At 33.1% G+C, this 72,089-nt stretch overlaps 5 protein-coding genes across 8 annotated transcripts; 4 read left to right on the forward strand and 1 right to left on the reverse strand.

The window, feature by feature from the left end:
- The first annotated feature begins 6,312 nt into the window (after positions 1 to 6,312).
- LOC130827234 (kinesin-like protein KIN-7O) lies at positions 6,313 to 20,539 on the forward strand. 4 transcript variants are annotated; one of them, XM_057692900.1, is made up of 33 exons: positions 6,313 to 6,891; positions 6,980 to 7,069; positions 9,066 to 9,184; positions 9,407 to 9,520; positions 9,628 to 9,709; positions 9,799 to 9,866; positions 9,940 to 10,014; positions 10,140 to 10,285; positions 10,382 to 10,484; positions 10,558 to 10,638; positions 10,777 to 10,845; positions 10,942 to 11,001; positions 11,091 to 11,252; positions 12,109 to 12,219; positions 13,217 to 13,456; positions 13,550 to 13,615; positions 13,700 to 13,870; positions 14,095 to 14,199; positions 14,868 to 14,951; positions 15,116 to 15,265; positions 15,420 to 15,533; positions 15,632 to 15,718; positions 15,805 to 16,008; positions 16,093 to 16,278; positions 16,748 to 16,954; positions 17,076 to 17,165; positions 17,254 to 17,394; positions 17,577 to 17,674; positions 18,099 to 18,177; positions 18,284 to 18,448; positions 18,544 to 18,663; positions 18,851 to 18,922; positions 20,029 to 20,539. In XM_057692900.1, exons 1-33 carry the CDS (start codon positions 6,768 to 6,770, stop codon positions 20,248 to 20,250), a joined length of 4,005 nt encoding a protein of 1,334 aa, XP_057548883.1. In that variant the 5' UTR covers positions 6,313 to 6,767; the 3' UTR covers positions 20,251 to 20,539. The 4 variants fall into 4 exon arrangements, with proteins under 4 accessions (XP_057548883.1, XP_057548891.1, XP_057548898.1 ...); XM_057692908.1 differs by having other exon boundaries at positions 12,109 to 12,165; XM_057692915.1 differs by lacking the exon at positions 18,544 to 18,663.
- A 906-nt stretch (positions 20,540 to 21,445) lies between these two features.
- LOC130811051 (acetylajmalan esterase-like) lies at positions 21,446 to 24,017 on the forward strand. Its single transcript, XM_057677211.1, has 4 exons — positions 21,446 to 21,683; positions 21,953 to 22,311; positions 23,008 to 23,281; positions 23,803 to 24,017. The coding sequence occupies exons 1-4, from the start codon at positions 21,446 to 21,448 to the stop codon at positions 24,015 to 24,017; spliced, it is 1,086 nt and encodes a 361-aa protein (XP_057533194.1).
- Positions 24,018 to 24,681: 664 nt separating this feature from the next.
- LOC130827261 (uncharacterized) lies at positions 24,682 to 29,074 on the reverse strand. Its single transcript, XM_057692932.1, has 8 exons — positions 28,872 to 29,074; positions 27,366 to 27,626; positions 26,832 to 26,924; positions 26,560 to 26,704; positions 26,180 to 26,290; positions 25,988 to 26,070; positions 25,846 to 25,903; positions 24,682 to 25,121 (listed from the first exon to the last, which is right to left on the reverse strand). Exons 2-8 carry the CDS (start codon positions 27,621 to 27,623, stop codon positions 25,042 to 25,044), a joined length of 828 nt encoding a protein of 275 aa, XP_057548915.1. The 5' UTR covers positions 27,624 to 27,626; positions 28,872 to 29,074; the 3' UTR covers positions 24,682 to 25,041.
- Positions 29,075 to 30,090: 1,016 nt separating this feature from the next.
- Positions 30,091 to 38,360, forward strand: LOC130827271 (uncharacterized). The gene is made up of 16 exons (XM_057692942.1): positions 30,091 to 30,414; positions 31,376 to 31,474; positions 31,575 to 31,666; positions 31,868 to 31,968; positions 32,377 to 32,467; positions 32,846 to 32,904; positions 33,264 to 33,378; positions 33,784 to 33,849; positions 34,892 to 34,944; positions 35,042 to 35,150; positions 35,318 to 35,488; positions 35,645 to 35,803; positions 36,458 to 36,550; positions 36,668 to 36,838; positions 37,026 to 37,204; positions 37,727 to 38,360. Exons 1-16 carry the CDS (start codon positions 30,282 to 30,284, stop codon positions 38,067 to 38,069), a joined length of 2,034 nt encoding a protein of 677 aa, XP_057548925.1. The 5' UTR covers positions 30,091 to 30,281; the 3' UTR covers positions 38,070 to 38,360.
- An 11,737-nt stretch (positions 38,361 to 50,097) lies between these two features.
- On the forward strand, positions 50,098 to 51,299 carry LOC130811060 (transcription factor ORG2-like). Its single transcript, XM_057677218.1, has 2 exons — positions 50,098 to 50,427; positions 51,012 to 51,299. Exons 1-2 carry the CDS (start codon positions 50,098 to 50,100, stop codon positions 51,297 to 51,299), a joined length of 618 nt encoding a protein of 205 aa, XP_057533201.1.
- Positions 51,300 to 72,089: the final 20,790 nt, after the last annotated feature.

The raw sequence follows: 72,089 nt of genomic DNA on the forward strand, positions 1-72,089 counted from the left end.
TAATAATCTCATCATTTCTTACCTGCTTAATTCACTAGATGCATCGATCTCAAGGAGTGTGTTATACTTCTCTACTGCAAGAGAGATCTGGAAAGACCTAGAAGAAAGATATGATCAAAGTTCAGGACCACAGCTTTTTCACACTTCAACAGAATTTAGCTGAACTATATCAGACTTCTTCAATGTCTGTTGCAGAATTTTTCACAAAAATGAAGGCTCTGTGGGATCAAATCAATGGAATTAATCCTATTCCAGTATGCAGCTGCAACAAATGTTCTTGCAATTTAACTCAGAAATTTTTAAAAGCTCAAGAAGGTGAAAGGATTGTGTATTTCTTAATGAGACTTAATCCAAAATTTGCCAATATTAGGACCAATATTCTAATGATGCAACCCTTACCTAACATTGCTCTAGCCTACAGATTGATCATTCAAGAAGAAAAGCAATAGAGTATAACAAAAATTTCTTCACAAAATGATCAACCAATGGCATTTGCTGGAAATTTCAATAGAAGACCAGAATTCAAGAAACCACATTTTCAACAGAATACTTCTCAATCTCATATCAATCTTGGAAGTTTTCCAAGGCCTTATCAAGGAGGTGTCACTCAAAGGAAGCTTAATGGATTCATGAATGGTGCTATGCAATGCACTTACTGCCATAAAAAAGGTCATAATAAAGAAAACTGCTGGGAGTTGAAAGGATTTCCACCCGGACATCCAAAGTTCAAAGGCAAGAGAGCAGCACACGTGGCACTCATTGATGATACAACTGATGATGAAGTCACTATCTCAAATAATCAGTACCAGCAGTACATACAATGGCTAAATGAACAGCAAAAGGATAGCAAGACATAGTCATCATCATCTGGGGTTCACTCAAATAATCACGCACATATGCCTGTTCATGCTAATACAGCAACAATTGCACTTACTGACAAACATACAGGTACTTGCTTACTCTCATCTTCTAACACGAAGTGGATTGTGGATTCTGGAGCAACAGATTATGTGTGTGCTAATCTGGATCAGTTTACATGTTTTTGCGAAAACAGAAGTATACCTAATACTATTTATATTGCAAATGGTAAGAAAGTAAAAATTGAGCATATAGGAGAAGTTAAATTGGATAATGGAATTCTGCTCAAAGATGTTAAGCATGTACCTGATTTTAAATACAACTTAATATCCACACACAAGTTATGCAAAGACATGAAATGCAAAGTAGTATTCACTCATGATAAGTGTTTACTACAGGATCATTCTCAGAAGATTTCCTAGTTCTTGGTGAAATACACAATGGTTTATATGCTGTCAATTCAAATGAAACAAAGGAAACAGGAGTGGTTACTTGCACAGCAGACTCAATTGAAGACTTCAAGCTTTGGCATTTAAGATTGGGTCACATACCTTTCTCAAAAATGCAGTCTATAAATAGTAGTTTTAATAATGTTCCTATGAAAGAAGAAATCATATGTCATATATGCCCTAAGGCAAGACAAAGTAGAAAACATTTCCCTATCAGTACCATAAGATCCACTAGATGTTTTGAGTTACACTAGTGGAAAAAACCTCGTTTGCTGCGGTTTTTTTGCCATTATTTGCTACGGTTTTGGCCCCCAGCAATAGTGATAGCAGCAAAATGTCCTACTTTAAATGCTGCGGTTCAAAACCGCAGCAAATAAGAGCATTATTTGCTGCGGTCATGGGCTAAAACCGCAGCAAATAATGGGTGTTATTTGCTGCGGTCATGGGCTAAAACCGCAGCAATAAGTGTCTTTTTTTTTTCTTTTTCCGTTTAATCCTTATAATAATGCAATAATATTACAATGTAATAACAGTGATTAATCCAATGATAATCACAGATAATCAACATTAATCTCTTTGTAATAATAAACTCTCGCTCGTATATATATATAATATAATATGTACGTACATATATATATATATATACATTAAATAAACTATAAAAAATAATCAATAGTAATTACAATTTATCAAGGACAAATATTAGCAAGATACACGGCAATCTTGTCTTTTAATTCGCGCATCTCTTCACTTCTCAAAGCGCGTGTTTCCCTCGGAATGTCGTTTAAAACCTATATTATAATATTAAAAAATAAAAGCTATTAATATAGAAACATTAGATTTTACCAATAATATATTTAATTAAATTCCGACGATTCAATGCTTCCATACATCCAAGAACGATCGTTTGTCATCCTAATTAGTGTGATTAATTGATTCAAAACAAAACTAATACACAACTTTTAAACATATATACTTAACGAACTCTAAATAACCACAAAATTAAGTAATAATCATTCATTTAACACTAATTAATCCAAATAATAACACAATGTTCATTTAACACTATCCAAATGATGTTTATTATAGTAACTATAATTAATAATATTCATATAAAAAAAATAAAAATAAAATCACATTCATAAACTTGGACAACTAATTAACATTCATATCAACAACTCATTCATTCATTTAACCATAAACAACGCTAATTAAACCTAATTTACAAACTAGAAATAAATTATGATAAATTTAAAACATAAAAAACACACACATTGATAAATAAAATGAAGAAACTACTTAAAAATATAACAAACCATGATATATATGATAAATTTAAAACTTAAAAACAACAACAACATATACATTCATAAAGTATGACAAATTTAAACCTAACTTACAAAATCAAAATGAAAATGATACCTTGAATTTCGTGGGTTTTGGTGGGTTAGTATAACCTATACAATAAAAAAAAATTAGTATAAAAAAACTAAATCCCTAAAACATAATGAAGTTGAAGAATTTAAATTAAGCTTGAAAAAATAATACCTTGAAGAACAATATAAGAATGTTCGATAATGAAGTTTGAAGTTTGAAGAATGTTTTGAAGAATGTTCGATGTTTGAAGTTTGATAATGAACAAGAGAAGTTTGAGAGAATTCTGGAATGGAACGGCTGTTTGAAGAAGATGATGATGTTCGATGTTTGAAGAAGATTAAGGGTTTGAAGAATTCTGGAAAGTTTGATAATGTTCGATGATGTTTGAAGAAGATGAAGTTTGAAGAATTATAGTTTATGAATGAAACAGAAGAACTGTTGTGCGTATGTTTGAAGAACTGCTGTGCGTGCGTTTGTTTTGAGTGTTTGTTTTGAAGAATGAAACAGAAGCTTAAGGGTTATATTATGAAAATATAAACGTTAGAGCAAATGCAAGGCGCCATTTTGAAACCCTATTTGCTGCAGTCAATAAGATAAACCGCAACAATTAATGCTGATGAATTTTAAAGGTTATTGAATAAGGGTTATTTGCTGCGGGTAATGAAGAACCGGAGCAATTAAATGTGATTTTTTGCTGCGGGCATATACCTAACCGCAGCAATTGAAGCTGCTCATACGTATTTGCTGCGGTTAAGTCCCAAAACCGCAGCAATTAATGTTTTCTTTATTTTTTCTAATTCTTTTTCCTACTTATTGCTGCGTATGTACATAAACCGCGGCAAATGATTAGCAGCAAATACGTTTTTTTCCACTAGTGTTACTTCATATTGATGTATGGGGACCATTTAAGGTTTTGACTCATGACAAATGTTGTATGTTCCTAACTATTGTGGATGATTACTCAAGGCACACTTGGATATTTTTACTAAAACACAAAAATGATGTGGTTGTTGTTGTTAATAACTTTGCTGCTTTTGTACAGAATCAGTTTAATGTGCATATTGGCACCGTTAGATCAGATAATGCTAAGGAACTATGTGAAGGTGATATGTTAAAATTCTACTTAAAAAATGGTGTTTTGCACCAAAGAACTTGTGCTGAAACTCCCCAACAAAATGGAGTTGCTGAGAGAAAGCATAGCCACTTGTTGGAAACAGCCAGGAGTTTGTATTTTCAATCCAATCTTCCAGAAAAGTTTTGGGGGGGAATGTTTGTTGTGTGCATGTCATCTGATCAATAGGATAGGGCTCAGCAGCATTGCTTTCATATCACCCTATGAGAAACTGTTTGGAAAGAAACCTTCATTAAAACACTTAAGAGTGTTTAGTTGTCTTTGTTTTGTCTCTACCCTAAAATCTCATAGAAACAAATTTGATCAAAGAGCTACAAGCTGTGTGTTCTTAGGGTATCCATCTAACCAAAAGGCTTACAAACTTCTGAACTTGCAGACTCATAAAATCATAATATCTAGAGATGTCACTTTTCATGAGAATCATTTACCCTTTCATTATTCTTCCACACCACATAAACCACTACCTATTTTCCTTCCTGCTCACACTGAAATTCAACCTACATTATTTTCCTCTGCTCTTGATCCTTTCACTCTCTCTTATGAAAACTCAGAACTTGACACCTCTTCAAAAAATGTCAGTCAAACAGAAACCACATATTCAAACATCAATCTTGACATTACACAAAATTCTGACCCACCTATTTCTCACCCCCAACCAACAACCATAACCTCTAATCTCAGACAATCTACAAGACAACATAAGCCACCTTCTTACCTAAATTTTTATGTTTGCTCTCTTTCTTCTTAGATGTCTCATTGGTGTAATTTAGTGGAATTTTCATTTCTACCATCAAAAGCTCAGGAACATATTCAAGTGCTTGATAAGGTCACTGAACCAGTAAACTATGAAGAAGCAGCCAAGGACCCAGGATGGATAGCTGCAATGCACAAGGAAATTGAAGCATTAGAAGGTAATAAAACATGGAGTCTTGTTCCACTTCCCAAAGGTAAAAAACCTATAGGAAGTAAATGGATTTACAAAGTTAAATTGAAAGCTGATGGGAATGTTGAAAGACTAAAGGCCAAACTAGTGGCAAAAGGGTTCTCACAAAGGTATGGTGTAGACTACATCGAAACCTTCTCACCAGTTATAAAGATGACTACAGTAAGATGCCTCATAGCACTTGCAGCTAGCAAAAATTGGACACTACATCAGCTGGACATCAATAACGCCTTTCTTCATGGAGAATTGCATGAAGAGGTGTACATGAAGGCTCCAAAGGGAGTTTCTAATCCCAATAACTTAGTCTGCAAATTATATAAATCTTTATATGGTCTTAAACAAGCTTCTCGGCAGTGGTTTGCTAGACTCACCATGGAACTTCTACATAAAGGGTTTCATCAATCTATAAATGATTATTCTCTTTTCATCAAAGACTGTGCAAAGGACTTCATAGTTATAGTTGTGTATGTTGATGATATCATCATCACTGGCAACAATGAGCATGCTATAAAAGATCTCAAATTACATTTACATCACATATTCAGCATTAAAGACTTAGGACACCTCAATTATTTTCTTGGAATAGAAGTGTCCTATGTTACAGAGGGTATAGTTCTCACTCAGCAGAAATTCACCAAAGAAATACTTGCAGAATGTGGTTTTGACACTAGTAAGGCTACTAAAACTCCCTTACCAGCTAATGTCAAGCTGCTCAATGATGAAGGAGAGGTGTATTCAGACCCTAGTCACTACAAATGTCTTGTTGAAAAACTAAATTTTCTCACTCACACAAGACCAGATCTCTCATTCTCTGTACAAGCCCTCAGTCAGTTTCTTCAACAGCCCAGATTACCTCATGTTCATGCACTTATACATGTACTTAGGTATCTTAATCATACTTCAGGGCAAGGAATTCTACTGCAAGCAACACCTCAACTCACCCTTCATGCTTATTCAGACTCTGATTGGGCTTCCTGCCCTAATACCAGAAGATCTATTACTGGTTATATCATGCTCCTTGGTTAGTCACCTATTTCTTGGAAATCTAATAAGCAAAATACAGTGTCTAGATCTTGCTCAGAAGCAGAATACAGAGCTATGGCAGCTGCTTCTTCTGAAATAACTTGGTTAGTAAGGTTACTCCAAGAACTAGGCATCAAAGATTTGTTACCAATAGCACTCAAATGTGACAATCAGTCAGCCATACAACTTGGAAAGAATCCAATATTGCATGAAAGAACCAAACATGTAGAACTTGACTATCATTTCACTAGAGACAAGGTTATGAAAGGTCTCATCGAACTCATGTATACCCCTTCTCAAGAACAGTTAGCTGATCTCTTTACTAAAGCTCTTCCTTCTCCTCAACACAATCATCTATTGAGCAAGCTAGGGATTCATGATACTCATGCTCCCTAGGTTGAGGGGGGATTTTAGTATATAAGGGTATTTGGGTCTTTACCCAAATAACACCTCAACAAATTCTTTGATTATTTTGTTAGTATATAAGGATGTATGCTTCTCTTTGTTCTTCAAGCATATGCTTTGTATTTGATAGAATCAAGTTTTCTATCAAGAAATAATCTCTGTAAAATCCTTCTCCCTTGTTCAAAAACATCAATGTCTTTCTTGTGTATTTCTACAACACACATGCTAGGTCAATACATAAGTTGACGGTCAACTAACGGTTGACATTAAGTGGTAGTATTTTGAAAACAATTATATTATATAAGATAATTTTTTGGAAAAAAATTAAATTAGATATTTTTTTTGTAAAAGGATGTAGTTTTTTATAATTTAAAGTATAGTAGTTCTTTGTTATTTGAATATACGTTCGGTCAGATAAAAGGCGGGAAGATGCAATTGAGCCCAAAAATAATCTTCTTCAACCTTCAATCTTTCACTGAATTCGTGTAACTTCAATTTCACATAGAGGAGAGAAAAAATCGTCGACAAACCCTAATTTTGTTGGTAGAAGATAACAATTATTGGATCAAAATCAGCTGAAATGGAAAGAATTTATGTAACTGTTAGGGCGAGGCCCCTTTCTACCGAAGACGCTAAATCAAGTCCTTGGAAAATTTCCGGCAACTCCATTTCTTTTCTTAATTCCTCTTCTAAGTTCGACTTTGGTATTTTTCCTATCTTTAGTCGTAGTATTTTAAGTTTTAGCAAGTTTGAAATTCGGTTTTTGGGTTTATAGGGTTGATTTTATTGCAGACAAGGTTTTTGGAGAAGAGTGTAAGACTAAGGAGGTTTATGAAGCTCGTACTCAGGAAATTGTTTCTGCAGCTGTTTCCGGATTCAATGGTTTTATCTTCTATCTTCTTAGCTTTTTTTTTTTTTTTTTTTTTTTTTTTTTTTTTTTGTTTGAAATGTGAATTTTTGCTGGGTTTCAATTTGGCAGCTGAGAAATTAAGGGTTGACTTAGAAATGGTATGTTGTTGAATTTTAATTATGGAGCTCAAAAACATTTAAGGTTTGTATAAAAATGGTATGATTGTCGAAAGATGTCCTAAATGTAACTTTTGTTTGCTGGGTTTTGATTTGGGAGCTGAAAAATTTAAAGATTTAATTTTACATGGCATAATTGTTGAAAAAAATGCCTTCAAACAAAAGGTTATTTCAGTGGGGATTTTATACTGTAAATCTGTATGAATTTGTAATTTGGACATTGCTTTATAGTTTTGAAGTTGGAGAGACTGTATGAAAGGTAAGATTTTTAGTGAAATGATTGAGGATGGGCTTACATTTGAGTTAAAAATACATGTTTTTTTCATTTCAAGCTATTGAATACAGTTTCTTGTTGTCGAAAAAGTGACAACTTTGGTAACTATCTTGATTTATAGTTAATTGGGTTAAGGCGTAGTTAATTGCCCCAGCGGCATTAAGTGGCGTCATCCTAGGCAAATCTGGAGGTTCAAACAACTTTACATTAACGAGAAGTACACATGATTTAACGATTGATAATGGTATACTTGTTGATAAACTGCCCTCAAATAAAAGCTAAATGTAGAGGGATTGTAATGCAATGAAAACTTAGTTTTAAGAGGCGTGAGGCGCACCGAGGCGCAAAAGGTCCTTTTTCTGTGGCGCAAGGGGAAGGCACTAACTTTTTGTATGCGAACACACAATTTCTCTTAAAAGTTCCAAATTAATTTTAGAACATATTTAATACTTAAAAGTTAAAACAACCTGAAATTCATATTATAATAACATATAAGTCAGCTAAACACTACTTTAGCACATAAAGTCATACGATAATCAGATAAGTCGATAACATAGTCTTAAATTAACAAAAGAAATAAAAACTAACACAAAGACAAAGGCAGAGAAAGAAAACAATGGTTCTTGATGCTTGAAATGTTTTGTGACACACTTAAACAAACACTTATAATCTAAATCAGAATCACACGTCGGCTAGTGAAGATGATGACACTTCAAGGTTATTTTTGCTATTCTGTTTCTCAATCAATATTTTTGCTTTATGGCAAAGATAGGAGGTATATTTTTACTTTCCGTTCAATATTATCAATGCACATCTGGCATACGCGAGCGCACGAGGCGTGCGAGGTGCAAAAAGACACGTCTTTTAAGAGCCTCCTGTCGGTGTTACAACTTGACTAAAGGAGTCGTTTAAGTGGTCGCCTTTTAGCGCCTTACCCCTAGGCACGCCTTTGGTGCACTTTTTAAAACACATAACGAAAGGTGCTGTTTTTAGAGAAATGATTGAGAATGGAATTAAATTTGAACTAAAAATACATTTTTTTGTTGGCTTTAGCATATTGATTGCAATAATGTTTCTTGTTCAAGAAAAGGTGACTATTTTGGTAAAAGTATTGTTGTTTAGGAATCTTTGGTCTGGGTGTATTATAGAAATTATTATGATATTAATGACTATTGAGAGGTGGATAGCAGTGTGTTAACTAATTTGTTACCCTGTTGCGAATTGCAACATGAATCTTAAGCCATTTTAGGTGAATAATGAATTCTACAATGAAACATATAGTGAATAAAGAAACACTAGATTGTAATAATGACTCATCATTTTTTTAATATTTGTCTTTTAAGTTTATACATATTACATATTACTATTGGGGCACTATCAAAGACTTGGTAGTTACATTTCATTACTGTTTTAAAGTGACAATATTGCATATTCAGAAAGAATTTGAAATGGAAAAGTTAGTTAAAAGGGTAATATTGTGAAATGGTAGGAGTAATGTGACTCCTTTGCTTTAGTTTTTACTTTGATTTGAACCGTGATCTTTGAATTATGTGACTGATACCTTACTCTCATTTGTAGGCACTGTATTTGCATATGGGCAAACAAATAGTGGGAAAACGCATACGATGCGAGGATCTTCTAGTGAACCAGGAGTCATCCCTCTTGCTGTTAGGGAGTTGTTTGATATAATTCATGAGGTAGGCCCGTTAATTCTATATCCTCTGTGCTCGAGGCGTAGCGAGCCTCCAATCTTTGAGGTTGTATTCTTTTGAACATCTGTTGTTGGTATTGAAAGAAAATTGCTCTTATTTCTGGTTGTTGCCATTGCTATATTCTTATCTGTGTAAAAGTTAAGCTGATTTAATTGCTATACTTACCATATCAGAAGTCTACAATCTGATGTGTTTTCTTCTCTGAAGGTTCCTGACCGGGAGTTTCTTTTGCGGATGTCCTATTTGGAGATTTATAATGAAGAGATCAATGACCTGTTGGTTCCTGAACACAGAAGACTGCAGATTCATGAAAGCCTTGATGTAACTTCGATTTCTTTTTTACTGGTTTAATGTTTGCACGTTGCATTAAATTTTATGTTTGAGTATATTAGATGACTTGAAGCCTGAAGGTAAATATTATTTGGCAGCGGGGAATATATGTAGCTGGTTTGCGTGAAGAAATTGTTGCCTCACCCGATCAGGTCCTTGATCTTATGGAATTCGGAGAATGTATGGTCTTCTTTGTTCTTGTCTCTTTGGATCCCTGTATGATTGGGAAAAATTGATGTATGTCTTCTAACTGAGAATCCTTTTTGCAGCTCATCGGCACATTGGAGAAACTAATATGAACCTGTATAGTAGCAGATCTCATACAATATTTCGTATGGTATTGCTCTGACTCTTATAAATAGCTTTTCATATTTTTGTACATCTGTTGGTCTCACTATTTCTTGTTTTAGATAATTGAGAGTCGTGATAAATCAGGAGATGAAGAGTCTAGCGACTCTTGTGATGCTGTCCGTGTCTCTGTTTTGGTATGAGGAATTCTAATATCATAATTCAATCTGATTTCCGAAATTTTCGTGTTGAACTTTTTCTTTAACCGCCTCTTGTAGTGCTGTTTTGACTTTTCTTGTAATGAACATTATTAATGTCTCAGAATCTAGTTGATCTTGCTGGTTCAGAACGTGCTGCGAAAACAGGAGCAGAAGGTGTACGCTTGAAAGAAGGTTCTCATATTAATAAAAGCTTGATGACTCTCGGAACTGTCATAAAAAAGCTCAGTGAAGGTGCTGAGAGTCAAGGGTATGGTCCTCTTTATTGCTGAATTTAATTTTATGGTTGTATTGCTTTTATTTTGAAACTGAAGGTCCAATAATTGTCTTTCTGAATGTGAGACAGCGGTCATGTTCCTTACCGAGATAGCAAGCTTACGCGTATCCTGCAACCTTCCCTTGGAGGAAATGCTAATACAGCTATAATTTGCAATATCACTCTCGCACAGGTTAGAACTTTCTGTTTAATTATCCAGTTGCATTTTGGTTTCTTGTGTCTAAAATTGTTAGTTGCTGTTGCAGATTCACGCAGATGAGACCAAAAGTAGTCTTCAGTTTGCTAGCAGGGCATTACAAGTCACTAACTGTGCACATGTTAATGAGGTGTTTATTCGGTCTATTATACTTTCGCAAATTGCAGTATATTTTGTTAATGCATAAGCTGCTTACACATCAAGTTTCGTGTTCTTCAAGACATCATGGGTATTAATCTTTAACCTAATGGCTAATGTTATTTGCCAGATCTTAACAGATGCTGCCTTACTGAAGCGGCAGAAAAAAGAAATTGAGCAGCTTCGTGCTAAATTGCAGGTTATCATTTTGTGAATATTCGTTTCTTAAATTCAGTTATTTATTTATTATTTAAGAACACGGCTTTTTTAAAGATTCAATGGTCTGTTTATTTAGGCTTCTCCATCAGAACATCTTGAAGAAGAAATTCTTAACTTAAGGAACACATTATTACAGGTTTGATGTTATAGTTTCATGTTCAAGCACGGGTGACAAATACTATTGCTTTTATCTAAGGTAGGATATTGTAATGTTTGGCCATGCAGACTGAGTTAGAAAGAGAGCGAATAGCTCTGGAGCTGGAAGAGGAGAAAAGAGCACAAGTGGAGCGTGAGAAGATGCTTGAACAACAGGCAAAGAAAATCAAGAACTTGAGTTCTATGGTATTATACTCAAACAGGGATGAAATTCGTGATCACCCTAAAAAGGTATGCTTTTTCTAAATGACATGCTTTCTAATTGGTGAGGTTTTCTTTGAAGCAAGCATATTCTTATTGGCAGCAATATCATAACTTCTGGTTTCACCTTGCTCTCTAGCAAAAATTGCTGGTGTTGTATCATCTTATTTACTGAACTTTAGAATATATAACCACAGGCTGGAGAAATTTCTGGTTTTAAAAGTGAAAATCTAAAAATCTAGGCTTACTTTTGCTGGAGAATTTTCTGCTTTTAAAAGTGAATTTTCTGTGTTCCATTTCTCTAGTTTCAGATGCTAGTTTATGCAGATCAAATTCCTAATAACTTTCAAACAAGATATCATGCAATAATGTAAAATTATCATCATCATAATAATAAATTACAGTCAAAAACAAAAACTTGAAGTCTTTTGCCAATAATGCTGCTAAAAGATACTTTTCTTGTGATTTTTTACTCAGATCAAAAAGAGCGTCCTGTTCTCCAGCTGTTTTGTATCATTATGTTAGGTACTAACATTTCATATGTATAATGCTATTCTATCAGCATATGATGTGTTTCTATCAGATAGTCAACAGCTGTTGCTTGACATTAAATGTATTCTGTTGGGGGTCTGAATCTGCGAGACTGAGACATCAACATTTGCATTATATTCTTAATCTGTTGGAATCAAGGCTTCTGCATTTATGTACATTGTCGTATCCATGATCTGTTATGCATCTGCAGTTGCTATGGTGTACTCGATGTGTCTTGGTGTTTGTTACTATTCTCATTGGTGCTATTTCTGACAGAATTTTTTTGCCTACAATTTTTTTTAGCTTTTTCCTTGAGTTTTATTTACTTATATTATTGTGGTCTTTGATTTCCCAGGACAAGCGGCGGGATACATGGTGCCCTGGAAAAGTCACACGGGAGGCTGCTGGAGAAGTATGTAAATTACTGCAAAATTTGACTTGTACACAAGACAGAATTATATACCATGTATTGACGGTTATATTTCAGTTACAATTTAATTAGTCTGATTTGATGATACTTGAGATAATGTTGCTCATTTTTTGGAAATCTGCTTCATGGACAAATCTGTGACAATGTGTTTGAAATTGTGACCCTAATGTGGAAATTGCTTGATGTTTTGGACTCTGCTATTCATGGGGCATAGGCAATATGTTACATTTCATTTGGAAATGAATATGTTTATGTTACATTTCATTTGGAAATGAATATGTTTGAATTTTGGGCACGGAATGAAGGTATTAAGACTTTATATGTACTCTGTTCCAAAATTTTTGTGGCCTGCTTGTGCTTTTTTTGGTTGGATTGCATACATTTATAGTGGCTTTTAAATTACTTAAATAATCCAATGTCTCATTTCTTTATTCTAGACTACGGAAAACCGTGTGCTGTAAGAGAGGTGAGAAGAGGTGAAGACTGGTGAGCTCAAGACATTCACTTGTTGGGGCGATAGTTAATATTCATGTTTAACAACTTTCTGAGTTGTTACTTTTGCAACATTGGTGTTAAAAAGTAGTATGCAGGGGTTGTTTGTTTTTTCTGGTGGCTGTTTCCAAGTCCATATAGAAAAGTTTTTGAACAAATAGATGTGTAGGGTACAAGGATGTGACTTTTCATTCACTACTTGGGGGAAGATGAAAAGAGCACGAAAAAGAGAATAATATTTCATGCTTCTATTTTAATTTAAACACATTTTTGTGCTCTTCTTGACCTAGCTCAGAGTTGGGATCCTGTAGCTGCATGTGCATTTATGGTCAGTCTTGATGTCTCAGATCCCTTCACTTGTGGAAACCCTTTTGTTGTTGAAGGTCAATATGGGGACATGATCATTTTTTTAGAATTGTTTGTATGTTTGACTTGTTTTTGCTATGTTTCCCTTTTTGATGGTCATGCCACTGCTTTAATTACTTATTGAAAGATCTTGCTTTTAAATCTATTGAATGATTGAATGATTTTGTTACACTAGGCATCTCACATGTTGGATTCAAGGGCATCTAGTATAACGAGACAAGAGTGTGATCAAAGACCTCTTATTCCTTTTGAAGAACTTGTGACTGAAAGTGAAGCTGTAGGTGATGTCTCTAGCAAATCCAAAGAAAATAATGATAAAAACAATTCAGGTGATTGTGTGCTTCCCGACCCATGTACCCTGCTCAATGTCACTAGCAGGAGAAAAATGCCACAAAAGAAAACATCCTTGCCTATGGTTTGTATTATAGTGATAAAAATTTCTGTTTTGATAAAACATCCACCCTTTGGCTGAACCACTTATAATTGGCAACTTCAATATCTTTTCTAGGAGAACCATGAGTTACATGAATTGCAAGCAGCGTACGAGGATCTTTTCGTAAAATCTGAAATTCAGGTCTTAATTTTACCTTTGTCCATTTGTTACTAAACTGAAGAGAATTAACAATTAATGTGTGGTTCTTCCTGACTTTATATGCAGAGGATCATGTATGAAGTACAATTTGACTGTTTGAAAAGAACTCTGTCCGAAGCCTGTGCTGAGAACCTGGACCATTCCACTTGTCCAGATGACACTTCTCAATGTCGTGATAATAGTACCCAGTCATTAGATACAGATGCTACAAATTTGATTGAACAGCTAAGAGAACAGGTAATCTTTCTTGTAAGCTACTTCATTGAATATAGACCTGTGACTTGAGCTATTTTCTGATATAACTCCCCACGTTTGAACCTCTTCCTGTTATATGACCAACTTACAAGACCTCATTACGCTTCTGATATAACAGCTTTAAAAGTTTGTCGTGTTTCTTCTTTGCCACATATTTACAACTTGAATATTGTGTGTATTTTTACCTTTTTGATGCATTCATTCAGATTAAGGTGTTGGAAGTGGAAAAACTATCAAGTGAACAGAACTTAGAAAGCGTTGTCGATTTTGCAAAAAAACAGAATACTTTTGCTGCCAAAAAATGTGATGAGGTAACTATGTTTTAGTTTTCTTTGTCCTTAATTAAATATTTGATTAGTTTCTTAATTCTGAGATTTTATCTCTTCCTGTACATGAGAAAGGGAATCAAAAGCCTCCTAGTTTGGTTATGCTGTGCATACATATTTATTCCTGTCATTGGAAGGATTGTGTAGCATGGAGCTATGAAGTTCTGTTGTTTATGTAATTGTAGATTGCTGGTGAGAAACTAATAGTTTCACTGAATGAAAATTCTCATTTCAGCAATGCAGCTTAGATATTTTCAACTAATTCTGTAAACTGTTAATCTTTGGTCTGATCATAATGCGTCTCTCATCGTGGTGGTGATAGTGATATCATGAGTCAGAACTCGGAAGTTAAAAAGGTGTTCATGATTGATGAAAACTCGTGTTGTAATGATTGTTCAGTTGATTAGGTCTACATTATGTATTTGAAATTTAGTAGCACAGAACAACCAAAAGCGCCACTCTCAAAACTTGTATTGATCCTTTTCTGTTTGAACTTTGCATACTCTGCCCCTTTTTTACTCTGGGTTTCCTTTTCTTTTGGCTGCTTGCATTTTCCCTATTATATTCAGTTGGTTTTGTGCTTTACAATTAGATATTTCCAGTATTTTGATATACTTTTATGCATGAATATTGGTTTTCATTAAAATTCTTAGCTTTATGAAGAGCTCCAGACTGCAAAACAGGAGGCCTTGGAGGCACGCAGTGAATTGCGTCTAAGAAATGCTGAATCAATGGAGGTAGATATTTTTCACTTCTACATCTCTGTCATGATTTAACAATTTTTTTAATTCTTAGAAATATCTAAGTATTGTTGCTCACCTTTGAAAATTCAGATTGCTATATGGGTTTTGCTTTGTTATTTCTATTTAGTTGAGAATTTTGGGTATCATATATTAATCAGGAAAGCAATTTAAACTCAACATCAGAGCTTTTATTGGAGGTTCAACAAATATGTGAAGAAGTACAAAGCTTGAGTCCTTTTTCAGAATACATCTCATCAGTCACTGAAGAACTTTTACAGGGCCATTCTTATGCACTAAAAGAATTATCTGTATGTACTTCTTGATTTATTCTATTCAATTATACATGTTACAAAAGTATACCATTGGCAAAGCTTTTAAGAATCCTTCATTAGTTATTAGAGTTTCTCTTACATCTTATATTTCATTAGTTATTGGAAAGTTTGATTTGCTTTCTTTTTGCAGAATTTGAAATCTGATATATGTGAGAGCACCAGATTACAGAGATCAATTGTTAATGATCATGGAAAGCTAATCAGTAGTTTGAAAAATAAAATAGTTGAACTTGAGAATGAGAAGGTGAGTTAGCTCAAAGCAGCATTAAGATCTAAGTAATGAGTTATGACGGATTTCTGCTTCAGCAGATTCTAACAGAATTCTGTTTTGGTGAGATGCAGGTTATGTTAAAGAATCAATCTACCGATCTTCAGGAACAGCTGGATGGTGTGCGTATAAAGTCCCAGGACTCTGAAAAAGCACTTATGGTAGTAGCTTCTGTTTTTAACTTTTTATAGTCTCTGTTGTGGAAGTGTGTTTTGTTCCTCCATGAAATCGTTCTTTCTTGTGTCAGGATCTCTCGGAGCAGTATGATGCAGAAAAATCAGAACTGCTATTTAATATTGAATTTCTTGAAAAGGAAGTCTATTCCTTGTCATCTTCTTCCTTGTCTAGAGAAAAGGAATCATTGAGGAAAGATCTTGAGAAAACCAAGGCCAAGTTGAAAGAGACTGAGTCTAAGCTTAAAAATGTCATGCAAGAGAAAACTAGACTTGAGGTTATGAGCTATCCCCTTGAGTTGTATTTTGTATTAGCATCCAGCTTTTCTTCACACCTAGGTGATGTGCTTTTTCGTGAGCAGGGTGAGAGAGCTAATGCTGATAGAGAGATTAAAAAACTGCATAGTCAGAAGGCTTTTCTTGAGCGTGATTTAAGCAAACGAGATTCCCTTGCTGGTAGAAAGCGTGAGTCTTGTGTTGATCGCTCCAGAGCCATTGATTCCAAAAGGATAAAGGGTCAAGAAAATATCATGCAACAGACTCTGCAGGTAAAGAAACCTCCTACAGTATATGTAAATTAAACCATGTCAATGGTGTTGGGCTGTGTAAATTGCGTTGATCAACATTCAACATCTAAAAAATATTATTCAAAATTTTCCACTATGAATATTGGTAATGCAAATTTCTTTGAGACTAGATTGTTTTTTGTTTTAAGATTAACATATTTTTGGAGCAACTAAATTAATGTGTAATGTGCTCTGATCCATTTATGCTGTCCATGTCTTGAATTTTTTACTGTACTTGGTACTTAAATGGTTACAGAAGCTGGAAGTTCTTGCTTGTGTAACTTTTACCTGCAATATGCATAGAATGACTGAACTATGGTAATGCAATTTGCTTGGCTAACTAGGCTATTTATAAAAATTTGCAAGTTACTTGCTCTTTAAGCATAAAAATATGTGCTCTGATCTAATTATGCTGTTCATATTCTAAATGTCTGCTTCACGTGGTATTTAGGATGATTACAAAAAGCTGGAAGTTCTTGCTTTTGAAATGGAAACTACTATTGCTTCTCTCGAAGAGGAGCTTGCTGCTGCAAATCAAGAAAAGGAAAAACTACTTGCTACAAATGAAAGTTTGAGTTCTGAAATTGAGATGCTTTCTGAAAAATTTGATGCGTCAAGCTCTGATTTAAATGCATTGCAAGAAGAGCTCTTGGATCTCGTAAGCTTCTTGTGTCAAACCATTATATGTTTGCATGTTATGGTTTTGTTACTCACTACTTTTGCATGTTTATGAAAGCCTTTGATGATGTTCTGAAAGGCGTTTGTCTTCTTCTGATCAGAGATTGAAGCTCGAGAAATCTGAGAGCTCCAACCAGAATTTGGAAAGCCAGATTAATCTTTTGGTTGAGGAAAAGGAAGAGCTAGCAATGGTAGTTTGTTTCAAATTGCACCTTAAATAATCAGAACTTACTTTTCTCTTCTTTACACTTTCACCCAACAGCGTATCTTAATTTTCAGCAACTTACAAATAGCCTCTTAGAATTGGAGGAGGAAAGGGCAGTGTGGTCAGCAAAGGAAAAAGCTTCTGTTGAAGCTATCAAAGAAAAAGCAAATGTATATAATGACGAGATCACTTCATTATCTAATGAGCTAGAAAGGGTAAGTTTTGAATGTTGTCTAAATCTTGTCAAGGTTTTCAACTATGTTTTTCAAGTCAACTTGAAAAGCAAATGGCCTTGGTTCATTCATGTGTTTTTCAGTTTTGAATCTGACCTGATATTAAATTTATTTTGTTCGTAGACCATGTAAGCTCAATCTAATGATAAATTTATCTTCTTTAGGTGCAAAATGAAATGATATCGTTGAAGAAGGAATATGAGGCTCTACAACAGAGCCTGAAATATGCAGAGGAGCATGCAGAGTCAAAGATGAGATGCAGGTCTGAATCTTGTCCTGTGAATTCGCCATTGCAGTTTAAGTTTTCCAGTCATTACCTGTTCGCCACCATCATAGAACACCACGAAAAGGAGTTCACTTTCATCAATCACCTTGCAAATTCTATACAAACTTTAGTTTTCTTTTTTTAAAGAGTATCCGACTTCCTTTTTTTGCATAATTTACATATCATCCTCCACAAACTATGAAATAGACTAATATTCATCACTGAATAAAATACCACTTTGAGATCTCGTTAAAGAGAAAAAGCTAAATAATAAACAATATGTAAAACCTGTTATGTTTAATTCATATACACAAGAGGGGTGCAATGCTTGATGCAGATTCAGCTTATGCATGGCACTTTCAGCTGTCTTTTTAACATGTAAAGAAATTCACCCATGTGGTTTTATAAATATTTTTTGCAGCATGGAGAAGCTAACAGAGATCAATCAACTAAAACACGCTCTTGAAGTTGTAGTGTCTGAGAAGGGCGATCATGAAGAAGTTCGTTCCTTGTTTTATTCAAGTTTTACTTCTAAAGCTAAACGTTTTCAAATATTATGTGATATCACATTTCCTAATACCGGCAAAATATATCTCTCTTGCTCAGCTGTTCAAGTCAAAGCTTGATGCTTTATCTTCGCAGCATGGTCTCAAATGTGAAGAATTGAAAAGGACTGAGGCAGAGCTGGCTAATCTTAAAAAAGAACAAGGAGATCTATTATGTCGAATAAAAGAACAGGAGCAAGATGCAAATTTGTCTAATGACTTGCAGGTTAGTTGATGTTACCTGGTCTAAAAATGTATTAATTTTTCAAAGGGTAATACATTTTTACTTGGAAGTGTGAATTCTTTATCTGTTTAAAATAGAATTGCAAACGTGAGCTCCAATTTATGGTAGAAGAGAGGGACAAAATGAAAGCACAAATCGCTAAGATGCTGGAAAATGAGATAGATATCAAACTTATGGGACAAAATTATGATGAGAAGGTGATATCGATCATTTCCTTCTGCTATATTCCCTCCGTTTCATTGATTTTGCAGCATTTTAGTTGCCTAGGCGAGCTTTTCAAAAGATATGTAGCAAACTCAATGAGACGAAGGGAGTGTCTGATAAATATTAGAAGTATAAGTCTATATTTATGGATGCCAGACCCTAAGATTGTTTTACTTGCAGTTATTTACAGCACAACATGAAGCAGAACAGCTTTCAAGGAGATTAGCTGAACTGGAACAAACGATGCGTGTGGTGAGTGCTTCAAGAGTAGGATTTCTGTTTTAGTGTGTTTGTGCATAAGAACCTGATTTTCGCTTCCTGATTTATTTTCGCACACCTTCCTTTTGGTTGCAATGTTTTTATTTGCTATCATCTGTAAATTACTGATATAAACGAGAGGAGGGCTTAAATCAGTTCCGTCATACGTTTCTAATCTTTGCTAATATACTGTTATTTGCTGCATTAGCACATCAACTTCTATTGGTGTTTTGGGAGGAAAACAATTTTAAGGTTAATAGGAGTTTGCTTTTTCTTCTCTGTTTTGTTTCTAAAAGGAGACTTATTTCCCTGGGGCAACAATATTCCACTTTTTGTAAGATATGAAAGCTACATTTAGGGGGTGTTTAACAATTGGATGTCTTGGTTATTGGCTTGTTTGACTAGTTGATAATAGTGACGTTTTTGTTGGTTGTTAAAAGTTTCAAGTCGGTTATTTACTTATTTAAGCCAACTCTTTGGACATATTTGTTAATTTTTTTTTGATTATTAGCTGTTATTAGATTTAAAGTGGGTCAAAATGTCAAAACCCAATGAAAAACCTAATCAAGGTAGCTTTTTGGTTTTGGCTTACAAGTTAAATTTTCAATTGGTTCAAAAGCCAGTTGCCATATGCCAAAAACCAGCCAAAAAGCTAACCGAAAGGTCATTTGCTAAACACACCCTAAGCTTCGCCTGTCAATTCGTAGCGTAGTCGTGCTCCTCTTTCTCCCCTCCCATACCTCATCTTCTCTCCTTTTCCATTTTACTTCCCCCCTACTTTTCTTGTAAGCAACCAAACATAGAAAATCTACTTTCAAAAATGTTTTACAAACAACCAAACAAATCCTAGTGAAAAGTAAGACCTCAGTTCATAATACTAATTGCAATAATAATAAAGGCTAAACTCCTACTATATTCAATCTCTATAATGTTTAGAACTATCATTATTAAGTTGATTAAACATGTTTTTGTATTTTGATTAACCCTGTTTCTAATTGCTTTCAAGGCTTGTTATCTTTGTGTTTGTATATACTGTCAAATTATTTCACAGCATTTACTGTGAGATTCTCTTTAATCCTTCTTTGATAAACTCTCATTAGGATAAAGTCAAGGAGAACATCGAGAGAACGAAACAGCGAATGCGACTCCGATCAATGCAAGCTATATTAGATGCGCTCCGAGAGAGGTACAAGAAGGCGACTGATGAGCAGGAAATCATGCACAAGAAATTCGAGGAAGCTGCCACTAAATTAAAGGATCGGTTAGCTTCTTATGCTTTAGAGGTGCTTAACTTGAAGAAGCAACTTGCTGATGCTTGTTAACTTTCATTGACTATATTTTGTGTATACTTGATTAGATATGTAGCGGAAAATAACTCATTTTAAGGGTCTATTTTAGATAAGTAGATGAGTGATTTTGGGATGGGGTAGGTGATTCCTTTTGTAAATGATGATGGGTAGCTAAGAAATTCCATAAGTGAGTTTGTTGTTTAATGCATATGATTAAACTAATCAATTGAATTAATGAAATGTAATTCTTATGATTATTGAGCTTGTGGTGATCAATTGGATTCAATCATTGGATCACAAGTTTCCCGTAAACTTACAACAATTATTGTATGAGACTGTTTCACTATGAAATGTATCTATATGGTCAATTAATTTTTCTAATTTATCACTTTTATTTATAAGTGATCATTTTAAGGTTATAAGTGATCACTTTAAAACTATAAAAAGCATTCACTTCAATATTGTAAATGATCAGTTTAAAATGACAAGTAATCATTTTAAGTGTATAAAATGTGATCATTTTAAACTATAACTGCACTTTAAGGTAATAATTAGTCATTTTAAATTTATAAGTTATCACTTATATTTTAAGGTTATAAACGATCATTTTAAGATTGTAAGTGCGCATTGGATCAACTCAATAAAGATGATCTTATCATTAGACCATCATTTGTGCATTTTTGTTAAACTTATGATTGCGTGTTATTAATGAGTATTGTCAAGGTTATTAGGGAGAATATTTAGATTGACAAAAAACAATATTTTTTAAAAACAATTTTCCAAATGTAAATGAGAACTTGTTTTCTTTCATTTGATTTAATTTGATGAACGCTTTAGAAAATTATAGAAGTAGATGTAAACTTTCAATTTTAAAGGAAAATATTTGCAAAGAAATACAATCTACCAAAAAATTTTATTTCATTCGATTTTCGTCAAACAAAAAAAAAAAAAAAAAAAAAAAAAAAAGAAAAATCAATATTCCAATAGAAGTTGATCCCAATTAAGTAAACACTCTTTCTTAGCCATGCACATATTGTCTTCCATGAGAAAAAGGAACTAACAATAAAACCATAACAAGTCATTTAGTTTGTTCATACCACTTGCTTGTAATAAGGCTCTAATCTACTTAAAATTAAGGCAACATTCCCATATTTCTTCTATATTTGTACATTTTTCAATTGACGTTATTCTAAATCCTCCAACTTTAACCATCTATATTTTTGTATTAATGGAGATTGGTCATGTGATTCTTGTTCTTAGCATCATTCTTCCATCCCATGTCCATGGCAAGCTGAAAATTCAAGCCATATATCAGTTTGGAGATTCAATCTCGGATACAGGCAACTTGATACGTGAGGGTTCTAATGGAGCAAATTCACCCTTTGCTAAGCTCCCTTATGGCCAAACCTACTTTCATATACCTACTGGACGTTGCTCGGATGGTCTTCTCATCATCGATTATTTTGGTACTTCAATTTATCTAATTTATTCGTGCTGATTAATGGCGTATCTAGACATACACTTATCGTTACATTTGTATAGAAACAACTCAAGAATTATTATTCTATTTTTTGTCGCACAATTCTACAATAACTAGATTTTTAATCTAACCAATATCTTTATTGACTTTTTAAAAACTTGAGAAATAACATATACAAATAGAAAAACATGCATCTTGATTTTTTATAATTTTTTTTTTAAAAATTTTCATATATAATGATTTATTTTGTTGCAGCTCAAGCCTTGAAGTTGCCTTTTTTAGATGCATTTCTTAACAAAAATGGAAACTTTTCTCATGGAGTCAACTTTGCCGTAGCAGGATCGACTGCTCTCAACACTGAAACATTGGCTGCAAAAAATATAATGTCGCCCATGACTAACAGTTCCTTATCTGTTCAGTTGCGTTGGTTTAAATCTCATCTATCGTCCATTTGCTCTCGTCCTTCAGACTGCAAACATAAACTCGCCAACTCCCTCTTTATCATCGAAACTGGAGGCAACGACTTTAATTATGCATTCTCCCAATTTATGCCTATGCACTTGGTACGACAACTGGTTGATCAAGTAGTTCTAACCATCTCTAGTGCTGTTACGGTTAGTGATTTTCTTATCTATTGTCGTACAGAGTATATAACAAATTTTAAAGCTATACTTTTCAAATTAACTTTTTGATTTAATTTGGCACCTTGACACGTTGGGGTAATGGCAGTACCACCAACATACAAAGAAATTAAAGTTGATCGTTACTTTTTGACTAGTTCAGTTGTCTAGTTTGACTAATTAGCAGCATTGACTACTCTTTTTGTTAAACTAACCATATAGGCAAGTGTTCAGAAAATGTTTGATATGATAATAAGTTGTTGGCTGTTTACTAATGAAAAGTAAAGCAAAACCAAAAGCCAATAAAAAAACTACTAGAAAACTTGTTGGTTATGGCTTAAAAGCCATTTACCAAAAACATTTTTTGACTGTGTAACTAATCAATAAGCTAAAAGACAAATTGAAAAACTAGCAAAAAATTCATTTGCCAAACACCCACTATCAAAAGGCAAAAGCTTAGCTCAAATATTATGCGAAACACTATTTTAAATCAGCATTTCAACCTAAAATAGACTCTCGTATAAAAGGATCGAATAAAACATAAAATATTTTAAAGCTTCAACCACCGATCTAAACTTTTAATTGAGTTGATTGACACTTATAATTACCAAGTAATACTACCCTTGATAAACAAATTATATATGCAATTCTGATCGACTTTTGATAACAAACATCGTCTATGCAATGCAGGAAGTAATAAGTTTAGGAGCGACTCGAGTCATCGTTCCTGGAAACTTTGCTATTGGTTGCATGCCGGTTTATCTTACAGGGTTTGAAACAAGTGATTCAATGATGTATGATAATATGAAGTGTTTACAAAATCTTAATGAATTTGCAATGTTCCAAAACAGCCGATTACAACAAGCTCTTGCTAAACTTCAAAAGCATAATCCAAATGTAACAATTGTTTATTCTGACTATTTCAATGCTATGAAGGATCTCCTTCAAGATGCTCCTTCACATGGTTAGTTTCCTCTTTTATTACTTGAATATTGTGACTAAGTGGCAGAATTTAAAGGGTTGAATGTAAGAATAACTAAATAGGTGGGTGAGTGTAAGTACACTCTCTTCTGTACGCATACCTATTTAAAATTTTCATTTCCATTCCCTATGGCCTATGAACGTGGATATGTATCTCAAGGTAAACCCCCCACACAATGAATGTTATTATACCCATTAAGCCTATAGCCTTTATTTGCTTCTTATTCACTTCATATTGCGTATTACCAGTCCTATAACCGCCCTATTACTTCGAAAATCTTATTTTTTTCAAAAAATTTACCCAAAAGAGAAACTTGAGTAATATTTTACTATTATTCACCTTCGGTTTACCCCAATCATAGTCGTCGGGTATACTGTATATAATCTCATCCTTATACTAACAAAAAAGGCGTTTCCAATCAAACCTTCGTAACAAATATATTTGCAAGTCTGCAACTGTATATAAACAAGTACACATAATTAATTGCTATTATTGATACGCAGGGTTCGAAAAGAGGAACGTTTACAAGGCATGCTGTGGATTTGGAGAAAATGACTATAATTATGACATGAGTAGAATGTGTGGAAATGATGGTGTACCAGTTTGTGCATATCCTCAAAATTATGTGAGTTGGGATGGAATACACATGACTCAAGCAGCATACAAATTCATGGCCAATACCTTACTCAACAAAATTCTTCCCAAAATCTCCCATTGAGCTTTAATCTTCTGTACATATTCTCCTAATTACTAGTTTTAAGAGACGTATATTTAGAGGTGTTCAAAACAGACTCGATGATCCGACATTTATCCGATCTTATAACTGAATTTGACTTTGACATGCCTTCAAAGTAAATTTAAAATTATGTAAAATTTAAGGGGTACGCATTTATGTGTAAGCTTATGAAAAACGACAACAATTTTAAAGGAACAAAGAAGTATGTAATAGCTACATCGTTGACCTACTTTGCTTCTATTTCATCATTATTTCGCATTATTACCGATTTGATCTCTATTTTAAGCTAATGTTATTATAGCTAGTCTCTTGAGAAACCATGTCTTTGAGAAACGTATCTCAAGCCCAGCCCATTAAAGATTAATGTCTACTTATCGTATTCTTTACATTATCCTTAATGCTTATTTCCGTATCCTTAATGCCTACTTTTAAAATATTAAATGTTTACTAACATCATTTTTAATACCTACTTACAATATTTTAAAAAATATATAATGTGCCGACTCAATTGGAGATGTTATTATTGCAAATCTACTTAATTTTTTACAAAATGTTCAAGTAAACCCCAAGTCGTATTATGGTTATCAAAGCTGGTTCAGAGATGGAATGTATACAACCTTACAATTGTAAAAGTAAAGATATTTTTCATAATAGCAAACATCATCTAGATTTCACATAAATAAAAATTATACATAAATTAACAAAAAAATATTAAATTAATTTTAACATGTAAATCAAATTATTCTTTCATAGAAGAAATGAAAAACACTACTTTTTTTTCAAGTTAGTAATTATAAATTCTACCATAAAGAACCTTAAAGTTTTGACTAGTACATTTTTGGAAATATAGCTAAAGCACCAACTCTGATAAATGTGAATTTTCAATCGAACACGATAAATTTATCAAAAATTAAGCTTCGTGCATGGGCATGTACTTCTACAAGTGAAGGTTCAAGGTCGGCTAAGATTCAGAATACAAGTAGCTAATACTAACCCATCATGGAAATCACAGGATGCTCCATTTCTGTTGCAAGCCCTCACAAATTCTAGCTATACACCATGCGGCACTCATCGGATAGCCAGAGACTGCAAATTAAGAAGCATATTGTCAATAACACCAAATAGGCATACGGACTAAAACAAAAAATGTTCATAAGCAATTCACCCTCGACGCAAAAAAACTGCCCCTAGCTTAATAAAAAATGGGAGAAGCAAAAAGTACATTAATACTGTCTTTCAAATATTAAGGGAAGTTGTAAAGTCTATTATTGACAAATATTAAGGGAAGTTGTAAAGTTGTAAAGTACATTTATACTGTTTTTGGTAAATGACTTTTGGATGGGCTTTTTGATTGGTTTTTGGCTGGTCAAAAAGCCAAAAAAACTTGTTTGGCAAGCGGTTTTCAACTAACTAAAAAGTTGATTTTTATTTTAGTCAAAGTGAAAAAGCTAACTTGATTAGCTTTGGCTTGTTGACCTAGTTTTTTCTCTAATAATCAACTAACAACCAATATATAGTTTTACCAAGAATGTTTTTAAACCGCTAGCTTATTCAAATAGCTGAAAATCCAACATATAAATGTTGGTCAAACAAGCCAACTAAACAACTAGCTTAAAAGCCAGCATTTTTTGCTGATCAAACAAGCCAACTAAAAAAGCTTACAACCAACTACAAACAAACATTTCAACTACAAAATCAGAATTTACGCTTTAGAGCAGTATCAAACGATCCAACTTACTATACCATAGATTCATTTGGTCAACATTGATTCCCACACAATCAAGAAAACACAGGTTTTAAAATCACTTACTTGCTATGTAGTCTTCAACGTACTCATCATTAACCTTTCCATGAGCCATCGCACCAACCTGAACAAGCAAAGGATTGAAAAAGACCAATATTACACTAGAAAAAGGAATAACATAACAAGTTCAGTCACTTATAATGCATACCACAAAGACATAGTTGAGATCCTCTTTAACAGCAGTCACATATTTCTGAATGTCAACCAATTTATCCGAGCTGAATGAAAAGCCTGACGAATGAACAACCAAATGTCATTCACTATAGAGGGAATTGGATAAAAAGATCGAAGCCGTTCCAAACAGTTACAAGACAGGATCACTAGTCAAACGTAAGCTCACCTATCTTACGGGAATTAAGAGGTAGATACTGAGTAACAGGATTTTTAATCACACGGAAGAGTTTGTCTCGCTTGCCAGCTGCATATATGCTCAACTTCTGTAGCAATTGCACTGAAGTGACATGGGAGAAAATTAAAAAGACACCAAAGTACAGGCCAAATATAGCAAACTACAGTTAAGAACAGTGTCACATGGTTCACTAATTGCCTCGTGAATCACGATTTGTAAATAGCGAACTACGGTCGGTTTAGGGCTATTTTTGAACCATTTTGAGTGAATCGCGAATTCAAAAGGCGAACTAACTAGTGAATTATGTTTCACTGGTTAAGAAATATGAATAGATTCAAAAAGAAAGGTGCAAGGAAATAATTTTAACTTACACATAATGCCAGCAAAACGTTTATATGTTCTCGGAATACGAACATGAGGCTTAACCTCAAAAAGTATGCCTTTCTCAGTTTTAACATACACAGCTCGAATCCTCCCAGCCTTATTCAAGGGGCTATCCAAAATCATCAAAAGAGCCTGAAATTAAAAATTATTTATTACATTGACAACATACCTCCAAATAAACAAGGCATATCAATCTAAATATACAAAAAAACACAAAATTAACGACAAATTCCTACGCGAAAAAGTTGGTCTCACAAACCTGATGAACAATGTCCGGCCTGTATTCTGCAGGGTCCCTATTATGCTTCCGCAAAAAATTTGCATGGTCCTCGGAGTTCAAAATTTGGTAGGTCTGCAATTGCATAAGGATATAATATCACTATAACGTAGACTCATTATCATCATCATCATCATCGTACATGGTGTATCCCGTACATAGAAATCATTATAACGGAGACTATGATCATTAAATTATTTCATCCATTACCCATAAAACCATCCACAAAACAGGATAAAGGGGACATCAGAAGACTTAAATTAGAAAATATACCATAATTATTAAAACTCTATTTTAACTTACAATTTTTCAAACTTAATGAGCCTAAAAGAATCAACTAAAATGAAGCCGAAGTAACGTAAACTAATAATCGAGGGCCCTTCAATTAGGGGGGATGTATTCCATTCCTTCTCAAATTCATACATTGGATGGTTGGCCCTAGTCGTATAGTCTTCCTAGCATATACAAAAAACAAACAAACAAACAAATAAGTATTGAACTTGATGATTGGTAGACCTTGCCAACTTTGGCAACCTCAAGGGAAGCTCTTTCAAGGACGAAAATGGCACCGGAACGGCTATTTTGATCCGAAATGGTGATCGGAATCCCGGGCAAATCTTTCACAACATCATCCACTACTTTTTCATCTTCTTCAATTACACTAGTTGTAACAGTTTGTTCCTCTTCTTTCATCACTTCTGCTTCCTCCTTGTCATACTTAGCTTCCTTTCTCTTCCTTTTCTTACCAGCTTTTACTGCAAATGGCCTTGTCATTTTCTACACAGAACATTAAATATCCATGAACATATATTCTACAACTTCAAACAATAAAAATGGTAATACCCAGAAAGTAAAACAGAAAAAAACTAACACCCAATAACAAAAAATCAACATTCAGAAATTGTGAAGTGGGCGTAAATAATTTAAAGCAAAATCAGTATTGAAAATGCCCACCGAAATTCAACTGAATAGTAATACTAATACAAATATTAGGGATGGCAACGGGTCGGACAGGATCCAGATCCGGACCCGGATCCGCGGGTCCAGTTTTGCAAGACCCAGATCCAGATCCGCGGATACTCATTCTCACCACATCAATCTCAAGAAGTCATATAAACCCTTATTGCCACCAATGTCAAGCCCCTTTATTTTCCAGAACTCATCCAAAAAGCACTCATGGGTCAAAATAATGAACAAATATCTTTGAGCTCCAACAAAAATAATATATCTTCAAATTATAAGCAGTAATAATGATAACATTTCAGTCATCAGATGCATCAAACTCCATACAGCCAGTAAAAATACTAAAACAAGCTTACACTTAACATTATCCACAATACAACTACAAAATAATGCAATTTCCTATCAATATCAATAATAAAACACAACACAATCAAAAACTCAAAATCATAAAACACCAAATAAGCAATTAAACCACACCACATAACGCATTATTCCATCAATATCAATCTAATAATAAGATCAAAAACTCAAAATCAAAAGACACCGATTAAATAAAAGGATTAAAACACATTAATACTTTTTCTGATCAACAAACAAAAACAAAGAAATAAAATCACAAGTAAAATCCAAAATGATAAAAATCAAAAATTACCATTGAACTCAACAATTCAACATAAATCAAAAATTACCATTGAACTCAACAATTCAACATAAATCAACCACTCAACATAAATCAAAAATTACCATTTAACTCAACATAAATCAACCACTAAACTCAAATAGATAAAAAACTACTCCAACATAAATAAAAAATTACCACTAAATTCAACATAAATCAACCACTAAACTTAAATAAATCAACATAAATCAACCACTAAACTCAAATAAATCAACATAAATCAACCACTAAACTCAAATAAATAAAAAACTCCTCAACATAAATCAAAAATTACCACTAAACTCAACATAAATCAACCCTAAACTCAACATTAGACATATATCTACTACTCAACATAAATCAAAAGTATTGTAGGAAAAAAAAAAATTAGGGTTCATTACCTTCAAATCCGCCACTCCAGCCGCCTGTGAGGAGAGGGTGGGTTGGCCGGTGGCTGTGAGGAGGAGTAAGCGGTTGGCCGGTGGCTATGAGGAGGAGTAGGGCTCTTTGTCGACTGTCGAGGGTGATGACTGAGTGAGGGCGTGCTGCAGAGGGAGGGAGTCTGGGAGTTGGGAGTTGGGAGTTTGAGACTCTGGGTATCAGGGATTCAGGGTATGTGGCAACTAGGGTATGTTAATATATATTTAATAAAAAAAAAAAAAAAGAAAAAACGGGTCCTCCAGACCCGCGTGTCCGGGTATTTTTCTCAGATCCGGATCCGGACCCGTAAAATTTAAAAGGATCAGGATCCGGATCCGACGGGTCCATTTTTAAAACCTAGATTCGTGAAAACGGATACGGATCCACGGATCCGGATCAGGTCCAGTACCCATTGTCATCCCTAAATACAATACAAGTACACAAATAAATAGCTCAATTTGAAAGATAGTATAAAGAAAAAGCTGTAACTTACTCAATCGAAGAACCCTAATTAGCAAAAGATGCGCGTAAAAAAAAAAAGAAGGAAGAGAATAACACACAAGGTTTAGGGAATTTCGGGTTTACAAAAGTCGGACTTATTTGGAGAACCAATGTCTATTGCCCACAAATAAAAACAATAATTTTTGTGACAACGCGTCTCTCACGTGAATTTGAACTCATTTTAAAATTAAAAAAATATTTTATGAATTATTAAATTAAACCATCTTATGTTGAAACTAATGGATTCCTATACATATATGTTAAGGTGATTATTTATAATTATAGCCTATTTGTTGATGAGACGATTTCATATAAGCCGACATAATTTTTTAATAAATGGTTTATTAACTCAACGTAAAACAACTTAATACATCTAAATAAATGAAAATTATGTTAAATCTCAATCAAAATAACTTAAACACACTGCAAATGGAAATGCACTTTTATTATTAATTGAATATTTACATTAATATATACTCCTCATACTTACTAATGATTAATATATTTGAAAAAATATTATGATAAATATTTGTTTATCCTTTTATATTATATATAACATAAAATCCTACTACAAATTAGATTAATATACTTTTAGACTGGCCTAAAAAAAAGTCAATCAAACAAACCGCCTCTTAACAATTTGTGCAAATAAAATGTTCAGCATACAAAATTACAATTTTATCCTGAATTTATAAACCCCTCTTTTCACTTTTTCAATAGAAGAAACTTTGTAAAACCCTGTTTCTCCATAATTAAGGAGCTGGAATTCATTCTTCATCAAACAAACCCTAAATATTTCAGAACTTCACCAATTGATTGGATTTTAAGTTTCTAACAAACCCTTCAAAATTAATATTTGAAGCCGGGAAGTTTGTCAATTGATTGAAGTAATGGCTTTTCATGGAGGTACTCTCAAGTCGACCTCCATTAATGGCGTCAAAGTTTATTCTTTGACTGGTCAACACCGTTCTTTAGCCTCTTGGCTTAACCCTAAGAAGCAGCGTGCTCTTAGGAAAGATAAAGGTATTTCCTTTTCTCTTTTGATTTTTTGGGATATTATTTAAATTTGTCTGTATTTTGTTTTGTAAAGCGTAAAAGTTCACATCTTTATCAAATAAATAGTATGAGAATATGCAACATTGTATGATTGTATGTGGGTTTTGTAAACGGGTGTTTATGTTATTGAATGAATGGTGGAATTCGTAGAGAAATATGAAGAATGGTGTATGGTGTATTTTACAATGAAATATGGAGGGTGAGTAAAAAGTTTGGACTTTGGAGACAAAATCCAAAGTAGTAGGGTTGGCTGAGGAATATGAGGGCTACTGTACCTTACCCGGAAATAGTGATACTTGCTCCAACGGAGACAAAATCCGATTAGTGATGGGAAGGAGGGTCAGAGTAGTAGGGTTGATCTCCATGTAGCCTTGCATTGGACTTCATTTGGTGAAATTTTTCTTGACGCATTTGCATCGGTCTCTTCCTGTATGCTTTCTATCTTAAGATCAAACTAGTTATAAGTGTGACTTACAATGTTCATCTCTCCCCCTTTCATTAAGACCTATCTAGCAGAAAAGGTGAAAAGGTCAATTAAGGTTGGAGACTTTAATTCAAAGTATAACCAATTGAAGTATGATCAAGTAAGTCTTTCTAAGTATTTGCAGTCTCCACAGAGCTGTGCTCACACATGGAGGAAGCTTCTACTGTGCCTCATCTTCTCTTGTATAGTGAAAAGCCGAAGGCTACATACTTTCAAGCATCTTGAAAAATAGAGAATAAGCATGCCAGCTTGCCAACTATCATAAATAAATTTGTGGATTCACGTTTAGTTCTGTTTTCATTGTGTTTTTATTAGCATGCTGCCATTGGCATGATATAATATGTTTTTGTTCGCCTGCTCAGCCCATATGTTCTTTTGCTCCTTAGTATGACTTGTATTTGAATGATTTCTTATTTGTTGGAAATTTGGGTGTCCCTTGTTTAGATTATATGCGAAGAGTAGAATTAATCCAGGACTTGAGATTTGAAACCGCAACCACGAAAATCAAGGCCACACCCGATGGAGAATTTGTTATTGCTTCAGGTATGTTGTTGCTAATATGCACATGATAGAACCCCTGTCCTCGTTTGGATAAATTTTTCTTCAACTAGTCATTGATAAACTTGAAATTATGAAAATCTAGGTATCTACCCCCCACAAGTTAAGGTGTACGAATTAAGGGAACTTTCCTTGAAGTTTGAAAGACATTTGGATTCTGAAATAGTTGATTTCCAGGTACTTCTATAATTTTATTTTGAATTGTGGGATGTCCATAATTACATTTTCAAGTAAAAAAGGAAAAAAAAAAAGAATAGAAGGCAAAAAATCAACTTGCTAGTTTCATGATCCTCACAAACCTCTTTTGATAAGATTTATTCTTTTATTGCTCAATGATAGTTGCTGTTAGTTAATTAAACATTTTTGTGGCTGAAACAGGTCTTGTCTGATGATTACTCAAAGCTTGCATTTCTCTGTGCGAATCGAACAGTCAATCTACATGCAAAGTATGGGAGTCACTACAGTTTGAGGATTCCTAGGTATGCTATCTCATACAAGAGACATGTTGTTTCTTCTTCATTTTTACAATATAAATGAATGCACGAAAAAGCGTTTTGCCCGCTAAAAGTTGAAACTGAAAGGGAAGAACAACTCGATTTTTTTAGGTTGAATCAATAGAAATTTAGTATTTTACTATCCTGTCCCAGAAATTTAGTGAAGAAACTTCACTCTATTTTAGCCTTCATTTTACTATCCTGTCCCAGAAATTTATTGAAGCAACATTACCAAGGAGTTATCATTTCCCCATTTCTCTTCCAATTTTCTTTAAAGATATTTTCAATTTAATGACAAACATGAGAATATATTTCAGTTTTCGTATGTGTGTTTTCACGAGTCTTCCCATAAAAATTCTCATAATAGACTAATTTATTGTGTCTTCTATATAGGCCAGGACGAGATATGGCATATGATTGCTGGTCTTGTGATTTGCTCTGTGCTGCCTCTTCGCCAGATCTTTACCGAATAAATTTAGCACAGGTATGCCCTGCTATTCTCCAATTGATAACCTCCAAATTGTTTTGCACTTTTTTATACTCCTATATTTTACATCCAATTGTTCTTCTCTCATCTATAAGTCTCGCTCTCTAAAAAGAGTAAATTAAACTTGCTCATCTTCTTTAGAGAACAAAGGAACTTGGCAACAACAATGACACAAAACAAAGAACCTTGAGTTTGAAATTAAATTTTCCCCTCTGGGAATTGGGATTGAATGCATGCTTAATCTTCTTGTTTTGATTTTTTGAATTATTCTTTCTTGCTCCATCGTGGGTGTCAGGGCTACTTTACTTTTCTTTATTGCTTCAATATGGGTGTCAGACTCAGAATACTAACTTTTCACGTGCCTTCTCTATACAGGGTCGATTTCTTGCCTCTCTCCCTACTAAGTCCCCTGGACTAAATGTAGTATCTAGAAGGTACAACTGTGTTCATATTTTATTTAATATACTCCCTCCAATTCCTTTTATTTGTCCCATTTTCTTATTTGGGCAGTTCATCTCTATTGTATTTTAAGATGGTACCCTCATTTTCTTATAGTAAAAATACCCAATGTTGCACATGGGGCTACTATTTTAGGTAGTTTCCTTATTCTTTTAATATTAAAAATTAAAAATACCTAATATTGTACATGGATCTACTATTTTAGATGGTCCCCTCTTATTACTTGTGCTCAAACCAAAACGGACAACTAAATTGAATTGAAGGGAGTACTTTTTTTCATCTTACTTACAATTCGTCACTCTGAGATTTTGAAACTTCTGTAATGTTGAATCAGCAAGCTTCATGGATTAGTAGCCTGCGGTGGTGAGGATGGGGCTGTGGAATGCTTCGACATGAGAACAAGATCATCAATTGGTAGAGTTGATGCTGTCCCATCTGCTGATGAAGAGGTACAGACTTGCAGTTGTTTATTCAAAGCTCTATATCAATGCCTTCTGAATTCGTATAGTACATTAACAAATTCATGATCTATAATTTTTTTTTTCTTTTTGGATAGTTTTTCAGGATTTTTTCTCTCTTTTTGATGGTAGATTATACTGTTGAAAATTTGTTTACTAGAAGCAGTAACATACCACATTATAGTTTCTGATTTATCTGTGACCCAGTATCTACATGCTACAACAGCCACAAAAAAAAAACGTTGATCCATGCAATGTCGTAATATTTAATATTTAGTTATTTTTTTCCTTGCATAGAATCTGAAGTCCCATTATTATCTGTGGGCTAGCTTTGTTTTTTCTGAACTTTTTTATATGAGAAAAGCACCCTAACCCATGTCCGTGCATCACTGGTAGGTAACTGCAATCGAGTTTGATGAGGATCGAGGCTTCCAGATGGCTGTAGGAAGCAGCGGAGGGACGGTAAGATGTGATTCTATAACTAGCAATCTACGTATATATTTTTAATACTGCCTTTTTGTTTTTTTTTTGCTTTCCTTGTTTTGGAAATGGTTACTTAGGAATCAATTTATGCAAATAGTGCATACCTTTTTCATAATTGTTAAAGCTCATGCGTTGCATGGACCATAATTTTAGGAACCTAAGAAGGTAGGACCTATTATCGATTGCATTGAATACGAATTCACGTAGTCCAGCAGAATCTCAGACAGGGCAATCTTCTCCAATCATTTATTATCGGTTTATTTGTGATGGCATGATAGAAAGTTGGCATTAAACTTTAAACCATATAGCTAATTTGATAGTTATTTATTGAGCTGAGTGACGGACATTGGTCTTCTAAATGACGGGAAGAAATGAAGCGCAGTGTTTTGTTAGATGATTAGAAAATAATTTGCTTAATATGTTTCCTCTTTTAGGGATTCAATCTCTCACTATCTACCTCACTTAAAATTATAGATAAGAAGGGAAGAAATGTACTTAATACGTGATTTCTCTTGAGTTCTTCGAATTATGAACTGTGACACTATTGTACACGCATCTTCAGCTTTGTAGGTTATAAGTTAATATCTTTCCCATTATCTTGTGAGTGGTAAAATGAGCAGAGGATTGAATTTTTTGGGATGTCAATGTTGCTGTTTTTTTCTCATTTAACTTCTGATACGGACATACGGTGCACTGAGAAGAGTTTAGATGTATTGTATAGTAACTTGGTATGATATTCTCATTGGATGAACTTTGTCTTAATGATGCACTGGATTTAGTTGCCACTTAAGCTCGAGCCTTTAAAGGATGTCAAATTTTGGTTTTATGCTATAAATTTGGTATCTTGTGGAATGTCTTATTATGTCTCTGATGATATTTTTGGAAATCAAATCAGTTTTGAGTCAACACTATTATTGCTGTTTAAATGATCACGTATGCTGGCATCCAAGTTGCTTTAATTGTCAAGAGTTATATGGGAAGCGTGATACAATAGATCTGTATTTACTATTTGATGTTACAGGTTATGATCTTCGATTTGCGATCATCGAATCCTATCCGGGTTAAGGATCATATGTAAGCATGCAGCTTCACTTTCTCACTTGTAATTCATTGACTCTGTTGATTATTCATTTCGATGTTTGATTTTCTTAAATTTTGATCCATTTCACAGGTATGGAAGCCCAATTTTGGATATCAAATGGCATCAAACTTTGAATTCTCAGCATTCTAAGTTGATCACCACAGATAGTCATATAGTCAGGTTCTGGGATCCTGAGACGGTGAGACTTCTATTACCTTTGCGTATTATTCTTAATGAAGCTTGGTAGTCCTTTTCCGCGTTCCATTTAATAAAGATACACCGTAACAGTAGTCACAAAATCCACATACTGCTTTCTTGTGTTTTTGTATTTTTTACTCCTTAAATTTAAAAGCTCTTTAATTGCAGGGTGAAGGGATGACGAGTATTGAGCCAACAGGTGGCGCAATTAATGATATATGTGTATTCCGTGAAAGTGGTCTGATCTTATTGGGTCTAGACTCTAGCCAGATACCCTCTTACTTTATTCCTGCGCTTGGGCCCTCTCCCAAGTGGTGTTCATATTTGGAAAACTTAACGGTAAGTACTTGGCCTTAGTCCTTTTTAGTAAGTAACAATAGTTTTGATCCTTTTGTAAATTGATCAGTGTTCCTTGAGTTGTTTTGTGGCGTTCCTTTTTTAAATATAAATACATTCCTTGATAGTCTTTAATTGCGTTTTACATTAACTTTGCAGGAAGAGCTGGAAGAGAATCCCGAGACAACTATATATGATGATTACAAGTTTTTGACCAAAGAAGACCTTGAGAGACTTAACCTGACAAACTTAATCGGAACCAATCTTCTTGTTGCTACTTTGCACGGATATTTCATAAATCATAAGTTATATAAAAAGGTCAGCGAGTTTTATCTATCTCCAATATATATTGAATTTTTTTGTTCAGCCTGTGTTTAGTTTTCATGTCTGGACTTGTCATATGCGGTAAAAGTCAACATTGCCATGTTTAATTTGTTTTAGTCTGTTGGAGATCCCGATATATGCGGAGTGTCTGCCATTGAGCAAGCACTGGGAAATGGGCGTCGAACAAAAAATCCTTTGATATTTTGAATTAGATACCATCTAGGTCTTATTCATTAATTTATTAGGATTAGTGAGTGGCTTAATTCGTAGAAATTTGTTGGTGTTGGTGCAAATATGGTAAAAAACGTGGTTGGTGAACGGTGATACGGTAACGAGAATGATGTTCTTTAGGGTATGGTCGTTGCTTTGTAACCGTGTAAGATATTATTAGACGCATATTATGATCTATATAAGATATTCCATTTAAAGAGTAGATTCAAGTGATTTAAGTAATTTTAGTTGTTCTTTAGGGTATGATCGTTGCTTTGTAACCTAACCATGGAGTGTCCTCCGATGTTGCTTACCCTACTTTAAACCGTGACTGATAAGAGGCTGGTGGGATGGGATAGTGCTGTACATGGATTTCGGAAATCAGTTGCTATAAGGAAACACAAGTGGAAATACTTAAGATTTGGTGGTTTATTGCAGGCAAAATCCATAGCAGATCCATTTGACTACGATGCCTACATTGAGAAGCAGAAGAAGGAGAAACTAGAGAAGTTGCAACGTGAACGTATAACGGTTAGTTTTGTCCTTAGAAATTACTTTAGTTGCTTTTATTTTTCTGATCCGAAGATTCTGCTTTGCTTTATTGAGTGGTGTAATTTTCTTTCTTCTTCTGTTTTATTATCTTAACAGATTAAAAGGAGGTTGCCAAAGGTTAATCGTGGTCTGGCTAACGCTATTCTTGAGAATGAAGAAGCTGCAAATGACGAGGATGCTGATCGAAAGAAAACCTCGAAGAAAAAGAAGGGATTGAGCAGTGATATTCTTAAAGACGAGAGATTTGCAGACATGTTTCAGAAACCAGTATGGCCTCATGATATCTTATCCATCACGGGATTCTCATTAGATAATATTATGTTGATTTTTTATGATATGTTGTATGTAATTCGCGTACTCTAGCTGTTCACCCTTAAAAGAATTCTGCCTGAAATAAATTCATTTTATTGCATCATTATTTACATATATATTTTTTTGCCAAAATTTCGTCCAGGAATTTGAAATTGATGAGAACTCTGAGGACTATTTGGCTCTTCATCCTGTCGCTTCTCAAAAGGGGGCTAATTTGGTGGATGAGCATTTCGAGCCTGTTATGGAGGAGGATGAGATGAGTTTAAGTGATGCTGATGTTTTCTCCGCTTCTGAAGATGAAGAACGAATGCGAGTTCCTAGGTATTATTCAGTTTATTTTCATTTTTTTTACGTTTTTGTTTGATTTGAGGATTAAAATTAACTATCTGCTTACATTATAGGCTGACAAAAAATAAAATAGGCAAAATTTTGCGTTGTGTGTTTTTGAGAATATGTTTATGAACGTAACATCTCAACTAGAGGTGTTCAAAACAGACCCGATGACCCGATATTTTTCCGACCTTGGAACCGAACCTGAGTTCAAAATGAATTTTTAAGATGATTCAAAAATCAATGTTGACACAAGATCTGATTTGAACCAACCCGAAATTGACCTGATGACCCGAATGAACACCTCCAATATGGAGGAAATCTAGGTCCGGGCCTCCCTAGGCCATGTTCCGGGTTATTTGATTAATGGAACTCCGAAATGTGACAGTTGAATTCGTTCTGTACACATTTAGATATCAGGGTTTAACCACACTATACTACACTATTCTAGATTTGCCTCGAGCCGTGAGAAATGAAAGTTTGTATAATCCGTTCTTGTGTCGAATCTTTCAGGCTATATGAAGTAAAGGATGAAAGGCACGCACAAGCATTCTTGGAGAGCGTGTCGCTTACCAACGAGGATGCTCTTCCTTTAGGAGAAAGAGTGGCCGCTTTACAAGATGTAGAAGCCGGTTCGCATCTACCTGCTGGTGTTAAGTTGGGTCCCGGTGGGTCACGAGAAATTTCCTTTGTTTCTAAAAAGAAAGGGAAGTATCAAGAAGATGACGAAGATAGAGAAAATCGGCGTAACAAGAGGGGTGTTCAGTCATTAGGGCTTAAACCTACAAATTATGAGAGGAGTCGAGGAAGAGGTCGAGGTAACCGTGGGCGAGGCAGAGGTCGAGGTCGACATTGAGGTTATCGGAAGTCATCGAGGTAGAATTTTTGGCGCTTCCTTCTACCTTGTAATATCTGATTTTAGATTCCTTTTCATCTATTGTAAAATTTAGTCTAATAATATTTATGTTCTATTTCAAAATTGAAAAAAAATAATTGATCATGGAAATTTTATCAGGTTTTTGTAGTTATTTTTTTTGTGAACTTTAATTCTAGTAATTAGATCATGTTAAAGTTGATTGAGATTGTGTTGGATTAGTTTTGGGTCCAATATCTAATATCATATCGTAATTTTAATTTAAGTTATAAATTTTATTTTTTTCTGTATAATATTCTCTTTTAAAACTAAATAACTACTCATTTCGTTTCTTTAATTGCCCTTCATTTGCCATCTTGTTCGTTTTTTTTTTTATATTGCATCATTTTTATATTTAGTAAATTTAAGGAATTTTTATTTTTTTGTATTAAAGGATGGATATTCTAGCTTGCTCTAAATTATTTCACCACCTCTAAACTAATAGTATTGATATTGATATTTATAATAGTTTATCCATGTATAATATTTATGTTTATCTATTATATTTACAACTCTAAATTAATACTCCCTCCTATTCGAAGGTATTAGTCTCATTTGATTTTTGATACTATTTATCAATCACTCTTAACTGGTATTTTATTCTTAATCTATAAGTTATAATATAGTCAAGTGATATCTTGTTTGATTTATTTCAATGCAAAAATCATTAATATTAAATTTTTACAATTTTTAATTATACACAATTAGAAATATTAACGATAGAATTATTATATTGACAAATGCGTCCAGTTAAATGGGACTATTGAAATGAATAGGGAGGAGTAGTATTGATAATAATGACATTTGCCTTATAATTTACTATTAAAAATAATTTCAAAAGAAGGAAAAAAATATATTAGTAATTGACCAGGTGTAGTAACAATCTAGCCTTTGAAGGTGACTTTTTCCTTGACTGTCTCCCCAGAAAAAAATACTTTTCTTTCGAGAATTTGGATGCGACAGTTCTGTGCATAAAGGATTTTTTTATCCTTCATTAATTTATACTATCGCATTCGTCAACCAATGATGCACTTTTACATTTACATTACTTTCCACGGTTATCATGTCAGATTTCAGATTATGTGTTTTCACTAGAGCTGTTCAAATTTAACCCGACTCGAAAATTCGATCCGGAATCGAAAATTATCCGACTCGAAAATGCTAATTTTTAGGTTTACCGAACCGAAATTATCCGAACCGGTACTGCACTCGAACCGTTTGATAACTGAAAAGGGCAAAATCGAACTCGAACTGCAATCGAATTTTATAACCGACATATAAACATTAACCGATGTTACCCGAACTCAACAGTGATCGACCCGAGTCAAATCCGACCTGAATTATGCACGTAACCGAATGCAACCTGACTAAAACCGATTAAGATCGAACTGTTTTTTAACCCGAACTGATACAAACCCGAATCGATTATTAATCGAACTGTTTTTAACCCGAACTGATACAAACTCGAACCGATTGTTAATCGAACTGTTATAAATCCGAATCAATTTTTCACCTAATTTCTGCAAATTAGGTCCAATTTCAGTTTTCTAATTATGATTTTTGAATATTTGAAAACTAATTTCTAATATTGAAACATTGTAAACAAGATTGTATATAAATAAATAAGATTCCCCATGATATTGATATCAATTATAAACCAATAAGCACATTACAAAAACCTTAGAAACATACTGAAGTTGAACAACTAGATGTTTCTTCAATACTTCAATCTAGACTTATCTTGCTTTCTATTGCTAATTAATAATTATATATTTCATGTTAGTAATCCACCAATTCTTCAAGCTTTAAGCCCCAAAAAATTTACATCCATCACTTATACATCCACCAAATTTATATATACAAATATCATGTTTTTTACCCCAAAAATTTACATCCATCACTTATACATCCACCAAATTTATATATACAAATATCAAGTTTTTTACCCCAAAAATTTACATCCATCACTTATACATCCACCTAATGTAAATATACAAATATCAAGTTTTTAACTCAAAAAATTAACATTCAATCAGCAACTATATATAGTTATATATCCACCATAAAAGTATCATCCATCAAATGTGAGTATATCCACCATTAAATACTTTCTCCAAAACGAAACATAAAAGTCGACAACGAGCACCCAAATCTCTCACGTACTGTTGCTTTGCTTGTGGTACCATATTTCAATCTTGAACAAAAACAAACAAAAAAAGTATTATAAGAAAGTAATTCATTCTTATAAGAAAGATACAAAAAAGAAACGCCTAAAATTTCGTTACCAGAATATGTATCACAAGTCGGGTGAGATCATTGTAATGCTTCTCAAGGTCAACAAACGCCGCATGTTTAGCAAGCTACCAACATGAATCATAGCTAAGGAAACATTTCTAATTGCCTAATCTCAAGTAAACAAGGCTATTAGAAAGTTGCCTATAAGACTAAGACTCATGGATAACATTCACCCAATCCAACGACTATCAAGTTTCCATGTGACTTGTAAGGTTAAATTACTTGTGTGTTTTAATTTGAGCCACAATCAGATCCATAAGAACCAACATCATTTGCATGGCAACAATCAAGTGAACAAACTATAACTGAGTACATAAATTACACGAAACACGATTTATAATAGAATGATAATTAACTAACATTTATTTAAAAAGTAAAATACGTACCAGATTCTGAAGACGAGGATCCACTTGGACCCTGATCTCCCTTAGCATGCGATTCTGCATCGGGGACTAAGTCACTGCCAACAACTAATCCTACTTCATCAGGTTCTTCTTCATATCCAAACAACCAATTACAAGTTAAAATCAAGGCTTCAACATGTCTTGATAAAAGGGATGCTCTCCATCTATTCAAAATTCTTCCTCCCATAGAAAAAGTTGATTCGGATGCAACTGTGGTTATTGGAATAGCCAATATGTCTTTAGCTATTTTAGACATAATTGGGTAAGTAGCTTGTTGGTCTTTCCAATTCAACAAAATATCAAATTTCGAATCACCATGCATGTGCAAAGGTGATTCAAGGTATTTTTCTACTTCCGATAAAATATTTGAAGAAAAAAGTAGTTCTTGAGAACTTTCAAAACTCTGTAAACAAACAATAAAACATATGAAACTTATTAATAGTAAAAATATTATAATGGAAAGACAAAATTATTGAGATAAATATTAATAATAATAAATATATTGTTAAAAGGAGTGGATACACTAGTTTGTAACTCTTCAAATGTTGTTAATTTCAACAAAAATAATACACATGCTAGTAATCTATCTCAATATTGAACACAATGCAAAACAATGATAAAGTACACAAAACATATAAGGTATTTTAACCATTAGATTAACAAATCACCCGTGTTAGAAATATTGTCAAATTGAAAACCATTAGCTTCATTTGCCTCATTAGCATTCATCTTCCTACAATTAAGAATGAGAGATTGAACAAATTCAAAACCATCTTCAAATTCAAAAGAAGTATTGAACATTGTTTGAACAAAATCATACACTAATATATATTCAAGATTGCATACAGAAGAGAATTGCATACAGAAAGTAAATCTTCATAAATACAGACTTCAATTACATGATGGGACTCCTTCCAAAGCAGATAAGATTGCATACAGAAGAGAATTGAACTAAATCTTCATAAATACACACTTCAAGCATTCCAAGAAAGTAAAAACTGACCCCAATGAATATAATTTTCAAAGTCAACAGCATCAGCCCTTACCTTCCTTCACCAAATTTAATCAAGTTCACAGCCCCCTCATCAATGCCTGTGTATAGACTCCCTTTCACAAGCATACATGGAAGATCAATCCTATCCGAAAGTACATGGTACAAATTTTATGAAAAAGCTATCGTCAAAAATCAAAGCAATTTACTCAAAGCAAAACTCAAAATTCAAAGCAATTTACTCAAAGCAAAACTCAATCAGTGTGTGCGGCTATGACGGTGAAGGTGAAGAAACTAGGGTTTCTTCGACTGCTTTAAGATTATTGGGTACTTGGGCCGCAAGAGTGTGAAGTGTAAACTGAAAAAAAACAAGAACTTCATACCTACAGGCTACGGAACTACAGGCTGCCGGAGATGAACGTGTTCTACCGGCCGGATTGGAGGAGAACAGATGGGATTGTAACAGGGCTGCCAGTTACAGTGAGAGGATGAAGAAGAGAGATTTGGTTAGGGTTTATTAGAGCGGGATTTGGGAAGTTTTTAATGAATATCAGAATATGGGAAAAGGGTTTCATTTCACTGTTTCAGGTTGAAGAAGCCAACGAAGTTCCCTTTTTTTTCAATTGAGAGTGACGTGGCAATTTCTTGACCGCTGATCTGATATTAGCATTATAAATCCAACGCCTAAAACACCTTATCCGTGTGCTATCTTAATAACCAATAACATTTTGTGCAAGTACAACTCATAGATTGCTAAGATGGTAAGATCTCACACGTCTATATACAAAGATCAACGACTTAGAATAAATAATGTATCAATTGAGTAATATATTCATCAAATTGGACAATTAGTTATCTAAAATAATTTATTTGAGTAATATAAATATTGTATATCAAATATTAAATATTTTTGTTATTGAATTTGGTCAAATTGCATAATTTAGGCTATTTAATTCAAAGTAACAAAAAAGGTAGAATATTAGTTTTATTTACTATAATAGAACGAATTACGATAAGCGAATTTTGAATTACGATCGATTATTAATAATAGCCTATAAATTACTTTAGAATATTCAAGATCAGTAATAAGTAATAAGTAATAACGTTGAGTTAACTGTCAATGATAGTCTATAACTATAAGATAGTTTGTATTAGTTTCATTCACTCCAATAGGTCTAGTTCCGAACATTATTAAGCTTTAAATTAAATACAATCAATTATTAGTGTAATAGATTTATTAGTTTAATGTATTCAAGGTCACTAATAAGTATAAATACATAATATCATATAAAATGGTTATGATTACTTGATTAATCTAATTCACTTTATTATTATAAGTTTCAATTATCAAACTTAGAAATACGATCGATTATTAGTGTAATAGAGTAATGTATATTCTAATAGCTTATACTCCCTCTAATTAAAAACAAATGTCTCATTTGGAATTTGCATAAATTCTCTCTCTAGTAATATATTCTAAATTTCTAATAATTTAATTACAAGCCTAAAAAGAAATCGAGAGAATTACTCTGAGTTTGAGGGACTAAGGATCATCTGAAGGCACGTCAAGATTTAGCCAAGCTCGGCATCCGATCGGAATTGCATCCAGTTGGTTCAACCATCCCCAAGGCCTCATACACACTTAATAGACAACAAATGGCTGCCTTTGAGAGTGGCTTAAAACTCTAAGATTTCCTGATGGGTATATTTTAAATTTAGCTAGGAACATCGACATGACTTAACATCAGATATTCGGGATGAAGAGTCATGATTGTCATGTGTTCATGAAACGATTAATTCCCATAGCATTTCGGGAATTGCTGTCAGCTAAAGAATGGGAAGCTCTACAAAAGTTAGTCTGTTCTTTAGAAGTCTTACTTCTCCAAAGATTTCTGCAGCTGATGTGTGGAGTTTGGATGAGGAAATTGCATTGGTGCACTGTAAATTAGAGACTATATTTCCTCCAAAATTCTTTGATGTCATGGAACATCTCCCTGTTCATTTAGCTTACAAGTCAAGGCTTGCTGGTCCGGTACAATATAGGTGGATGTATCCATTTGAAAGGTAAATTTTAAAACTAATAATTATTTAAGTTACAAGTCAGTAAGTCTTAATTATTATTATTTAAAGCTTAATGTCAAAAATTACAGGTACCTTCGACATTTAAAGCTTAATATAAAAAAAAAGCGCATGTTGAGGATTTGATTTGTAATGCACAACTTACAGAAGAAGCATCATACTTTGTCTCGCATTACTTTGGGCAAGACGTTCGATGCAGAGTTAGAGATCTTCCTAGAAACGATGACGGAGGCTTTAATAACGTCAGATCGGGTGTTTTGTCCATATTCACACATCCAATCAAATTCCATGGGAGGGGTAAGGTTCTTATAATGGATGAAGCAGATCTCAACATTGCTCAGACATATGTTTTGCAAAACTTTCCGGAGGTTAATCACTTTTATGATCAATTTGTGCACTTAATCAAAAAGTACAAACCATGTTTAAACTAGACCTGATCATGGGCAGCCCGGCCTGAAAAGGTGAGGGTTTGGGTACCAATATATGGCCCGATTGGCGGGTTTGGGTAGAAAATAAGTGGCCCGAATTTTTTTGGGACGGGTTTGGGATTGACGTTTGGCCTGCGGGCCGGCCCGGCCCGGCCAAAATTTATAATTATTCGAATTAAACATGACCCTATTTGACTCGATAAAAACAGGAATGCTTCTTCCATTTCAAAATATTTATATTTTATTTGTTATGAAGTTTGATGTACTAATTCAATTATTAGTATTCTTAATTATATGTAATGAAAATTACAAAAGTTATATATTAATAATCTTTGCAATGAAATGAATCAAACAAGATATCATTTAATTATATTTCAACTTATAAATAAAAAAAATTAAACAAAAATTAAGAGTAAAGAATTAATAATGACATTTTTCTAAGTTGCAATTAATTTGAAACGGAAAAAAAAATATTTTAATTTTAGTTTAATTGTATGATACAATTAAATAATATATAACATAGGCCTGTAAGCCCGCATATTACGGGTTTGGGCAGGAACTTTTAGGCCCGCACTTTGGCCCGGTCCGCATCAATGGGCAATTTTCCCAACCGGCCCGGTGTTTGATCACCTCTAATTTAAACCCAGAGCATATTGATCATGTGGTGCAAAACCAATTTGCACGTTGATTTGAACATATTGTAAGTACACTTTTAACATCATAATTTTGAATGTTAATAGTATTACAAACTAAGTTTAAATTATTGATAATGTGCAGTCTAGATAGTGTGGAGAATGCTCACATTTCAAAGGACATCGCCGAGGGACCATTGCAAAAGGCTCGTCGCTATGATGTTTGTTACGTGAATGGTTATAGATTTCACACTATTTCCCATTCTGCTAAAAAGAAATCTACTGAAAACAGCGGGGTGTGCGTTAAATTTAATGATAACAGTCCAGATGAAACAGACTTTTATGGAAAGTTAGAGGACTTTATTAAGCTTGAGTATCAGGCACTTCCAATTAAAAGGGTCACACTGTTCAAATGTCAATGGTATGATCAAACTACCACCGGATATGCCCATGGTACGAGAATCCATCCATGGTACAAGTTGGTTGACGTTCATATTGGTCGATCATATAGAAAGCACGATCCTTTTGTGCTAGCAAGTCAAGCTTCCTAAGTTTATATTCTACCTTATCCGAGTTTAAAGCAAAACATGAAAGATTGGCGAGCTGTTTGCAAAGTCAGATCGAAGCATTTTGAGGAAAGTGCTTTCCAATTAGAAGAGAAATCACCAGATTTTGTGATAAATGAAGATGTTTTAGAGGAAATAGTAGCACTGCTGCGTGATCTAGTTAATGAATTGTTAGTGTTAGAAGAAACGATTGATGATGTCGATGAAAATGAAGACACCGATGAAGATCTTGTATTATCTGACAACGATGATGTCGATGACAATTATGTAACCCAATAAATTTTATTTTGTTATCCAATATTTTTTAGTCGTATGTTTAATTAGGTATATTTATTTTTAAATTTGGAACGATTTTCAATTTTAGTAATTATTAATATTAATTTAAAAATATAATAATATTAAAAATAATAACAATTATAATAATAATAATAATAATAATAATAATAATAATAATAATAATAATAATAATAATAATAATAATAATAATAATAATAATAATAATTCTTATTTTAACTAAAATAATAATAATATTAATATTTTTAATTATAATTGAAAAACAAAATAATTTTATTAATAAAACTCCAATAAAATGAAAACAAAGGCCGCGTAAATTTTTTAATTTTAAACTCCAGACCAAATTCCGACTGTTATATGGTAGGAATTCAGTCGAAATTTTGAAAATCAAAATATGCTAGGAAAGTGGACTGACAGCATTGCAACCTTGGGAAGGAAAACACGCTTTTCATTATACCGACTAAACTGCGACTAACTGTTAGTCGGTATACCGAAAAGGTGTTTTACCTTCCCAAGGCCTTCTGAAAAGTTACTGAGTGCATTAAGTGTGGGAGGTGAATTAGTAAAATATCTCACCGCCTGGCTTCTAGTCAGTATTTAGTCGGAAATCTGATGATATAAAAAAAAATTTCACTAGAAAATGCCATTTTCAATTTACCTTATTTCCTTCTACCTTTCCTCTCATCCTCTTTAGGCAGTTTTGGGGGGCTGTAAGGGGGTTGTTATGGGTGGTTTTGAGGGTTGTTTAACTTGTTTTGTGAATTAATTAAGTAGTAAAAATAATAATAATAGTTGTTAACATGATTAATTTTATGTTATCAAGCCATGCTTAGAATGAGAAACAGCCAAGGACAAAGGATTGACCCAAGAATTGGAAAACCTTATGAGTCGTACAATGACCACCCGGACACACATACCCTATTCGTCCTTCCCATGAACAACCTCAACATCGTACTCGTTCTGATGCACAACCTACACCTAATCGACCTCAACCTCTAGCTTTAATTTATTCTCAACCTACTCCGGGTTTACAGGAACATTTTCCGAGGAGTGAATTTATGAGGTAGAAGGTCAGTCCCTCTCTGGTGACGTCGCGTGGTTCCCGACGTCTGTCTAGGACACCGAAGCCTGCCACTCCACAGCGATCGTCGCGCGATGATTCTTCCCCTGCGGTGGAGCACCCACGACCACCCCTCCCATGGATGCCTGGTAATTCTGGGTATGTTTTATTATTTGTTGCTTTTTGATAATTATATTTAGTCAATAAACTAATTAAAACTTGTTGATTTTTGAAGGTTTGCCACAGACGGTGGCAACCAATTAGCCACCTCCATCCGTAGGTCCTTTGAGGCTTATCAAGATCCTAATGAATGTACATGGAGGCACCTAGACAGACAAACAATCGATTTCTACTGGCAACAATTTCAAGTAAGGATAACTACTTTATCATTTATCTATTTGACTTCATTACTTCTTATAAATATACTAATTGATCTTGTCGTTTTAGAAACAATGGTTTTGGGATCCTTTTATTACTCCCTTAGTGTATAGAGAGTGGGAGAAGAAGGCCAAGATCCTATTTTTCAAGCCGTTAAAAACATTGAATCACATGCGCCAAGAAAGAAGAAGCCCTCTAAGGCTATCTATGGTGTTGGTCACGCGGTACAACATTATTATGCTGAATTTGTGACGTCGCAATCCCAACACTAAGCCGCTCCTCCTCCGACCCAAATGGTTAATAAGAGGCTGGATCACCTTTAGGAAATCTTGAGTCAAATAGATGATCGCCTCAACAATGCCATTTCCAAGGAGGAGCATATGGCCCTTGTGGGTGAGCAAACGCAAAACAAGGGAAGAGGTGAACCATTTGTTATCCTTTGTGCGCACGCTGTTCTAGCAGAACCCGGCTTTCCAACAACCTTTTTCGTCTCCACCATCCAGCTAGACCATTGTTTTTAAGTTTCTTAATGTTGAATTGTGTTCGGAACAATTTGGAATTGTATAATTTATTTGGCAGATACTTTTATGTTTTTTTAATTTGTATATAAATTTAGTTTCGTCCGTATTCGAGCTTATTTTTATCGTTTTATTGTTTTGTTTGATCGATCATTTATTTTATCAATAAAATAATCATTGACAACATTTGACCAGATTAATTATTTTAATCATAAAATTTTCCGACTATATTCCAACTAATAAATAGTAGGAATTTAGTCGGAAAAACTAGCCGCGTTTTCTTGGTTGAATACATTCAAATTTCATGTTTGATTTTCTGACCATTTGCCGACTAATATTTAGTAGCAATGTAGTCGGAATCCACAACCGCCTTTTTTAGGAAAGATGAAGTCAATTTTGAGGTTTGACTTTTCTGATAAATTCGTACTATTTATTAGTCGAAAATTAGTCGGAAATTTAAATTAATATTTTAATATCCAATTTTTTGAAAAATAAAGAGAATTTTGATTTTCTTAAATTCCGACCAATCTCTTGTTGGAATATAGCGACTAATTTTTAGTAAGTGATTAGTCGGAAATTTTCGACAAAATTCCTACCAGTTTCTTTGGTTGTAATTCCGACTAACTTTCTACCGCCAGCTTTGTAGTCGAAATTCCGACCAATATACCGACTAACCAGCATTTTCGACCATTTTGAGCCGACTAAATTCCAACTATTTTGTCCAGTCAGAAATTTGTTATTTTTTTGTTGTGATAGCCCATCCAATAGGAGTATATATTATGAGAATATGAACTTTTGTTTGAGATTGTCTAATCGAAAGATAAGTCTCTCATAAGAAGAGCTCTTTGTAAATAAGTAAATGATGATGAATAAATTGGAAATAAAAAAATATGCAAATAAAATAGGATGGAAAGGTATATATTTACAATTTCAGTTTGTCTTATATGAAACCGTTTCATCATGAGACGAGCCAATATAATTAGGCTATTTCTTTAATTGATTACTTTAAGATCATAAGTAATTGTTTTAAGGTTATAAGTAATTATTCTAAAACTATAAAAATTATTCTTTTAAAATTATAAATGATTATTTTAATGTTATAAGTGATCACTTTAAGATAAAAAATTTATATTGAGTGAGTCCAATAAAAATGGTGTCACCGAAAGACCCTACCGTTTAAATACTACCACATAGACAACTTAACCTCTCAAATTGGTCAAACTCTCAAACTTAATGGTCAATTAACGTTTTCTGTTAAGTGGTAGTCATTTGCAGAGAAATATTACATTAGTTAGTTTTTTGCAGAAAAAAAATACATAAGGTAGTTTTTTGCAAATAGACCTATAGATAAGGTAATTTCTTATAATTTTTCCATTCAATTTATACTCTAGCTCTATTAGTTTACTCGGTTCAATTCAGTTCAAATCATATAAAGTGAATGTTAAATCAAGGTTACTAGGATCGGGATTCTACCTAAGATCGTTGAAGGGTAGGATTGAAATCGGTTGAATCGGATTATGGGATCGTGTGATCCTACAAATATGCATCAATGCTTTGGATTACTGATTATCAATTATAACTGTTCTCTTTTTAAGGTTTATGGTGTAAGTAAAAACTTATTTGACTTCATCTATTAAGTTTTGAAAAAAAATATTATAGCAATTATTTCTAAACTGCAAATTAATAAAAACTTGAATTTAATAAATGTATTGATATTATTATTTTAAATATATTTACATGTAAGTGAAATATGTTTTATATAAAAATACTTTACGATTGAAACTACCCTGTAAGATCGAATTGTTGGATCGTAAGATCTTAAATTGTGTTATGATCCTACCACATTAAGATCCTATCTACTATCCAGATTGGTCGTCTATTTTTGGTTCGTAAGATCGTAGAATCGTAGATCAGAATCGGAATTCTGATAACTATGTATTGAATTATATATAAATAAAAACATAGAAACACAATGAAAATATATTTGTACCATGGTACAAAATATTTCGGGTTAATTTCAATTTTGATTTAATACATGGATTATTTCAGGTTAATTTTGATTTCAATTAATCAGATCAATTTTAGACAGATTTAATCTACACATACATATATGATACATATCAAAACACTAATGTTACAACGAATGTAGTACTTCATTATGTTATTGTCGCTTACGTACACATGCCATAGTTATATATATATATGTGAGGAGCTAAATCACTTGGCTTAACACCAAGAAAACATTGAAGTCCAACAAAACACTTAAATTAACCTAAAATCAAAACATACAAAACCTACCTAAAATATTGTTAATTAGGGATAAATAATGTTTCCTGATGTTTGCTCAACTTTATTAGGATGGGATGAGTATCCCTTAGAATTAGGGACAGTTTACCAAGAAACCTTTCCCAGTTTTGACCTAGATAATTCAGTCTTTCAATTTTCATCTTATCAACCTTATAAAGATTATGATCAAGTCAAAAGAAGTGAATCATCAGTATCACCTCAAGGTAATACAATTGTAACAGATGATATTGATCATGATCCCCAATTAGCTAGGAAACTGAGCCATAATGCAAGTGAAAGAGTTAGAAGGAAAAAGATTAGCAACTTGTATTCTTCTCTGCGTCAATTGCTTCCAGCTACTTATCGAAAGGTAACCAACTCAATCAAAAATTTAAGCTGATGAATAACGCTTTAGGACATATGTACTCCAACACACCCTTTCACACGAGAGCCCTTTGCGGATGCAACATAAGCCCTCCTCGTACATGATGCTGAATATTCCACTTTCACTAATTCTCTATTGAGGCTGTCTCACCGTGAGACGACTTGATCAATAGGGTTAGCCCAAACAATTTATAAAAAAAAAATAAAAAAAATCACACCCTTAAATGGGCATTCAGTTTTCATTGTTTTTTTTAGTATTTTTTACTAATGGTTTTTTGTGTGGACTCTTCTCACTGTGAGACAGTCTCATACAAGACGGGTTGTTCCACTTTTAATTATGGATGGTTGAAAGTTGAAATTGTGACTTCTTATTACGCTGGCTCTGATACCATGTTAAGAAATCAACTTAACAAAAAATTTAAGCTGATAGTTAAGATCTATGATATGTTATGTACTCTAGCATAATCCTGCATGAGATCTGGTTTGATTTATGATTTTTTTTTAGCTTCAATTAGAGATATTTAGCATTACATACCTTTTTTTGTTTTCTTATTTATTGTTGATTTGCAGGAAAAACTAAGCATTCCAAGGACAGTTGTAAAGGCCGTTGAGTACATACCAAAATTAGAAAAAGAAGTGAAAGAGCTAATTAGAAAAAAGGAACAAGTTTCATCAAAACTTACAAAACTAGTAGGAAATGCAAGTGACTCTAAGAAATCCAAATTAGAGGTTAAAAAACACATAGTTAAAGAGACAATGTCATCTTCCATTTCTACACACCAAGTGGGTGATAAAGAAATGGTGATCCAAATATCATCTTTATTAGAGAAAATATCATTTTCTGAGATGAACAGTTGAATGAAGCGTTGTTGTTCGTGGCTCAAAATCGGACTTTGATTTCTTACTAGTACCGTTTTGTATCAATTAGAGCAAGTCTTACTATTTTATAGCAAGATCCTGAATTTGATTCTCGTCCAACCTTATTAACCTACCCTGTCAACCACGAGCTATCATGGGTCAACTTTAAACATGTTGATAAAGCAACACAAAATTCAAATATATTTGTCCGAACCATAAACCCAATATGCTAATCTACACAAAACCGTATTGTGTCTCTTCCAACCCACCTTGTGGTGGAAGGGCGAGGAGGATGGTCTCCCATGCTTCTTCGGACCGAATAACCTAAAATAGTACTAAAAACAAAAAAATTAAGGATTGATGTATATAGACATTATTTTTGCAAGTCAACATGTATTAATATGATGACTTGACCAATCCCACACTATATTCTATAAATTTTAACCTTTTATGTTATAAACAAATAAATAATTAAATTTTATATATTAATCCCTTCATTTCAGTGACTTTTTAGTTTTTGGACACTAATTATAGTTTACTTTTAATGTGTATTTTATTCTTAATCTATAAGTTAAAATATAGTCAAGTGAGATCTTGTTTGATTCGTCTCAACGCAACGATTATCAATTTTTTATAAATTTTAGTTATGCACCATTAGAGATATTAAGATTAAACAAAGTCATAGATTTGGAGGGATTATAAGTTTATAACTAGCATTGAGGGCAGATTTAGACTTATCAAGTAATATTAATAATTCATTATACAAATATTTTCAAGGTCATAGTCAATAGTAAAAAAAATAATTGACGAGAGACTTTATATTTCAAAGAACATTATATTGTCAATTCTAAATTTGTTTCATTATTGCAATTTGGTCCACTCTTTAGTCTTCCTGTTACACCTATTTGGAGTAACATTCATGTCCTTTTTATTTCAACTAATTAGAGCTATCAGTTAATACAATTAACAATTTACTATCCTTATAAGAGGGTTTTTTTAATAGGGCAAATTCTAAGGGGCAAAAGGATCGTATTATGTTGGAAAATAACTCATATGTAATCTCACATTGAAAAATTAGAGAAAGGTTGACGAAGATATATGCTTGATGAGCTACTCCTTCTAATGCCAATTGGTTTTAGAATGTAACTTCATCGAATTTATGTGTAGTCAACTCTCTTCTTATGTGGGTCTTCGTATTTACAAGCCTAATAACAAATTTATTAATTAATTAGTAGGCTTATTAGAATCATGTTTATTTTTCAGTTGGAGCATATACTACTTTCTACAAATAAGGTCTTAGGTTCGATTCTGGTTGCCTAATTTCCTTTCCTAGCCCTCCATGGCTCCATCAATCAATCTACCTTATATTCAAAATAAAATAAAATAGTAGGCTTCTTAATCTAAAATAAAAATTGAAAAAAAAACTAATTGATTTCCAGGTTATATATGATTACATTTATTTAATTAAAGGTTAGGACTTAGGGACTTAGGAGCCTGCATGAAATATGTGTTACAGTCGTGGTGAAGTTGATCGTATATGTTGTTTTCATTACAATGCATGAAATTACGTCATTTAATATGCGTGTGATAGACTTTTTTATATATTGTTTGGTGTAATTAACTTGTTTAATACAATTTTTGTACCCTTTTAGATAGCAACAGGAGTTATAAGGACGATAGGGGATTAAAATTATATGGTTTCGCACCTTATTCGCTCCACTTAGTCGTGAAAATAGAATGAATTCAATAGATAGTGATAGGATATAAATATAAAAAGTATTATCCGTCATGAGTAGTGAGTAGATGGTGACTATAAGGTCTTACACACCTCATATCCACCTGCTCCGCCCCGGCCATATCCATCCGTCCCGCCCCTTACCCACTCGACCCGGCCATAACTACATTGTACTATAATCTTATTACGTTGTAATATTATATGATTTAAATAAAATCAGATATGCATTAAATTTTTAAAGAATTATTTGTATAGTGTGCATATAACGTGGACATGGAATCAATGTCAGACAGGTAAAAGGTGGGTATAATCAGTTGACTATTGTGAATGTGGGTGCATGAGTTTGAATGCATACTTAGGTGAGCAAGCGTGGATATAAAAATTTTACTCGCCATAGGTGGTGTGTAGCTGATGGGTATAAATATATTAGATGAGTATGAATATGAGTGTTAGACTATATATATAAAATATCTTGGGACATAAATTTGAATATCCATATTATTTACTGTCATGATTTGAACAAAAACTACGACTGTTTTTTTAAATTATATTTGGGAAAATATATAAGGGCATGTACCTAACATTCATTGCTAAATAATTAGGCAATGTTAAGAGTCAATACTCAATAGTAGACTGAGCAACAGAATCAAAGGAATAAAAATATTTGTCATATTGGCAACTCTTGATACGATTCTTTCAGGTGTTATCAAAACAAAATAAATATTTTTTTCTCCATAATATAATACTCCTATTAGTGTTATTAACGGATAAAAATGCTAGAAAAATCATTCTTATTTTTCTTTTAAGTATGCTTCTTATTTGATCAAAGTATTAGTGTTATAGCTACTCTTTCATATCATATTGTTGGTTACATTTGAAATACATTTGCTATATTGAAAGAGAAATTTTAAACATAATTTTCCTAAATTGAAAAAATTCTTAGGCCGCGTCCTTTTTTATAGGCATGGGTTGTCGTCTTCTTTTCTACTCCAGACCCTGATGATAGTTCTATGGGCGAAATACACTTGGTTTGATGACGATATAAAAAAGTTAAAATATATTCATGTGAGAATATTATTAGATTCATTTCAATGTAGAGAATTTTATTATATTTTTTATTTTCTATAAAATGTATAATTATAAATATTAAGAAGGAAAAATTATCTAAAATAATCCGCCCTTTTACTGATTTTTCAACAATAATTACAATTTTTGTTTAAACATGAATAATCCCAACTATAAGGGGTGTTTGTTAAGAATGCACTAAGGTAACATCTTACCTATACAAGTCATTTTGCTTAATAAATAAAAAAGTAATTGCAAAATTAAGTAATAAAAAAATCAAAAAAATTAAAAAAAATTAAATAGGAATTGAGTTAGTTTATTTTTTGATTTTAACTTTTATTTTTTAATATTTTTGATTATTTTGGTTTATTTTTATTTTTATGTGGCAATTAACCTACAAAAATCAGTCATCATTTGGGCGACAATGTTTTTGGGTAAGTGACCTAAAATTCGAATTATTCATAGCTAATCAGAAGTTAAGATTATAATAGGAAAATCAATAAAAGATTAGATTATATTCTAGGTAAATTTTCCTATTAAAAATTAAATTATATATACTTGAAAAATGTATAAATAGTTAAATGTAACCATCATTGCAAAACAAACAGAATAATTAAAAGTGGGATTCCGTTATTAATTAGTTATAATTAAATTGAGGTTTAATCAGTGATATTATGAGCCAAATGCTGACCTGTTCTTTGTCAGCTTGTTTTGTGGCTTTCATTTTATATATAATAATAACATAACATGATGACACATCTATTTAACTAACTAATTAACAACAATAACTAATTTAGTCGACTTATACCATTAAAGTAATTAATTAATATTTTTTTCTTAGCTTGCACCCACTTAGGAAGCAGGAGGAATATTTTTGTGATCACACAATCGAATGATTGATCCTGATAAGTAAGAATGTGCTAAAAGCATAAGCAATTTCGTTTATGATTGAGATTTATGATATGCTATATATTGTATTGTTAAAGCAAGTGCCAATAATCTTAGTGATGACGTTCACATTAAACATATAGTCGAACATGCTTTGTCTTGTACTTTAGAGAGAGTCGATAAAGATGTGTCGAATATGGGTGGTTTAAAGTTTGGAACGGTTGATGAGAGTTGTTTGATCAAAGCAACAAGAAGAGAGGCTGACTGTGAGTGGCTCGAACAATCGCTCGGTCGAGCAAAGAGTGGCTCGACCGGTCGAGCGGGAGTGGCTCGGTCGAGCAACATGTCGAGCAATATGTGCAGAATAAGTCAGTAGCTTCTCTGGAAGCTCGCTCGACCGAGCGAGGTAGTGGCTCGGGTCGAGCGGAAGATCAGACTACTACATTGGATTCTGTTTTGGTCAGAATTCCTGTGTAGACATTGAATAAGAGCATTACTTCTTGGTTTAATGTAATGTTTATTGTGATGTTTATTACTATGGTTAATTGTCATAGTTAATTAGGATGTTAATTGTGAGTTTATGGTGATTTATGAGGGAATACTAAGAGTGATGAATACTTTGCCTATAAATAGGATTCATTACTCATAGTATCAAACCACCAAAAACACACATATTGTTGAGAGGACTATTGCATTGTTAGAAACTTGAGAGTGTTCTTACTTTGCTTTAGTATTTGTGATCTTGAGAGGTTGTTCTCAAGATAAGGGAGTTTATTATACTTGTAATTGTTGAATTCATTATAATAAACTACATTTGAGGGGGAGGTATTCAAGATACCTCATAAACACTTGTGTTCTCATTTTGCATTATATTTTTCGTTTGTTTTTCTTTGTTGAACCTCTTTGAGGCTTGCGCTTTCATGTATCATATTTTTCGATAAGAAAGTTATATAAATAATTAGAAGTGTGGATGTAACTTATATTTTTCTCATACATGACGTTAAATATTACACTTAATAAAAAGAGTGGCAATTTTTTAATATCATGTTAAACAACTAACTCAATAAAAAGTTTAAACTTATAATAGATACAGCAGAATATATTTCATACACTTTTATGAAAGTTATTTTAGAATTGTCAAAAAAGAAAGCTACCAATTGTTTGGTGTTCTTTCCCAATATTGTTTAGAATTTTACGGTTTTAGGATAACGGATGTGTGGGTGTAGGGTTCGAGGGTTTTAAACCAAGCTAATAAGAATATGAGCACATAAGTATGAGAATGGAGATGGGATGAGGAAGAAGAAACAAAGCACAAAATACACAATTCTAAACACAAGTGTTTTAATGGTACCTTATAAGAAACCTCCTTCCATATCGATGGATTTGTATTACTTAATGAGCTCAAAAATTGGTCGTCTTAATTACTCGTTTAACCGATTGTCTTGACAAGTCTACGCATTATTACATAACTATGTAATGCAAACGATTTAACAGGGTTGCAATCGAACTGAACTGTTTAATAAACCATCTCTAGATGTAGATGTCATCCTATCTATACTCTTTTTAGGATCAATTGTTTTTTAATTTCTTGCTTTTTAGGAAAGAAATGTCTTTTTCTAGTTTAGGAAAGAGGAGGATATATTACAACGAGGTGTTCATACGAGTCATTGAATGAATTTTGAGATAAGTATTTCAATTTGATTTAATATCGAGTTTTATTTTCATTTTGATTTTAACATTAATTATATTTCAATTTGATTTAATATCGAGTTTTATTTCATTTTGATTTTAACATAATTATATATCCATTTTTAAATTCGGATCAATAATTGAATTGAATTAATACATTTTGGTAAGTAGCGATATGGTATAAACAAATGTTTGATCCAGTAGTTATTGATCTAGTGGTACAATAACAAATAACATCACATAGCTAATGACACATTTTTATTCCATTATCACTTTAAAAAGCAAAAATAGAAAATAGAAAATAGAAAATATAAGGATTTTGGAAAATGCGTTTTGAAGCATGTAACACTTTTTAGGTAAGATTTAATGTTCGATTGCTATTGCTCTAACCATGCAGTACTCAAATAATATATAATAACAAAAGGGTTTACTTTAATAATAATGATAAAGGATTTTCTGCAATTATATATGTAAACAAAAATTTTCAATATAAGGTCTTAGGTGTCTTTAATATCTAATTTTCATGTGGATTATATTGCTAAGATAGTGCAATAAAATTGTTAAGATATAGAATAATTAAGGAAAATTTCACGTGGTAATTTTGAAGTTTTGAGTTTTTTTATGTGGTAACCAAAATTTTTAAAAAATTCATGCGGTAACCTTGAGGTTTACCAAATTGTACCATAGTGACCTTTTTGTACATAAAAAAGTTAGCAAACCTTAATTTCGAAGCTTTAAGGTTGCTGTAGGCCTATTTATGCGACTCACCATTTCAAATGTCATCAGTTTTAACCTTTTTTCCCCCAAACCATAAACCCTAACTCTACCATCTTTGGATTTGGGGGAAAAAATATGATTGGGATGAAAGATGGTAGAGTTGGGGTTTATTTTTTGCGAGAGAAGGTTAAAACTAATGGCATTTAAAATGGTGAGTTGCATAACTAGGCATACAACAACCTTAAAACTTCGAAATTAACGTTTGTATGTGCAAAAAGGTCACGGTGGAAGAATTTAATAAATATTAGGTTACTGTGTGGATTTTTTAAAAATTTTGGTTAACATGTGGAAAACCCAAAACCTCAGGGTTACTATGTGTAATTTCCAAATAATTAATTATAGTTTATGCTTATTAATGTGAACTTGGATGGTTGATTAATGCAAATATGATTGAATCAATTATTATAAAGAATCATTAATTACTTCTATCAAATTACAGGGTCAAATTGTAGGTATTGGGTTATCCTAAGATTAGGGTATATAAGATATGAAAAATTAATAATTACTTTTAATGCTTATTACATCAAAAAAAAAAAAGAAAAAAGAAAACAATATACATACTAAAAGAAATAAAAAAATAAAGCAAACCATTCTTATAAAAGTATTACTAAAATAAAGACAAATAAAAAAAAAGTAATTGAATACAAAGATATACTAGTAAGTGTTTATTTTTTTTGTAAAAAAAAAATTGATTTTTAATAAACACAACTATTTTCTATACACTATAAATACACCTAACTATCAACATAATTTAATATACAACCAATTATTGGGATCATTAAATTTAGGTAACCACATTTATCTTAAACGGTAATAATAATATATTTGGATTAAGTAGGAAATAGTCGGGTATATTTTTGAGGTAATTGATAGTTGAATGTATCTTGAGTGAATGAAAAATAATTCAATTTATTTCGTGAACTAGTAAATGCTATTAAAAGTCTCAAATTATTAAATATTTCGTGAATAGATAATGTTTCATTTATCTTATTTTTAGCTAATTACTTTAGTTTCATTTTATTTAGTATAATTTCAATTGAGAATTCATGCTAATAATTAGTAGTACTATTTATAGTTATTTAGTTAAAATGATTATTTTCAATGCTTAGCTTATATATATATATATATATATATATATATATATATATATATATATATATATATATATATATATATATTTTGAAATGAAAGCCTCAAAGAGGTTTAACAATGGAAAATATAATGCAAAGATGAACACAAGTGTATATGAGGTATCTTGGATACCTCCCCCCTCAAATGTAGTTTATTATATTGAATTCAACAATGACAAGTATAATAAACCTCTCCTTCTCTTGAGAACCATTTCTCAAGATCACAAATACTAAAGAAAAGTAAAAACATTCTCAAGTTTCTAACAATGCAATAGCCCTCTCAACAATATGTGTGTTTTTGTGGTGAATGTTACTATGAGTGATGAATCCTATTTATAGGCAAGGTATTCATCACTCTTAGTATTCCCTCATAAATCACCATAAACTCACATGTAACATCCCAATTAACATCCTAATTAACTATGACAATAAACATTACAATAAACAATAGAATAATGCACCACATTATTGCATAGTCACTACAAATTCTGACCAAAAACAAGATTCAATGTAGTCTGCTCGACTACCGCTCGACCGAGCCACTAACTCGCTCGGTCGAGCGAGCTTTCAGTGAAGCTACTGAATTGTTCTGAACATTATGCTCGAACGAGCCAACACCGCTCGACCGGTCGAGCTAGGCACTGCTCGATCGAGTGCCTGGTCAAGCCACTCACAGTCTGCTTCTTTCTTTGTTGCTTTGATTAAGCAACTTTTATCAACCGTTCCAAACCTTACACCACCTATATTCGATACATCTTTATCTACCCTCTCCAAAATACAAGATGTTGGAATATGAAGAGATGATCAAATGCAACAAGAGGGGGGGTGAATTGTTGTGTATTGAGTTGTACTACGTTTTTGCTCTAACTTGCGGAATTTTAACAAACAAAATAAAACTTAAGCTTAAGAAGCAAGAAATAAAAAGAGACAAAGATTTTACGTGGAAACCTTCTTGGCCTAATAAGAAGGAAAAACCACGACCCCCCGGGATTTCAAAATTCTCACTATGTTTAGGCAATTAATTACAATTACACAAAACAATGTTTGCTTCACTTGAAGCTTCTCTACTCTAGGCCTAATTCTCTTTCTCTACTTTCTCTTTCTCTTTCTCTTCTCACGTTTCTTTTCTCTAATTCCCTTAGACTTTCCACAAGTCTAATTACAACAAATCACTCATTAACCCTTACAAGGCCAATTTTCAAGAGGATTACAATTAAAATAATTACTTAAGAAAAATATAATAAGTTGATTGGCATGTAAAAACTGAAAATATTTTTCTTAATTTGATCTCCCTTTTATGGACACTCTTGAATGAATTTTGGTTCGAGCAAAGTTCCTTCTATTTATAGAGGGAACAGCCAGCAGTTACCATAGGCATAACGTCCACTATCTCACATATACCTCCACTACCCCACGTTCCCAAAACAAAAGGTGGTGGAATTAAGAAAGTGTCTGGCTGTTATTTGCTCAAAGAAAAACCAGTTTCCTTAATGCTAAAAATAGCATAGGAGTTTAAAACATGAGATCCTAAAAAATAGGAGATCTAAATCTAATTAAGAAAAAGTCTTGGGCTATTTTTAGAAAACCTAAAAATAGATTTGCCAACCAATTTATCAATAATTAAGCAATTAAATTAATTCTAAACCATTACATCAACTTAAAAACAAAAAATAATTAATTCGCAATTTTTCAGTCGATGCTATTCTTCAGACCTGCTACATAGGAACAACGTACTGTCTCTAGCTTCAACTTCAGTCAGAATGTTCATTTTAGGAACAGTAGACTGTACGTCTACTTTGAACATTATAACACTTATCTAACATCTTGGACATATTAAGACATGTACATCTTCCACGAACCAAGTCATAGGCTTCATCAACGATTCAAACTAAATCGGATATATACCTACAAAACAATCTCTAAAATATGTTTGTTTATTTAAAAGTGAAGTCATCATCAAAACCTTAAGAGGCCAACAAATTCCCCCTTTTTGATGAGGACAAACTTTATAAACAAACTTAAGTAAAAAAGAGTAAAACAAAATTCTTAAAGCATACTAGAGATTAAAGCAACTCTAAATAACTTAGCAAATAACAAAATTCTTAAGTAATATGTTTAAAAATTTTCAAAATTAATTAATCTAAAACTTAAATGAAATAAACTAAAATTAATTAAACTGACATAATTAAACTAACATAATAAAACTAACACAAATTATTAAGTATTTTCCATCAACTTGAAAACACAGATAATCATTAAGCTAGCATAAACTCAGCACATTATCATCAATAAGAAACAATATAAATCAACCAAGATATGTTACTGTGTATTCACTGCTCTTCTTAAGTTTGTGCATAATCTTCCCTCTTTTGTCATCAATCAAAAAGAATTGGGGTTATCAAACCTCAGCACAAACCATATAGATTTGTCAGTGATGAAAGCAAGAAACAATAATAAAAGGATGCACCATAAAAAGTAATCAAATCTGCATATTGTTAGTTGCCACAGACCATTAATAAAAGCAAAGAAAGAAAAGTACCAATTGTTCAACATTACAACAACAATGTACCCCAAATGGTACAAAGTAAAAGGTGAAATTGTTTGTGAAATGTAACAGCCAATCAAATCTTAAAAACATAGGGAGAGGGTTCAAGGGGCAGTCTCTTCTTCATTCACATATTCGGTCTGCACTTCTACTGTATCCAACTTTGCACCAAGACGATGCTCCATCATGGTCAGTTGATCAACAATTGAAGTGAGTGAGACACGAACTTCATCTTGAAAAGCACTGAATTGAGACTGTAGATCATTAAGCTTGGAGAGAACAGAATGTGAAGATACTGTAGGAATAGGATCAGCACAACCAATACCAGGAGATGATGGAAATGGTGGTGGTGTAAAGTGAATAGGTGATGGAGGTGGTGATGAAGTTTGATTTGGTGGTGGAGTGGTTGGCTTGGGTGAGAGAGGTTCGTTTGAAGTAGGCTCAGGAATGGTTTCAGAAGTGATATCATCAACCGTTACAGCCTTTTGTTTTGAGCAAGCCTCCTACTCTTCCTTTGAATAGCTTTACCCTTCCTCCTTAAGGCAATCACAACCTCTTCATCACTGGAATCATGACAGAGATCATGAGGCACTTCTTCTCCTAAAGCTTCTTCCTCTCCTTGTTCCCCCTCAGTTCTTGTCCCCTCCTCCTGTTCCCCTTCTTCATTGGGAACAGGCCCTTGTTCTTCCTCCTCTACTTCTTTTTCTTTTTATTTTTCTTCTTCTTCTTTTTCTTTCTTTTTTTTTATTTCCTTTTCAATTTCTTCTTCTTCTTCATCTATTTCCTCCTCATCAGAACCTATAACAACTACTTCTTCTGATTCATTTACTAACACCCCTTCATCATTTAATTTTAGATGCAAATTTTTCAGACACCTTGCACCAATTTTCATATTGGTTCCCATTGGGAACTCCAGCCCCATCCAATGGTACACCAAACTTACGAAAAATCCATGTCAACAGCCCACCATAGCCAACAACATTCTTTTTCTCAATACAGTCAGATAAATGCGATATCATCAAAGATGGAAAATTTATTTTTATTTGATTGTCCATGCAATAAATCAAAGTTGCATCACATAGACTCACCTTACTCCTCTTAGAGTTTCGGGGCAAGATGAATCTTCGTGCTATATTATAGAGTAATTTATGCAATGGAGACAAGACATTGTGACTGATTTTACCCCTTTTTTGTTTAACCCCTAAAAACTTAAAAATCGTTTTTTCATTTATTCCAGAAAAAACTATCTTAGTACCAACACAGTATGTATCAAAACCAACATTCGGAATATTGAACCATTCTGCCAACAAAGCGCTGTTAAACTCTAATTTCATGTACGAAACCATACTAGAACACATTCCACATTCATTGGAGAAGTTTGAAATAAACTCTCGCATAATGTTTGGGAAAATGCGATTACAACTATACTCAGTCATCAAAACCTCCCATTCTTGAAATTTTAAAATAGTGTGGAGTTGAGGAAAGTGTGTAGAGTCATACTAGTACTTATCTACCCCAAATCCGACAGACATTTCCTTTGCAATCTCTTCAGCACTGTTAGGATCAACTTGCTTCAAACGCTTGGCCGTTTTGGAGGATGATTCACTTTTTGGTGAGAATGTTTTGCGTTTTGTTCCAATATTTTCAGTAGTTTCTTGGGATGGTAATGGTACATCTTCCAGTAATGGGGATGGATGAACAATTTTTAAAGGTTTTGGCTGGGTGTTTTGGTGAGATGTAGAGGCTTTCTTTCCTGATTTTGAAGTTTTCTTGCTTGATTTTGGTGTTTTCATGTTTGAATTTTGAAAGGTTGAGGAAGAAGAAGGACGGTTTCTTGAGACGGTTTTTGAAGAAGGCGTGTGAAGTGTGAAGTACGGGAAAGGTTAATAAAGCGGTGAAGTGACGGTTACCTCAAGTCCAATCCCCTTTAATGTTCTAATCATTGCTTTTGATATGGAAGGATTTTGAAGTGATGGGATTGAAAACCGTTTCCTATTGTTTTTAATTTCAGTTGGCCGTACATTTTTAAGAAAAATTTGAAATATGAATAAATTATGAATATTAAAATAAAATATGAAAACAAGATAGAAAAAGGATGAATTATGGAAAAAAAATTATAAAGAAAATAACGAACATATTGTTGTGGTCTGATCAAACTGACAACATGCAAACGAGAAAATATTCATAGTACAAACTTCATTACGTGTTTACCTGATCCATGCAATAATTGATTTTCAATCAAAATTTTGAGGTTGATTCCTGACCCTCTTTTTTCATGATGCTTCATTGGAAATTTTATGCAACCAACTTTAGTGGAGCTTGATCATACCGAGTTCCAATCTCATCTTTTCATATTGTTCTCTTGGAAGTGGTTTGGTCAGAATGTCTGCAACTTGTTCATTAGTATTAACATGCTTTAATATAATATTTTTGTTTTCTACATTATCCTTAAGAAAATGATGTCTAATATGTATGTGTTTAGCTCGTGAGTGATGCACTGGATCTTTAGATATACATATGACACTGGTATTATCACAATAAATAGGAACACATTCAAATTTAATACCAAAATCTCTTAGTTGCTGTTTTATCCAAAGCATTTGGGAACAGCAAGCTGCTGCTGCCACGTATTCAGCTTCGGCTGTGGATAATGCAACCGTGTTTTGTTTCTTGGAACTCCATGAAACTAAACAAGAGCCAAGAAATTGTGCCATACCTGACGTGCTTTTTCTATTAACTAGATCACCTGCATAATCTGCATCACTAAAACCTTTTAAATCATAAACATCACTTTTAGGATAAAATAGGGACAAGTCGTCTGTTCCCTTCAAATATCTTAAAATTCGTTTGACTGCCGTGAGATGTGATTCTTTAGGATTTGATTGAAATCTAGCACATAAACCAACACTAAATGAAATATCGGGTCTACTTGCAGTTAGATATAATAAGGAACCTATCATGCCTCGATACATTGTTTGATCAATATTAGTTCCCTTTAAGTCTTCATCTAATCTAACATTTGTAGACATGGGTGTATGGTTGGTTTTAGCATTAGTTAGTCCATATTTCTTTAGAAGTTCTTTTATATATTTTTGTTGATGAATAAAAATACCATTTTCAGTTTGTTTAATTTGTAAACCAAGGAAGAAATTTAGTTCTCCCATCATGCTCATTTCAAATTCTGTGCGTTAGCAAATTCCTTACATAATAAGTCATTAGTAGCACCAAAAATAATATCATCAACATAAATTTGAACAACCAAAATATGAGAACCTTTATTCTTAAAGAACAAGGTTTTGTCGATTTTTCCTCTAACAAAGTTATTTTGTATCAAAAACTTTGACAGTCTTTCATACCATTGCCTAGGAGCTTGCTTTAAGCCATATAGAGCTTTATCAAGCTTATAGACATGATCAGGACAAGAGGTATTCTCAAAACCTGGAGGTTGTTCAACAAACACTTCTTCATCAAGAAATCCATTTAAGAAAGCACATTTCACATCCATTTGATATAGTTTAAAATTCATAAATGCAGCAAAAGAAATTAAAATTCTAATGGCCTCTAACCTTGCTACCGGAGCAAATGTCTCGGTATAATCAATACCTTCTTGTTGATTGTACCCTTTGACCACGAGTCTTGCTTTGTTTCTTACAATTATTCCATGCTCATCTAGCTTATTCCGAAATACCCATTTCAGACCAATTACCTTCTTGTGTTTTGGTTTGGGTTCCAAGTGCCATACCTTATTTCTTTCAAATTCATTTAATTCATCTTGCATGGCTATTATCTATTCGGAATCCTTTAGAGCTTCTTCGTGATTTTTGGGTTCAAGTGATGATAGGAACGCAAAATGAGCACAAAAGTTTCTCAGTTGGGATCTGGTTTGTGTTCCTTTATTCATATCACTTATAATCAGATCAAGAGGATGATAACTTTGTTATTTCCAAGGTTTAGGCACAAATTCTCTGGAGGGAACAGTAGCATGTTCTGATTCAGCATCTTGATTTGCATTTTGTTCAGCTACTGGATCATCTTGGTCATCTGTGGGAACAGCTGGATTGGGAACAGTCTGCTGGTCCTGTTGTGCTGGCAGTTCCTGGATTTGGTCAGTTTCCCCTGCCTCTTCTTATATTGACTGTTCACCTGCTGTTCCTGGATCTTGCATTTTAACTCCTTCATCATCTTCTTCTAAATTTGCAAGACCTATTTTAATATTATTTGTTTCCTGTTCACTTGTTGAAAAGTTAGTTTCATCAAAAATTATGTGAATAGATTCCTCTACGCACATTGTTCTCTTATTATAAACTCTGTAAGCTTTGCTATGTGATGAATAACCGAGGAATACTGCTTCATCACTTCTTTCATCAAACTTACCTATATTTCGTTTACCATTCACATGAACAAAACATTTGCATCCAAACACACGAAAATAGGAAATATTTGGTTTAACACCTTTGAGTAATTCATAGGGTGTCTTAGAGGTGATTGGTCTTATTAACACACGATTCAAAATATAGCATGCAGTATTGACGGCCTCGGCCCAAAAATTCCTAGGTAGACCACTAGCAATCAACATGGTTCTAGCCATTTCTTCTAAGGTTCTATTCTTCCTTTCCACCACTCCATTTTGTTGTGGTGTTCTAGGAGCGGAAAAATTATGATTTATAACATGTTCATTACAATAATTCATGAAGTTTGAGTTTTCAAATTCTTTGCCATGATCCAATCTAATGTGAACAATTAAATTATTGGTAGATTTTTGTATTTTATTAGCAAAAGATACAAACTCATCGAAAGCTTCATCTTTGCTTACTAAAAATAAGGTCCAAGTAAATCTACTAAAATCATCAACTATGACAAACACATATCTTTTGCCACTACAGCTTTGTGTTCTCATAGGTCCACATAGATCCATATGAATTAATTCTAATGGTCTAGAGGTAGTCACCAGAAACTTTGATTTAAAGGATGACCGCACTTGTTTTCCTTTAGCACAAGGATCACAAATTTCATTTTTGAGGAATTTTTTTGCTGGTAATCCTCTTACTAGGTCTTTTGATCTTAAGGTGTTAATCAATGAATAGCTAGCATGACCTAGACGCTTGTGCCAAAGAAGTGGGTCTTCTTCTATAACGCTTAAACACGTTAGACTGTTTCTGGGAACAGTGTCCAAGTCCACCACATAGGTGTTCCCTTTTCTGATTCCCTCTAGTACAGGGTCTCTTGTGTTGTTCCTAGAAATTATACATCGTTCAGAAGAAAACTTAACAGAGTTACCTTTGTCACAAAATTGAGAAATACTTAAAAAATTGTGTTTTAGATTCTCGACTAAAAATACATTATCAATGGCATGGGAGTTTGATCTTCCAACTTTTCCTTTGGCGATTATTTCACCCTTCATATTATCACCGAAGGTTACAGTTCCCCCATCATACGCTTCAAGTGAGAGAAATCTAGATTTATCACCCGTCATGTGCTTGGAACACCCACTGTCGAGATACCATGAGTTGTTCCCCCTCACTTGAACCTGCAAAGCAAACTAATGGTTAAGTTTAGGAACCCAGTCAGCCTTGGGTTCCCTGTCGATTGAATCATGTTTCTCAATCCATATGCATTCGACATAAGTTTTATTTGCTTTAGTGTGCTGTTCCCTTTTTACACATTGATAATTTAGGTGTCCAATTTTACCAAAAAAGGAACAGATTTTACTACTAGGGAGATCTACATATACCTTTTTCCTTTTTTCATTCTTAACATAACCTAGACCTTCTTTACTCTTGGTTTTAGCATTTAGAATTCATTTGAGAATTTCATTGATTTTCCCTTTTCCTCTTAAGTTCATTTGATCTTTTAGAAACTTATTTTCTTTTTCATATGATTCTAATTTTAATTTTATTTCTTGAAATTCCGTGCTAAACACATGAGTGGTTTTATCATTTTCAACCAATTTTAATCCTAGCAATTTGTTTTGATTTAATTCAATGTTAAGAATAATGAAATCCTGTTTTAATTTCTCCAATTGTTCTTTTAAAATGATATTCTTATCTAACAAATCAAAAAATCTACTTTGCACATCGATCCTAAATGAATTTAGGTATGAGATATGATCTTTACTTAAGTTAAGGTCTTTCTCAATTTGGAGACACTTAGCTGTTTTTTCATTCAACTTTTCTTGTGTCTCTAACAGCAATTTGATTAATTTATTCTTACTTAAATTAGACAGTTGTTTAGGAGATGGACTAGAAGACATTACCTCTTTTTCCTTAGACTCTTCATGAGATGCCATGAGACATAGGTTTGTTGTTTCTTCTTCCACTGGAGCTTCTGTCTCAGCCTCGCTCTCCGTATCACCCCAAGCTGCGATCATTGCCTTTCTAAAATCAGTTTTGAAGTTTCCCTTCTTATATTGTTTTCCAACTTCTCTTGTTTTTCCCTTGCCCTTCTCATTTTTCCATTGAGGGCAATCCTTGATGAAGTGATCAGTGCTCCCACACTTGTGGCATTCAAAATTTGTCTTCAAGTTAGCAGTTCCTTTTTCTTTGTTGTTTCTTTGATTTCTATATCTGCTGTTCCTGAAGAATTTTTTGAATTTACGTGCCAACATAGCAGCTTCCTCTTCACCAGCGTCTGACTCTTCACTATCATCTGCTGCCAGAGCCAGTCCTTTTATATGGGAACTATCAGCTGTTCCCAAATGCAATTCATGAGTCATGAGGGAACCAGCCAACTCTTCCAAATTAAACTTGGTGAAATCTTTGGACTCCTGGATGGCTGTGACCTTAGCTCTCCAGCGTTCGTCTTGAGGAAGACTCCTAAGTATTTTCCTAACTTGTTCATCAACGGGAATAATCTTACCGAGAGAGACCAATTCATTCGTGATATTTGTGAACCTGGTGAACATCTCTTGAATGTTCTCTCTAGGTTCCATAACAAACCTTTCATATTTGGACATTAGGAGGTCAATCTTGGAGCGCTTCACTTCGCTGGTACCTTCATGGATAACTTCCAGCAGGTCCCAAATCTGCTTGGTAGTTTTGCAACCCATAATACGATTGTGTTCATTGGGTCCAAGACCACAGTGAAGCAATTTGATAGCAAGAGCGTTCATCTCCATCTTTTGAAAATCTTCTTTTTCATATTCAGTGATTGGTTTTGGAACAGCTTCATTGTTGGAGTTGATGGTCGTCACCTCAAAGTCTCCAATTTCAATGACTCTCCAAACTGGATAGTTTTCGGCCTTTATGAAGATTTACATTCTATTTTTCCAGTAAGTATAGAATTTTCCATCAAACATGGGTGGCCTTTGTGTGGAGTACCCCTCTTCCATGCGCTCGTTCATCTTCAACATCTCTGTGGGAACAGGATACTGCTCTCAGGGTTTCCTGATTAAATGAGGAACATGGCTCTGATACCAATTGTTGGAATATGAAGAGATGATCAAATGCAACAAGAGGGGAGGTGAATTGTTGTGTATTGAGTTGTACTACGTTTTTGCTCTAACTTGCGGAATTTTAACAAACAAAATAAAACTTAAGCTTAAGAAGCAAGAAATAAAAAGAGACAAAGATTTTACGTGGAAACCTTCTTGGCCTAATAAGAAGGAAAAACCACGACCCCCGGGATTTCAAAATTCTCACTATGTTTAGGCAATTAATTACAATTACACAAAACAATGTATGCTTCACTTGAAGCTTCTCTACTCTAGGCCTAATTCTCTTTCTCTACTTTCTCTTTCTCTTTCTCTTCTCACGTTTCTTTTCTCTAATTCCCTTAGACTTCCCACAAGTCTAATTACAACAAATCACTCATTAACCCTTACAAGGCCAATTTTCAAGAGGATTACAATTAAAATAATTACTTAAGAAAAATATAATAAGTTGATTGACATGTAAAAACTGAAAATATTTTTCTTAATTTGATCTCCCTTTTATGGACACTCTTGAATGAATTTTGGTTCGAGCAAAGTTCCTTCTATTTATAGAGGGAACAGCCAGCAGTTACCATAGGCATAACGTCCACTATCTCACACATACCTCCACTACCCCACGTTCTCAAAACAAAAGGTGGTGGAATTAAGAAAGTGTCCGGCTGTTATTTGCTCAAAGAAAAACCAGTTTCCTTAATGCTAAAAATAGCATAGGAGTTTAAAACATAAGATCCTAAAAAATAGGAGATCTAAATCTAATTAAGAAAAAGTCTTGGGCTATTTTTAGAAAACCTAAAAATAGATTTGCCAACCAATTTATCAATAATTAAGCAATTAAATTAATTCTAAACCATTACATCAACTTAAAAACAGAAAATAATTAATTCGCAATTTTTCAATCGATGCTATTCTTCAGACCTGCTACATAGGAACAACGTACTGTCTCCAGTTTCAACTTCAGTCAGAATGTTCATTTTAGGAACAGTAGACTGTACGTCTACTTTGAACATTATAACACTTATCTAACATCTTGGACATATTAAGACATGTACATCTTCCACGAACCAAGTCATAGGCTTCATCAACGATTCAAACTAAATCGGATATATACCTACAAAACAATCTCTAAAAATATGTTTGTTTATTTAAAAGTGAAGTCATCATTAAAACCTTAAGAGGCCAACACAAGACAAAGCATGTTCGATTATATGTTTAAAGTTAACGTCATCATTAAGATTATTGGCACTTGCTTTAACGCACACACATACACACACGTGTTTAAGTTCACTTCAATTAACTTCAGTAGTCTTATCTAGTTAAAAAAAAAAGTAAATACTAACATATCTAAAAATAGTAAATTATTGATAAATATGACATAAAATTTAAAATAATTTTTACAAATAATTAAATAGAATAATCTATACGATATTGGTTTTTTGATGGAGAAAATATTAATATATATGTTCCACTTAACTCTACAATATACAAGGAACTGAAGGGCCAACCCTAATTATTTTAGCAAATTCTAATTGCTAACTTACAAATGTAATGAAAACTTGTTTCGGCTAATCATTGTATACGGAAAAAATTAAACTATCATTATTAGCCATTATTTATTTAAGTTTACAATACATTTAGTATTAAAATAGAACTACTCAAAAAAAAAAGATAATATTAAAACAGAAAAAAGAAAAAAAAAAATTTTACATGGTAGCATTGAATTTTCATTAAACGAAAATAGTAGTGTTTTTGTAAGATTTTTCCACATGATAGTATTCAGTTTATGCGCTATCTAACTAATGTAGCATTATCAGTTAAATTCTTGTCTGATTCCGTTTAATTCATCATTTTGACGTTGCTACCCTTACTAATTAAGTGTTGATTGTTGTCTTTATAATTTGCCTTTAATCATTTTTATTCAGCAACACAGTTAGCTTTCTTCCCTAAACGATTTTTCCACAATTTTCACCATATTCTTCCCTGACATTAGTAATAGTTTTATGGCAAATGATCCATGTTGTTGGTACAGCAAGAGATAACAATCTTACCTTGGTGGATTATCAAGCACATCGCGTTTGCGAACCCCTGAAGAAAAAATGTAGTCAAAAATACAAAACCATCATTTTCCTATCAATATTCTATACAATCCATCAAAATTAGAGACTTAGACTACAGAAATCCAGAAGCAAGTGTGGCTTGAAACATCTCAGAGAGCCCAAGTTTTCAAAAGCTGGGCGAATTCTCGAATCTGAAAATTCAGTTAATCACAACACCTTTTTAATAACCAATGTTCAAATCTATTAAACTATGAGACAAAAACTCAAAGGTAGAGCTAAATATGTTGCCCAATCTATTGGTTGAATTGAGGGTCTGAAATATTGGTTACATTACTTTTTATTTGAGTTACTTTTTTTTTTTTATGTCGAAAATAAATTAAGAGTCAAACAACAAAATATGGTGTATGTGTGTTCGGCCCCTAAAAACAAAGAAAGTTCAGGGAAGAATATGGTGCTTCAAAATGGTGTAAATGGTGGAAAAATCGTTTAGGGAAGAAAGCTAGCTGTATTGCTGCATATAAATAGTTTAGGGTAATAAATTATAAAGACAACAATTAACACTTTGTATTGGTAGAAATGTTAAAATGATAAATTAAACAGAATTAGGCAAGAATTTAACTGATAATTCTATATTAGTTAAACAGTGCATAAATTAGATGCTATCATGTGAAAAAATCTTACAAAGATGTTATCACTCGCGTTTCATAAAAGTTCTATACCACTATGTAGATTTTCCTCACAACAAACCCACTTTTATCGTTAGCTTTTTTAAAAAATATAAAACAATAAATAGTGTTTGCGGTTTATTTATATTTATATTTTATGATGAAACTCGTTTATCTAATTTAAGAACATCATTTATTATGAGAAAGATTATGTTGTATATTAATTAAATATTTTGGATTATACTCAATGATATGATTATCAAACAACGTATTATCCGAACTCAATTTGAGTCAATTTGTAAAGGCCAAAATGAACACAAAATTTGATTTTAAACTAATTCAAAACATTTAATCCGAATAAACACCCCTATTTTGGATTACGTTGGGCACGTTTTTTCTGAATTTCTTTTAGGTTATATTGTAAGTTGAGGAAATGAAAAAAATTAGATGAAAATCAAACTTTTAAATTTTCTAGAAAATAATTTTTGTAAATTTTAAACTGAGACAAGAGCCGATTTTCATCCACTAATATTCTATCCTCTTGGAATCATTCCTAAACTAGTCACTGTTGATCGGCGCCGACATGTATCATCATGTGTTCAATTATAAAATAAAATATTCACATAATTTTAATTTTAAAATTAGATTATTCTCGAATAACATAGGTTGCTTTTTTTTTACATATATATTAATTGTCACTCGTCTAGAATTGATACATATTCAATCTAATCTGATTTTATATATAACCAAGTCATTAGGTGGGTTCAAAGTAGGTGATTTTTTATGGGTTGGTTTTTCTAAATAAATTACAGA

The sequence above is a fragment of the Amaranthus tricolor genome, chromosome 1, assembly GCF_026212465.1.
Source record: "Amaranthus tricolor cultivar Red isolate AtriRed21 chromosome 1, ASM2621246v1, whole genome shotgun sequence".
Taxonomy (NCBI): domain Eukaryota; kingdom Viridiplantae; phylum Streptophyta; class Magnoliopsida; order Caryophyllales; family Amaranthaceae; genus Amaranthus; species Amaranthus tricolor.

Excerpts from the sequence above, each read along its gene's own strand:
- LOC130811051 (XM_057677211.1), top strand. The coding sequence starts at position 21,446 with ATGGAGATTGGTCATGTGATTCTTGTTCTTAGCATCATTCTTCCATCC. Across the intron at positions 21,684-21,952 it reads TCTCATCATCGATTATTTTG|CTCAAGCCTTGAAGTTGCCT; the intron begins GTACTTCAATTT and ends ATTTTGTTGCAG. Across the intron at positions 22,312-23,007 it reads CCATCTCTAGTGCTGTTACG|GAAGTAATAAGTTTAGGAGC; the intron begins GTTAGTGATTTT and ends TATGCAATGCAG.
- LOC130827271 (XM_057692942.1), top strand. The coding sequence starts at position 30,282 with ATGGCTTTTCATGGAGGTACTCTCAAGTCGACCTCCATTAATGGCGTC. Across the intron at positions 33,379-33,783 it reads TCCCATCTGCTGATGAAGAG|GTAACTGCAATCGAGTTTGA; the intron begins GTACAGACTTGC and ends CATCACTGGTAG. Across the intron at positions 37,205-37,726 it reads GAACGAATGCGAGTTCCTAG|GCTATATGAAGTAAAGGATG; the intron begins GTATTATTCAGT and ends CGAATCTTTCAG.
- LOC130811060 (XM_057677218.1), top strand. The coding sequence starts at position 50,098 with ATGTTTCCTGATGTTTGCTCAACTTTATTAGGATGGGATGAGTATCCC. Across the intron at positions 50,428-51,011 it reads TTCCAGCTACTTATCGAAAG|GAAAAACTAAGCATTCCAAG; the intron begins GTAACCAACTCA and ends GTTGATTTGCAG.
- LOC130827234 (XM_057692900.1), top strand. The coding sequence starts at position 6,768 with ATGGAAAGAATTTATGTAACTGTTAGGGCGAGGCCCCTTTCTACCGAA. Across the intron at positions 13,616-13,699 it reads TCGTAAAATCTGAAATTCAG|AGGATCATGTATGAAGTACA; the intron begins GTCTTAATTTTA and ends CTTTATATGCAG. Across the intron at positions 17,166-17,253 it reads AAAAGGAAGAGCTAGCAATG|CAACTTACAAATAGCCTCTT; the intron begins GTAGTTTGTTTC and ends CTTAATTTTCAG.
- LOC130827261 (XM_057692932.1), bottom strand. The coding sequence starts at position 27,623 with ATGACAAGGCCATTTGCAGTAAAAGCTGGTAAGAAAAGGAAGAGAAAG. Across the intron at positions 26,291-26,559 it reads ACGTTTTGCTGGCATTATGT|TGCAATTGCTACAGAAGTTG; the intron begins GTAAGTTAAAAT and ends ATGTCACTTCAG. Across the intron at positions 26,071-26,179 it reads TCTTAATTCCCGTAAGATAG|GCTTTTCATTCAGCTCGGAT; the intron begins GTGAGCTTACGT and ends TTCATTCGTCAG.